Below are 72089 nucleotides of genomic sequence, written 5' to 3' on the forward strand. Positions count from 1 at the left end.
GGCTACTGTATCGGTAACTATGCAGGTTCAGTAATTTAAAGCAACAATGTCACAAAGGTTACAAGTCCTGAGATTTAACTTAAAACTAGTTAGGCTGAGGGAAGATACAGCAGAATCCGATACCGTAACGTGTTCCATATTTGAAGAACCTGGTTTGCGACGTATATAGCATCTTAATTGATTACGTACAAACTGGAAATTTGATTGAATGGACCAGTTAAGGCAGTTATGCTGACAAAGGTTATGTTTTGTTTATTTCCTTTGTGTTGTAATTTCCTATTATCTTAAGCATGCCGTTCTTTGAAGATCAATTAGTCTACTTTGAGACTACTAGCAGACACTAATGCATTAACCGGTTAACCACTACCTTTGTTAGCAATTATCTTTTGTTGTTATTAGCATTACAGTTATAATCAAATGCTGTACTCTATGTAGGGTTGTGAATTATCTTAGTTATGATTATTTAGTTTGATAATGTCCCAAGTTACGCGTAAATGGAGTGGAATAAACTGCTGTTTACCACAATGTAACAACACTACAACTATGGGATTTTGTTACTTGTACAAAGTTCCAAGTGATGAAAAGAAAAGGTTTTCAGTTTCAACAGCACAGTGGGAAAAACAGTTTCATCAGGTAAGATCAGCACAATAAAATAGTATAATTTTATGCTGTATGTCATGATGGTTGACATTAGTAAAAATTAAGAGCTTATGCCTAGTGAATCACATATATATATATTATGTTTTTTTTTAAATTTAAGCAATAAGCATATGGTGCTCACTGCTACTTTACTCGTATATTGAGAAGATTCACTAATCTAGCATCCCTGTGTAGTGTGTATAGTTGATTAGTGATGAACACGTGTGCTAATTGTAACATACATTGCTAAATGTTATTTATGATAGGTCATTGATTTTCAGATTTAGTTGGGGATGTCAATAGAGAGAATATGCTACTAAGTAAAGCTTCAGATGCTCTTCTTGTATCGTCCTTACCAGCAATAATTCGAGAAACGTCTGCTACTGGCGCAGATTATGTACGGTACCATACTTGCAAGAATAAAGCAGGATCCTCTTGAACACTACTTCGGTCGACAGCATCAAAGAGTTGCATGTGATACCGCGCCTGCAGTTCGAATGTTTAGCAGTACCGCCAAAACTTTAGATATTGTAAAGCACTCTGCAGTGAAGGGATCTAATGTCTAGAGTGAACATTAGACTAACCACCCCGGCATACTGCGCTTTACTCGAGACTGCATAAAACAGTGATTGAAATTGGCACTTTGAGAATCTGTACCTACATTGAAGGAACTCCGTATCTACAATGCATGCTGTATATTCCGGTACAGTAAACCTCACATAAGTTATAACATACAGTATGGGTATATAAACGAGAATTTTAATCCGCATGGTTTCTTATACTTTTTAGTTCATTCGAATGAATGGGGATTATAAAAGTGGTTTACTGTACTTTCACTGCAACTACATCATTGCCGCATTGGCACCCTTCTGTGTACTTTTTACAGTATTTAAGTTACGGTATTAATAGAAAGCCTATTTTATTCTTTATTAAAGGAATGTGCTGTGAAATCAGCTTGAAAAGCATGCTACGATGTTTATTGTACAAATCAAAAACGGATAACAAAATACAACAGGAATCCCCCTTCAATGTTTGCTTTTAGAATTGTTTATACTTTTCGGAGTGCTAGGCCTACGAAGTGCACTGTTCGGCTTATGCGATTGTTTAGCTGTTTTGTTTCTACCATGTAAGAAGTCTTGTAGTGGTAAGTAAAAATATGACTCCTCATACGCATACAGCACTTTTTTTTATAAGTTTAGTTTTTTTTTTATTTCTGACCATCACAGTGAAAACAATACATGTCAACATAGCAAGGGTCTAGAAAAGTTCTTCAAAAGCGCCATCGTAGAGGTTCCAGTTAATGGATTGCTGTATACCTTCCACAGTCCAAGTCCGGCAATAAGCTTTCTTTACAATACTCATGATATGCATTAGGCAGATTAAGGTTGTTGATTTCATTGAGCAATATGTCAGTGTAATACGCCACTTTTCGAAGAAAATTCCCCTTTCATAGGCGAATTTCCACCATCCAAATCTTCATTCAACTGTAAAATACAAATAAATTCAGTAATGCACCATCTTCATCAAGTGCCATTAATCTCTCCGAACTAAGGTGACCATGTGATGCCATTGTTCTTTAGCATACCAGTAATGTAAAGTAAGTCACGTTCAATTGCTATATATAGTATGCAAAAAAATGGCACCAAAGAAGAACGTTCATTACTGGTACCTCAAAATGTAAATATAGCTCGGAATTATTGAATGAATGCACTTCTAAAGTAGCACCAGTATAATCGTGTATATTGCATATTATGCTTTTGAAAGCTAACTTTTTCGACCTGAAGGCCCTGAAGCAGTTAAGTATTTCATTGGTTAGATTTCCAAATTTCATATTGATAATGTTATTATTACAAATTATTTGCACCACACCAATAAGTCCATATTAATTACCATACATGCAAAAAGACAAAAAAAAAATACAAGAATAATCACAATATAATAGCCCGGTTAACAGACAATGCTGTTGCGGAGAATTGTTAACCAGTAAGCTTTAGGTTTAGATAGTAATAACTATATTTGATTGAATAGTATTTTGCATGTAAACAAGTCAAGCTCAACATACCTCATCGAAAAATATAAGATGTTCTTCACTCATGTCTTGAAGAGCTTCCAAGCATTGTGACAACATTTTAATGACTTTTAAGAATTGTATAATTGTAAACCTTTTTGTACACTTATTGCTGCATTGTAAGAAATATATAATATATATATTATATACTGTATTTATGAACATTCTCTATTTGTATTAAGCATATAATTGTTTTCATAAGCATAAATTGTTTTCAAAATCAGGAATGACAGGCCCACAAGTAACATGCTAAAATGTAACATATCCGAAATATTCAAATTGTCAAAATCAACAACTTGGCAGTTCATTTTAAATATGTGAATTAGTTAAGAAATTGGGATGCAACCTCATGCCAAGTTGTTGATTTTGACACGTTATGATAGCCTATAGGTATTTTGTAACATATGTCAAGCAGATCACAAGCAATTAGTAATGGTAGCCACTTCAACAAGAAAAACTTCAGCCATGCCACTGAAACCTCAAGCAGTCATAAGCTATGTTTTCTGTGATGTGAAAAAGGGCGAAAAGAAGATGATACAAAGCAAAGTAGTGGTTAACCGGTTACTGCATTAAACCAGTGTTTGCTAGTAGTCTCAAAGTAGACTGATGACCTACAAAAAAACGGCATGCTAATAAAAAATAGGAAATTACAACACAAAGGAAATAAACAAAACATAACCTTTGTCAGCATAACTGCCTTAACTGGTCCATTCAATCAAATTTCCAGTCTGTACATAACCAATTAATTTAAGATGCTATATATGTCGCAAACCAGGTTCCCCAAATATGGAACAAGTTACGGTAAGTATCTGATTCTGCTGTATCTTCCTTCAGCCTAACTAGTTTTAAGTTAAATCTCAGGACTTTTAATATTTGTGACATTGTTGCATTAAATTACTGAACCTACATACTTACCGGTACTCAAATTTGTCTTGCTAATGCTCTTTGTTTATAAATTATTTTTGGGAGTGGCTATTTTGAGTATCACAGATTGAAACCTATCACCGTTTTGTTGTATCACTAAATAAAACAACTTTATAGACCTTTTTAAAATAACTGTCAACTGAATTAATCGATCAATCAATATTTTTGGAAATGATGCTGGCTAAGTAGCATCTGCCAATTACGGTACTAATTTCAAGCCTACTTTAGCTTAAAGCTTCCACAAATATTTAGTAATTAATCCCTTCAATTAGTAAGCTGATGTATATACTTTGTACATTGAAACTTATTAACTTTAAAGACCACTACTTCAAACTATAAACTAATCAATTCCTTAGTAATTTGAAAAGTCACATCATCTTTTAACTACTTGTAGTCATGCTAACCTAAGCCTCAGAAAAGTAGACCAAACGAATTTTTCTAGATAATAACTGTAACTAACATCCTAAACATTCTGCAATAGTTAAAACAAGTCTGCAACCACAATATCATGCACAGTTTCACCGTTGATAGTAGACAATATGCCTGTATTTGCATACCTTCCAAGCAGATTCTGTGATTTAACCATAGCTCTCCTAGGTGGCGCTGTAAACAACAACCTCAGGCAGATTTGCCATTGACTTTCCAGACTATGTATATAGTGACTCTGCTTTGACAGTGCTTCTAGGTTTAAGTCTAGAATTTCTTGTTGGAAGCAAACTTGGTTTGATATCATTAAACACAGATGGTGGCTCAGCTGGTCTATCCTTGCCATAGCACTTAACTGTTGCATAATTTTTAGGCCAATGCCGTTCGCAGATAACTGTATTGGGGCTGTCTGGCACATTATCCCGTGGTATAATTGATATCCACAACTTTTTTTCTTTGGCATTTCGCGATAAACGGAATTGTTAATTATTGATTCTATTTTTTGTTAAGGCTCTCACTCCTAAGGAGGTTTTCAATTGAATGAATAACGTCTAGTCTGATTCAGCATATTTTCATGTGTATTTTTATATCAAGGGTGAGACTATTTACATTCAAATAAGTCAATTCCAGATAGTTAACTACAGACTAGTTCAATAAAAACATTTCTACCTTATGAGACCTTATTCAAATACAACAACACATTAATTAAAATACACATAATGAACTATCAACCCAAAGAAATCAAGCTAAATGACTTGTATTTATTCTAAAATCCATAGCTCACTGTCAATTCTAATTTCGTTTCGACCACGATGTAATGCTGGCACGCTAGAGCCTAAAATCTGGTATCCGGTCATTAAAAAATAAAATAAGTACGTTGTTCGAATATTTCATAGGAATGTTTTTTGCTTTTTGTCCTTGTCGTAGTTTCCATTACATTGAGTCACACAACATTTGCGTCCCATTCAGTATTTACTAATTTAACATAATAAGTTTGATTAATATTATGTAGCCTATGGCTGCATCAAAAAAAAAGTAAACATATTATTTCTGTGTTGTTGCACACAATAAATTGTCTATGTACAGTAGGCTACCGGTAAAAAGTAATTTTTCCAAAATTTTGCAACAAAACCAATACCGGTAAATCACTTTCTGGCCAAAATATATAATAGGCTACCTATGTGACAGATGAAAAACTATAACAACTACACTTCGGCAAACCTGAACTTTAGCATTGAAAATTATTCCAATCGAAAGATGACAACCACAACCATACGGCCACTCCATACCCTTGCGCAGGTTATTAAACTATGCCAACTTTGACAGAAATAATTTCCCATACTAAACTGCCTTAAGGCCAGGCTTCTTGGATCACAATCAAATTAGCTAACTCGTCAGTAGTCTGATTAAAACATCTCACGGCTTTGATTTTTCAACTATCGTACTTATTCTTTTACCCATTGCTGGACAACATTGTACTTGCAACATTGTACTTACTGTTCAAAGATGGCCAGTGCAGTATTACTCAATATCTTAGGTTAGCACTCACTGCCATGCAAGAATACTGTATGTGGATACTTTTCAAAAATTCACACCACATCCATACATTTTGCATCATTCTGACTTTGCAAAATGTGAGAACTGTTCTACTATAAAATGCATCATGCACCTTTTTTCAAGCTAAAGTAGCCGTCTGAGTGAAATTATTTCATTTGAATTCTTCAATAAAATACAAAACTTCTATACTAGACTTTTATCTATAAAGCTACACAGGCTGCAAGATCTGAACCAGCAAAACTAAGAATGGCTAGTGCTAGTGCAGGTGTAGGCTACTGCATACCTAGTGCTGGTGTACAGCATACCCTAGTTGGAGTTACTGTTCTAGTAGTATTAATAGTTAATATGAAAGCACCAACAAATGTTTGTGCAAATACAGAAAAGAAATAAGCTTCCTCAAAAACAATATAAAAACATCCTAGGCTATAGCAATAGCATGAGCTCTCTGCCTCTTACAACAAGATTGTAGCACAGCACTTTCAAACACGCACAAATGTTTGGACCAATCATTCAGGGTTGCCATTCTCCATACATAACAGAGAAGCTCGCCTCCAGTTTTTACCTGGCACTGCGCGTCTGGAAGGCCTGTAATATAGTAAGCCATGGGACAGGGGCATGCCCCTGAAACCCCTAGAATACGCTTTAACCCCCTCCACGAGTTTTATTGCTTCATTTGCTCAACCCACCAGGATACGCTGTTGAATTTAGCTGTTTAATTTTTTTATCGTATCAAACGCGGAAGAGTGCTTTGAGATGTCCAAGAGAACGTATAAGAGCAGAGCTAGTAAACGAAAAACAGCAAAAGATGTCGAGAAATAAATACCCCATTCCAGTTTCTCCGTTGTAAAGGGCCTCCGGATTCATGTTCGGAGGGGCCACGTTCTTTGTTGCTACGGCCCAGGATTTTCCCTTTCCTCTGTCTTGCCGTTCCATTGTTATGCGTTTCTTTTTTCGATTTTGCGTGGGCTATGTAGATCAAATCTGGAATTTTAATTTATGAAGCACACCAGTCAGTTGGTTACTTGAAAAGGGCTAACATGAGTATGGCCGAAAACGTTTGTATTTTTTAGTTTATTTTTATGTTATTATATTATGTTAAATGCTGTTTGGTTGTTAGGGTTTAGTTGTCCCTGGTTAAACCTCATTTCATCAAGAAAAATATAAACTTTATGGTAGTAGAAGGGGATTTCCCTAGAGCAACGAAGTATTCTTCCATTCCTATTCATTGTTGAAGGCCTCCCTGACGTAAATGATCTGCTTGCCAATAAAGGAAAGGCACGTCATATATAGACAGATGTTTAACTACAGCTGCACTGCATTTTTCTTAGTTTCTTGATTACAAACGAAGTAAACGGGTATAAATTTTGTAAGCTTGATTCAGTTCAAATTTGGCTGTTTTTGCTCTGATAAGTAACTAATAAACCTCACAAGGTCAGAATTCAATTGACTGGTGGAGACTGGAGAGGTCAGAGGTGGTCAAGAGCTTTGTATAAATTTTGTAAGCTTGATTCAGTTCAAATTTGGCTGTTTTTGCTCTGATAAGTAATAATAATATAATAATAATAAATATTTGATGTTGTAAGCACCGAGGTGCTTTTTCATCATTCTGATATACATAACGCATTTGCTGTTAATTAGGTTAACAACTAGTTTCATAACTAATAACTCTAACCATCAATAACATCTGATAACATATATAAACTTTTAGAAGACATATTAGTGGGAGCATAAAATGAAAAAAATACATACACAATTCCTGACGCAAAGTCAGAATTCAATTGACTGGTGGAGAGGTGGTCAAGAGCTCTGTGGCATGAATCAGGTGGTTGCGATGCTGATAAGGCCAGCCTCATGGGTGAAACGGCGATGTCTGTCGTGAATTCATGCGACGATCGACTGTTGAGAAACAAACTTATCCTAAGTTATTACTGTACTAATTGACGTAATATGAGATGTTTCTGTTTGTAAAGAATGGGCATTTAAAAGTTTTGGTGCTCTTTCACAATTCGCCGTGTTGATCAACTCAACTGGATGATGATGTCATCATATGTCACACATGTTGGAATGGACTATTATAAAGGAGGATGTACCGGTTTGGGGTGGAAATGCACTGAAAAACACCTGAAGGAAATTTTCTCCCATTTATTCATTTAATATGAAACCAAGGAACTTTCAGAAATAAGTAATTAAACTACCATTCAACGTTTTATAGGCAGAGAAAACTTTTTCTTAAACCGTAGAAAATTTCATTATCAGATCACCGCTTCAATGCGTGATGGAAATCTACAGATAAATCTGCATCAGGCGTTGCAGAGTGCAAAGAACAGTGTTGCAGAACGCGTTTTCGAATATTAAATTCTCATCATTGTTGCGTTCATAAACGTAGTTGCGTTCATAAACGTAGTTTATGAACGCAACACTGATGAAGAATTTATGAACGCAACTTTATGAACGTTCATCAGTTATTGCGTTCATAAACGTAGTTGCACTGATGAGAATTTAATATTCGAAAACGCGTTCTGCAACGCTGTTTTTTGCACTCTGCAATGCCTGATGCAGATTTATCTGTAGATTTCCATCACACATTGAAGCAGTGATCTGATAATGAAATTTTCTACGGTTTGAGAAAAAGTATTCTCTTCCTATAAAACGTTGAATGGTAGTTTAATTAATTATTTATTCATTTGTTGTTCAATTTCAACAAATTTGCTATCGTTGGAAAGCACAAGCATAGATATAAGTCCAAAAATACTACTAGTTCCATCTGGTGGCCACCTAAACTTGACCAAATTCAAACTATTATCAAAAGTTTATTTGCAATGATAAAAACATTAAATGAAAGCCAATTAAAAGAACATGTTACTGTGTATTGAAGTGCTAACTTTCATGTTTATATCTTATTTAATATACGAATAATCGTATATTAATATACGATATATATTATTACGATATATTAATATAAGTAATTAATATACGAGTAATCGAAGACAGTCCCCCAACGAAGCTTTTGCCCAATGCATTGGAATGGCGAATCGATCGTCTTTCAAGATTCGCCCTGTGTGATCGCAATAATTAATTGTCTCCCATTAATTAATTGTCTCCCATTTATTAATTAATTGTCTCCCATCTCCCAATATTCTGTTTATATATGTTTCAATTCCTTTGCTTCACTTCTTTGATTGCTTATTTTATGTTTAATTTATCACCGTACATTTTCTTTTGTTGAGGGTGGCTGCTTAACTAGAAGACCTTCCAGGTCACTTCGCAGCCAACCATTGCAGTATCCACACATTTTATGCGATTGTTTGTATTATTTGACTTTGCTTTGAATGTGTGTATTTATACTCGCAACAAAAATAAATGGTTAATAAGCTGGGACTACTGTATTATCATTGAAAGGATAAATTTTCTTGTACAAAATTATATGAAACTTAGCCTATCAAAGAAGATACCTATCAGGGTTCGATCTTAATGCTAGTCCGCTAGCCAATGGCTAGTGAAAATTTGCGCGGACTAGTAGAAATGTTGCAGTACTAGTCCGATTGGCTAGTGAAAATATTCGCCGGTGAAAAGTTTTGGTTTACAAAATGGCAATCGGCGACGTCACTCTGAAATACTGCAAAAGTTTGCTTGCCCAGAGACGAACTTGCACGAAGAAGGCGGCAAAGTCGGTCAACTGAGTATGTGACTACTTTTTTCTCGCATTTTCGCTAGACACGACACGTGGTAGTAGTGAGCACGCCAGCACGGAGAAGTCAGCAGTTAGGGAAATTAACGTTTTTTTGTTGATATATCGTGATCAAATCACAGTCTCTATATTATAGAGACTGTGATCAAATGCTGATACAACGTTACTGTGTAATATTAATACGTCCCCAAGCTTGAACATTTTTACAAACAATAATTTATTTGACTTTTATTTCGTTTTTTCCCTCTTCTTTGGATTGCTACCTTGTCGTAGTTGAAGAGCTCGTGTGCCTCCGTGACCGAGAAGGTGTTTTTGTGCGTATTGTTGCTCTCTTGTGCGTACTGAAATCTGAAAGCCTTTAGTTAGTTTCAGTCTAAGCCAAAACACTTATCTGAATACATCATCAGACAAGTGAAAAGTCAGTAAACTGGTCGGACTAGTGAAAAATCGTGCGGGCTAGTGAAAACGGGGAGCAACTAGTCCGGTGGGCTAGTGAAAAAAAAAGTTAAGATCGACCCCTGCCTATGAATGTATATATTTTTGCCAAATAATTTATATTTATAGTAGCTTACCTGCTACCGCAAAATGACTTCGGACCTTTCTAAATAGAGAGAAACAATCATTTTGTAGGACACAATGAAACCTTTTAATAAAAACAATGTACAGAAAAATTTACGCCAGGTTTGTAGCTGTGCATTTTACATCAGATCATATGACTAACAATAACCATTATGACTAGCAATGCGAAGATTGTGAAAAATATGAAGAAGATTTTTAATCATGCAATATGACAAAATATTAAGAAAGATTGATTGGTTTTAAAAAAGTTTCATTGTATATGTACAAAGTGATTGTTTTTCGTGAAAATTTAGAAAGGTCCGAAGTCATTTTGCGGTAGCTGTATGTTTAAACTGTTTTGCGACTCACGGTGGATAGTCTTGCAACTCAAGTTTGGGTTGCGGACCCCTGGTTGGTTGGCTGGTTTTGAATCTTTATCCTCAGACTGACAAGGCCTTGATAGGTTATTCCTGGTAGTTACGCATACTTGTTATTGTAGAGGCTCTTGACGCAAGGTCAGTTTCCGAGATTGGTAGAGTGAAGTTTTCCAATTGTTGAAGTGTTGTTGCCGGGGAATTATTCCATATTCCACCCCTGGATTAGATTGTGGTGCAATCAGGATGATAGAAAGACCATAAGAGGTCAACTACTCAGCCACCACTTTATAACAGTAAACCTAACTACTAGGGTGGATTAAAAAAAATGAATTTTTGGGTTCAGCTTAGTGCATCTGCCAAAAGTTGCAGTTTGGGCTATCTTTTGCATTGGTACTTGAAAAAACATTTTTTGACCCCTATCCAAGAGCTCTCTAGTGGCCGCCGAACCAAAATTCCTTAAATTTGCTATAATTTTTTTTCTAGTGGGTGCAGGCTAGTGGTTTTGGTGTCTATCCCCACTAAATCAAGTCTTGTGAAGTCATTTCTGCAATCTAAAATCATCTATGGGCTAGTAAAATGACATCTGAGCCCCTTTTCAGCAAAAATCCTTAAATCAGTTGGAAATTTATGGGTTTTTTTAGAAAAAGGGCAAAGAAAAACAAATTCATAATGCTGCTAAAGACATTTCTGTTAATACACTGAAGCAAACATACAAAGCAAACAATTACCATATGAAGTTTTGCAAAAATGCTGCCTTTGACTTGTACATCCAATTATCCATAGCACAAAATGCATGACAACGGGTTCAGGCAAGATCAATTTGTGAGTGTTTTGTTGCTCAGTTCACCAACTTATGGCATGCATAACTTTTTTCGTACATTTATCTTGTGCATAACTTCCAGCCAGCATGGTTTGTTGCTTGTGTAGATCTTGTACAACTCTGTACATATGGCCTGTTTTTCTTCAGACTTGGTTACTTTACCGGAGTGATAATTTGTTACCATTCCCAACGCTCGCTTATCTTCATCGTTTGTGACACGGAAGAAGCTGAGTTTCTGCTTGATAGAAGTAAAATTTTCATTTTGTTCCAATAGCCTTGGAGGAAAGTGCAAAAAGTTGGGGAAGGCCTTTAAGAGGGAAAATAAAGTAAATGAATCTGGACCAAACAAATCTTTTAGTTGCGTCTGTGGCTGTATAATAGGCTTAAGTAACTCTTGGGATTGGGAGGTTGTTTGAGTTTATTGATGCTGACTCCATTGATACTTAACCATGATTTGCGCAGCAGATTTTTTTTTCATTTATGGAAACTTCTTGGCTAAACAAGCTAAAGACTACAAGTCTCTCTGCCAAGTACCAAAGATGGTTGTCAAGCTTAGCCTGGAACAACTGTGCCAACGGTTTAAACTATTTAGGATACTTGCTCGTGTTACGATTCATCATCAACATTAACTCATTGCTGGGTGACTCAACGGTCAAAGGAGCAGTGAACCATGGCTTAAAGTAGAAAATGCAAAGAAAGACTGTTAACTCTGTTATTCTTTGCAGCTGCTCATCACTACAGATTACAGAAGCTTGGATTGGCACAGTTATCTGTTTTTTTCTCTGCTCTTTTCTTTTTCTGCTTAACTTTAGTACTGATTTCGACTTTTGGTTTCTCAACAAGGCTATCTTCAGTGTCTATATTATTTTTGTCATCCATCAAGCATGATGGTAGGTACCTGGAGCTTTCATTTTGAAGTATTTTCCATCTGGCAAAACTCCCCTAGCTGCAATTAAAAACAAGTCTCAGATTTCTCATGTAACCCCTTTATCTGAAGCATCTGAGTCTGACTGCTGTATCGAATTTAACAGGAGAGGCTATTTAAATGAAGGTTATTTAGCAACTGACTTGTGATAACTGTACTAAAAAGAAACTGGAAATGTATTAACTAGTATCATACTGGTTCGAAGTCGAAATCAGCACTAAAGTCAAGCAGAAAAAGAAAAGAGCAGAGAAAAAAACAGATAACTGTGCCAATCCAAGCTTCTGCAACCTGTAGTGATGAGCAGCTGCAAAGAATAACAGAGTTAACAGTCTTTCTTTGCATTTTCTACTTTAAGCCATGGTTCACTGCTCCTTTGACCGTTGAGTCACCCAGCAATGATTTAATGTTGATGATGAATCCCAATCTAAAGAGTTACTTAAGCCTATTATACAGACGCAAAGTTTAAAAGATTTGTTTGGTCCAGATTCATTTACTTTATTTTCCCTCTTGGAGGTCTCTCCCGACTTTTTGCACTTTCCTCCAAGGCTAATGGAACAAAATGAAAATTTTACTTCTATTAAGCAGAAACTCAGCTTCCTCCGTGTCACAAACAATGAAGATAAGCGAGCGTTGGAAATAGTAACAAATTATCACTCCGGTAAAGTAACCAAGTCTGAAGAAAAAAAGGCCATATGTACAGAGTTGTACAAGATCTACACAAGCAACAAACCATGCTGGCTGGAAGTTCTGCACAAGATAAATGTACAAAAAAGTTATGTATGCCATAAGTTGGTGAACTGGGCAACAAAATAGTAACAGACTGATTTTGCCTGAACCCGTTGTCATGCATTTTGTGTCCATTATTGTAATGCTATGGATAATTGGATGTACAAATTAAAGGCAGCATTTTTGCAAAATTTCATATGGTAATTGTTTGCTTTTATGTGTTTGCTTCAGTGTATTATACTAACAGAAATGCCTTTAGCAGCATTATGAATTTGTTTTTCTTTGCCCTTTTTCTAAAAAAACCCATAAATTTCCAACTTTTTTAAGCATTTTTGCTGAAAAAGGGCTCAGATGTCATTTTACTAGCCCATAGATGATTTTAGATTGCAGAAATGACTTCACAAGCCTTGATTTAGCGGGGATAGACACCAAAACCACTAGCCTGCACCCACTAGAAAAAAATTATAGCAAATTTGAGGAATTTTGGTTCGGCGGCCACTAGAGAGCTCTTGGATAGGGGTCAAACGTGGTCAAAAAATGTTTTTTCAAGTACCAATGCAAAAGATAGCCCAAACTGCAACTTTTGGCAGATGCACTAAGCTGAACTCAAAAATTCATTTTTTTTGATCCACCCTACTAACTACCCATTCATACACACAGATGTGCAGAGGTAGGCACAGTACCGGGTCTTTTAGTAAATGAAAAGAGATTAGGCAATAGCCACCCACTGATATTAAAGTTTAAGAAGCATAGAGTTAAAGAAACAACTGATGTTGGTTTGAATCTCCATCTCAAACTGAGAAAGCTTAAGATAAATATTTAAACCATCAACTAAGATTAAACCATCAACCAATTTGTGATCGTGTGCTAGAACATATCGTTTGCCAAAGTTTTACTAAAATATAACAGAGAAAAAATGTAAAGGCCACCCTTGCAGTAACCATTTTATGGAAAACAGACATAAATGAGATGATTTGATAGGCTACTGCTGGAGAGGACAAAGATTAAGAAGAACAATAATATTGACAAAGGTAGTCCTTTTCATTAACACTTTAAGGTGTGCAATTGTGCATGCAATTGCATATCCATATATGAGTTGGTCTTTGACATTTTTTTGAAGCGATGTGTGGTAAACCTTTTATGTGTGAAATATCACTCCAAACCTGCACACATAAAATAGAGTGTTCTTTGCCAAAAATGTTCTCAAATCTGGGTAGAAAAAAATCTATTTTTACCCATATGTCTACATAAATCTGACGTGACCACTGACCAGACCTGTCAGTGGTTCAAAACCTATACAATGATGGGAAACTAAGTCCTTTAAAAACTTTTTCATTTTGTCGATAAAGATTTCTACAGTCCATAATACCTTTTTCGCAGGGTTCACATAGATTCTACATTCAGCCAATGCAAAAAAGTCATAACTCTCCCAGCATCATTTTAAGTGTCATATTCAATCCATAAATAGATGATTGACAACCCAGTGGTTAGGTTGATCATAATTATTCATAATGATTGAGTGAATTAGATGTCGATGGTGCAGCAAGATTACTTAACCAAAACGCTATGATTTAATCAATGTTTCTGTAACGTGTACATTGTACAGTAGTTGTATTTTTAGATTCTTACATGTTTTGTGAAAATGATTAAAACATAAAGTTTTTTAGTAATGAAGTGTGCCATCTTTGCTATTGGTGTGTGTATAAGTTTATGCATAAAGTCTTCTTTTGGTGAACAAAAAGATTATTATTCTCTGCTTGGGGTTTCAAGAACTGCATCTGCAAAGGAAATTAAATCAGCGTTTCATAAACTAGCACTGCAGTATCATCCTGACAAAAATAAAGAACCTGGTGCTGTGGAAACATTTCGAAATATAGCAGAAGGTATGCCCATATTAGAGATGTGATGAAACTCGTCTCAAAGCTTGTAATTTAACCTAAAAATCTGCTTAGTATATTTTACCACAACAGTTTGTACACTTGCAGAAATTCAACGGTACCACATGGATTCAAACTCAAAATTGATTAACTTGGCGTTCTTGCAAAGAGTTATGTAGCAAAAAGTTTTGGTGGACAATTTGCTTTGTTGAACCATAGACAAATAAAACAAAGTACGGTAACTTTAGCTGGTTTAACATGTTTTATTACAAAAGATATTGCCTGTGGCACATCGTTCCTTTTGCGTGTGTTCTAATTGCTTGTCACATGCCTGTAGTTTACTTACATCTCATGTGATCTGTTTCCCGCTGTATAATTTCTTCGTAGTCATTCTTGTATCACTTGTTGAGTTTGTGCTTTTCAGTCCGGAGTGTCGTTACAGTGCATAGTCAAATTTATCTTATAATGTATCATTTTATGTATATTGCAGATTTAAGTAATTCCTGATGAGGACACAGATACGTGTCGAAAAAGTTTGAGTTGATTTTTTTTAGTTATGTTATATATATTTTTTTGTAAGAAAACATGTTAAACCGCTAAAGTTACTTTGTTTTTTTTGTCTATAGTTATATAGCATTGGATCAAAAACTGGGTTGTTTTTTTTGCTGAGACTTTTCGGTCATTTGTCTGAAATGACTTGAAGAAATTGGTCATTTTTTATTTATTTCAGTCATTTTTTCTGATGAAAATATTTCCTTTCAAGTAGCTGATACAAACCAAAATTTGCACTCCTGACTAGCTACAACATTAAGTTTTGCTGAGAAACGTTGTTTTTTTCGGACATTTGGACCAAATTGACTATCTTTTTTCGGACATTTTGACCAAATTGATTATATAACCGAAAAAAAAAAGACAAGTCAAAAATATTATCTCAATTTTTAACCACCAATTTTGGATACGCCAACTTTTTACTGACTCCTATTTTGTGATCCTGGCCCTACTTATACAAGCTTTGAAATGGGCTAGTTTATTTAAATTGTTGAATTATATTTGCTTAAACTAAGAGCCATGAGATTTTTTTTATTAGCATACTCGTATATTATACTGTAAGCTGACCCTCTTGAATATCTCTCCCAGGGTAAATTTACTCTTGCAGTAAGGATAGCTGATTTCAAATATTGTTTTTAGTATACAATACACGTCATTACCTTTACATATCATCACCCATAGTAATATAGAGAAACACTAACACTGAGAAGATGTGGCACTAAGGTACTTTCTCGAAATGGACAATCTAATAAAATATTTTGTGTGAAAAGCATTGCTCTACCTGCCAAGCTGATATAATCTGCAGACTTTACTAGGAATAGCACCTGAATGAACGGGTGCCACAGTGCTCCGCACCTAAATATCCTGACGCCACAGTGTGCGCGCCTACTTGACCGGCACCTAACTCACTAACTGTCTGTGCTTAAAAGACATGGACCCATTTTTTTTGCTTAAATTCCGTCACAGAAAATTTGGGTCCACGTCTTTTAGGCGCTAGTCAAATAGACGCGCACACTGTGGCGTCTGGATATTTAGGTGCGAGCACAGTGGCGCCCGTTCATTTAGGTGCTATTCCCAGTAAAGTCTACAGATTGTATCAGCTCAGCTTTGGCAAACCTAGTCGGGGTTTTAACGGAAGACTAAGTTACTCTTCACTCAAGCTACCTGCTTGAATATAGGTTACGGCATAGGCGTCGATTTTTTCTTAAAAGAGAGGAATTCTGGGAGGGCGAGAGTTTTCAAACAGATTTCATTGAATGTGTAGGCTATGTTTGCAAATTCGCAATTGTTTAGTCTTCGAAATTAGCATATTTTTACTTCGGCAAAAACGTTGCCGAGGGCAAAAGTTGAAATTGCCTCGGCAATTGCTGTGAACATTTAGCCTAATAGGAAAAGATTGTACTAAAACATGTAAAACGAGAAGCGAAAAATATACTAGAGTAGTCTATCACGAACGCATTTTTGATTTGTTGTGATGTAATAATACCAAAAGTAGTGATAAAGCGAGCAACGGGATACGCACGCTGTTACAGTAATTCACATTAAAAAACTCACGGGTAGGAGGAAAGTAAGTTAATTTTGGGTTGATTCAACGTTCGAGTCAGCACAAATCGATTTAATTTTCCCGGCGGGTTATATTGCGTAACAACAATGCCCAATAAGAAATTTACGTTTGTTTTACATTAATTCGACATCTAGCGACGTTGAATTATCATAAAATAACGTTAATTGCTCAACCAGGTACAGGTAACATATCAAGAGCTCCCTGCGAGACGATTGCCTCGATTTACATAAGCTTATAAGCCAACATAATTTTGGCACAATTGGGACACTGCGAGCAACACAAAGTCTGTTTGATGAAGAACAAGTCAGAATCGGTATCATCAGATGCTGTATCAGCTGGACGAGATAATGGAAAGCGAGACGCAACAAGGAGTAGATGCTTACAATAATTTGACGTCTACTGGAGTTAAATCAATGCAAATAGGGTGATATTTCTATAAAAGATTCTCCCAGCTGGGCACGTGTCTAAGCGCCGGTGAAGTAGGAAGTAACCCAAATAAAACATCCAGCAATAGTAAGATTGAATCAACATCCTAGTCTGGTGTAGTCTAAGAAAATTATTTTTTCTTGTAATCTTGTGGTCCTTACAATCACCTCGGCAATTGCCGACGGTAATTTTGAAGAGTGTGGTTAGTCTTTCTCACAAAGACTGCGTTTAGCGTCGCTGCAGCAATTAAGCATTAATAAAGGTAAAGGTCCCATACTCAGATACTGAGCTTTGGGGAATGAGAAGATTAGGTTCTCATTATACTAAGCCTTCGGCACTATGGAGAGTAGGGTGGCCAGTTCCTTTCTCTCGGCCGCCTTTACTTCAGCAACTACGCCCACCCAATTCATTACACCCTGGGTAGAGGTGAGAGGTGTTTTTTCAACAACCAGCTGAAGCCGGGAGTCGAACCAGGTTTGCATAATTGGAAAGCCAACGCCTTATCCGTTGCGCCATCCCACCGCCCTGGCGATAACTTTAATAGGTTGGATGTTTTCTTTCTTGCACCTTGCGATCTTATGAGTGCTGCTAAACTAAACAAACTTTTTTTATGTTTTTCTTTGCGACCTAAAAAGCGCGTGACTCGTGACCTGTTATCTTTAAAGTGGCGCCTTCGGATTTGCCGCATTTTGATTTGTAAAAGCGATTGTTTCAGTACCGTACGTCTTTAGTTTGTATCGGTTATTTTATTGTCATGTTCATTATGATATCATATTCACATTCCCTTACGCTGACCGGGAACTGAAGTTTGATTGTGACGTAACAAAAGTGAGACCATTCAGAGAAAAGATCAAACGTGGCTTTCTCTCACCAGGAATTGCCAGCTTTGGCAGTTGCCGTAACAACAATGCAGTGAGTATCCCTTTTTTCCACGCAGCGTTGTTGCGGAATTTCTTTGTTCTGTCAGATACTTAGTGAGAGACATAGCATAAAACAAGAAGTTGCGCTGCACTTGGTTGGATAATCCAGCGTTTAAGAAAAACGGAAATAATTGTAACGATCACTTCATAAGTGTCATGAAAACGAGGGTGGGCGAAACATATTTTGCCCACCCTCGTTTCACGGCAGGGTGGGCGTCGCTCACCCAGCCCACCCTATTTCGACGCCTATGGGCTACGGTATATTTTTTACTGATGTTTAGTGGTAGTTATTATTTGACTTATATATATAACTAAACAGGGAAAAAGAAGCAGAGGTCGACAAAGATTAACTTATTTAAACAGCTTGAATCAATGGGCCACAAACACAACAGTCAAAACGAACGATTTTATACGAATGGCAAATGACAGAGAAGTTTGGAAGACCATGATCGCCATCGTCTGTATCAGATCAGGCACATAATCATCATCATATAACTAAAAGTGCACTCAGTCATGTTTGGAAACTTCAATAATTTATTGATAAAGCTTTCGCCGACGCAAACCTGGACTAACCACAAATAAATGCTGAACATGCCCATCAAAAAAAAAAACAATATATTTTTTTGTTCAATGTAACATTTTGTGTGAAAAGCGTTGGCTGTTTAAGCAGCTTCACTTACCGAAGCCATGACATATTCTTCTGTTCAATACAACATTTTGTGTGAAAAGTATTGCCGGATAAAGCAGTTTCACTCACTGAAGCCATGACTAACAACAAATAAATGCACGCGCATTAAAAACAATATTTTTTTTTGTTCAATATAACATTTTATGTAAAAAGCATTGCCCTACCTGCCAAGCTGATATAATCTGCAGACTTTACTAAGAATAGCAGTTAGCACCTAAATAGCCGGGCGCCACAGTGCTCCGCACCTAAATATCCAGACGCCACAATGTGCGCGCCTATTTGACCAGCGCCTAACTGTCTGCGCCTAAAAGACTTTCTTCCGAAAATTTCTTGGCTAGGTTGTAGGTAATTGCTGTTGGCCAAGTCAAAATAAAACTTCAAATTATCCCCCTCAATGGAAGCGGTTGACCCATTACGACAAAATATAAAGATTTTAGCAATGCAGAAACACACGGTTCAAACATGGCGACTCCGGGCGGGCGATTCTGACCCTTGATACTACGTAATTCAGAAAACTTTCAAACTAACCTTGTAAAAAAATGTTTTTTCAACAGATAATAAATTTTTTTCTGAGTTTTAAAATGATTCTGGGGGCATGTGCTCCAGTAGACCTATGCAATATGCATGACAATGGCACTAATTTGCCTGTGTCGGCAGTACCAGTAGCCTAGTTTTGCTTTTATCATACAGCCTCGCGTGGCTAATAACAACAAAAACATAGCCTAAAGCAGGCAAAAATTTAGAAAATTTGATAAATAATCACACATTTTTTACTGTTTTGTTCCCTCACAGAAAACTTCTTGGTTTTAATTTCTAATATTTATTGTCATTTATGCCTTGCGGCATTTGAGCTTTGCCTCATTAATACATTGCAGCATTCAGGCTAGGGATGTGCCGATTACAAAATTTTTGCCGATTCCGATGCTGATTCTTAAATATTTGCCGATGTCGATTCTTTGGTTAACTTAAATGATTAAAGCTGCTTTTAGTTGGCGCTCTACAAGTGGTTGCGATTTTGTTACAAGTTGCTGCCTTTGAAATGTCTAAAAGCGTTCACTTTGTCGCCTGCTCTAGACAGCGTGATTTTTTACGGTAGTTCTTCACTTCTCGCGTGCTACAAAGTGGTGATAGACACTCGTTTTATTTGTCGCGGAAATCAGTTAAAAGAGAAAAATCGCCATCGCTCACAGAGTGCAAAATCAACGTAGCTTAATGCATACTGCAAGCGGCACTAAAATAATAACTATTATGTAATAATCCATTTCTCCTTTAACTTCTAACCGTTGTGTAGCCTAATCATTCAACTTTTATATTTTATCTGGGTTGATTTTCTCCTTGAACGTTTTTCATCATTTTAAAGAAAGAAAGTATTTTGCTCTGGTGCCTACTAAACAAGAGTTTACAAAATGGCGGACAATCGTCATAATTTAGACTACTGCTCTCCGAATGCTCGTTGACACTGATGCGGTTGATCAAAGAACCCGTTCTTTGATCGGTATTTCCACGCGCTCGCGCAACTTTTAATTAGGAAACTTTGATAGAGAATTGGAACAAATCTGCAATTTTTTTCGATACCGATTTCGATTAATCGGCACATCCTTAATTCAGGCCTAGTGTCATTAGTGGTTTGCGGCCTAATGATGGTGTCATTTGTTCCACGGCATAAGTCGTGTATCCTGATGACAATCCCTAAACTTTACTGAACTTGTTTCATGTAAAATTCCTGTTGGTATGTCACACAACTGATATGTGTGTGTAGTGATGTCATGCAATACGGTATACAGTATATATATGTACTACAGAAGAATTTCAACCAGGGCTATTTGCAACTCAATCATTCAAGTTGCTTGTAACCCCAAGATAGATTGAAAAGCTTTCTTGCATTGTCACGTCCTTTTCTTCATATTAGTATCATCCATCCGTAAGTTTCAACATTTTCTTTCTCCAAAGACGATAGATTTGATCTATAATAGAGTTCGTCTGGATTTGACGCAGCAGGGTCATTCCATGCCAAATGAGCAAATGGGTTACACCACACGGAATAGCCCGTTTCGGTGCGGAATGGCCCGTTTCGGCTAGTCCGATTCGGCTGATCCGATTCGGCTAGTCCGATTCGGCTATTACCCTTTTCGGCTACAGCCCGATTCGGCTAGTCCGATTTGGCTGATCCGATTCGGCTAGTTCCCTATTGGGCTACAGTCTTTAGCGGTTAGTTCCCTATTCGGCAATTTTTTGAAAATCCAACGATAATCCTTCTGTAATCCAACAAAATCCAACATCGTTTCTTTTGCATTCCGACAAATTTAGCGAAAAATGTTTGAATAATTAAATTTCTTTTACAGTTGAAATTATCGAAGCTTTAGATGAGTGGGGTTTTGACCTAACCATTGAGATCTTAAAACTAAAAAGCGAATTAAATTTATTTTTGAACTATTACTGTTTGCTCAGATGAAATTGACATGTATCATGCGTCGCCGTCTGCATGCAAACTTAGAATATATTAGAATCCTCAACTATTACAAAATTCTAAATCCAACGACGCTTTCTGTTTATTTACTGTAGAGAATTTTGTATTTTGATCTCGAAGCTTTAGATGAGTGGAGTTTAGACCTAACCACTGAGATCATAAATCATATTTATGACACCGGTTACATCCCTAGTGATATGGTACGTTCCATATTCATAACTTTACCAAAGAAAACCGGAGCAACAGAATGGTCACTCCACAGAACAATTAGCCTTGTGAATTACGTAACAAACAGCTTACTCCAAATCATGTTGATGCGATTGAGACCAAAACTACAATCGGAAATTTCAACAGCACAATTTTTATTTGTTCTAGACAAAGGGACCACAAAAGGAATTTTTACATTAAAAATGATAACAGAGAGATGTGTCCGATCTCCAGATCTTATCAACGCTTACAGTGAGATGATTTTGAGAGACATCGAACATATGAATGGAGTAAAGGTTGGGGTACAAAATGTAACAAGCTTGAGATACGCTGATGAATGATGATACAGTCCTGATAGCAGAATCTGCAAACGATCTACAGGACTTATTAAATTGTGCTGTCAATAACAGTACACGAATGGGTAAGAGTTAAATTCAAACACAGAATGTATGACCGTATCAAAAATGAAAACTTATCCAAATTGCAACCATACATTCAATGGTGTGTTGCACTCAATGGTGTGAAACAAGTTGATAAATTGAAATATCTTGGGTACACTATAACTTGCGATGGCAAAGTGACACTGAAATTAAAAAGAGAATCGCTATAGCAAAGGATACTTTCAGTAAAATGAGCGTAGTCTTCAGGAATCGCAACATGACAACAAAGACCAAAATTAAACTTTTGAAAGCATATGTAATATCAATTCTAACCTACGGATGTGAATGCTAGACAATAAGTAACGATATGATAATAAGAACAGTTAGAAGGCGCCAGATGCAATTTGTAGGTCATATTTACCGACAGGGAGATTTGGGATGGGAAAAAGAAGCAGTGGCCGTCAAAGATTAACTTATTTAAACAGATTGAATCAATGGGCCACAAACACAACAGTTAAAACGAACGATTTTATACGAATGGCAAATGACAGAAAAGATTGGAAGACCATGATCGCCAACGTCTGTATCAGATGAGACACATAATCATCATCAATCGTTTCTTTTGCATTCCGACAAAGAAAAATAAATTGAATTGAAATTTAGCGAAACATAAACAGCAAATTGAATTTATTTTTGGACTATTAAATTAAAATGTTGCTCACATAAACTTGACATGTATCCTGCGTCACCGTCTGTATGCAAACTTAGAATATATTCGAATCCTCAACTATTACAAAATTCCAATCCCTAGTTTAACAAGTCAATACAATCAATACGGTACATAACAAGTAGGGTGGGTCGAAACGGACTTTTTCTCCGATTTCATTGCTACAAACTTTCTTTCTTGCGAATAATCATAAAACGACATTCCTGAAAGTTTGAGCTTGATCGAACATCGTCTTCATTTCTAAAAATGCTGATTCTTGCCAGTGTTCACTACCTGTGAAATAAGTAGGGCCAGTAAAAGTCATTAAAGTCATATTTTTTTGGTAATGCAGAAAGTTGTCAAACCGATAACAGTGAAACAACGACGTTTCTACGGTGTCTATTTAAGAAGTTATAAAGTCATAAAAAGTTATATTTTCTGTTTTAGATCATAAAATATGACTTCATTTTTACTTCAAAATACAAAGATTGAGCCGGAGTAACTTTGTAAATGCAGTTCAAACAGCTCCTGTAGACATTGAACTTTGATAATAATTTGTGGAAGGGAGGCAATGAGAGTTCTCACGCTGAGTCTCACTTAGCATTGGAAGCAACATTTTTATTACTTTCTGTAGCCTAGTAATAGCGCTTGCTGTTTGATGTTAATTTGCATTGTGACATCATCTTGACACATTATTTTGCAACACACAATCCAGTCTCTGAACATTATAAACACTTGCAGTAGGCCACTACGTCGCTAATAAGCTGAACCGTCGTAACTCCAAAAATGCAGTTTTGAGAAAATTGAATTTTAAAGTTCACGCTGTGTTTGCTGTACATTGTTTGATCTTTCTAAAAGTTCTCTAACGGAAAAACATGAAAACTATATATACATTGTCTTTCATGGAGCTTTGAAAGATAATTCTTTTTTGCAAAAATTGAACGTTAGAAAAATGAGTATGGACATACGATAGTTTAACAATAAAAAATTGTCGAAATGTAGTTACAATAAAACAGCAAAATTGTTATGCGAAATAGAAAGAAATATAAGTAAGCCTTGAATATCAACATGCAAAAAACGATTGAAAGAAAAATTACCTAAAAGAAAAGGGAGTGTTAACGTGAAACGTGTAAAATTACTTTCAGAGCAGAGTATCGTAAGTCCCATTTTATTATTTTGCAAAACTATCGTAACTCCAATTTGCGATAGTTCATCATTCTGTATCATCAAAACTAAAGCAGATGGACTTACGATGCTTTAACAAAATAAACTGTAGTTTATAAAGATATCAAATCAACCAAAAACGCAATTTTGAAAAATTTGGACTTACGATAGTTCAGCTTAATGGCGACTAAGTCAACCAGTGCTGAGACCTCAAGAGTCAAGGGTACTTTTCGAGTACAGAGCTTTGACTCGTACTACTAAGTAGCTGGTTTGGTAGGTAGGCCTACACATAGGCGCCGACTTTTATTTTTGCACGGGGTGGCAGATAGCACAATATGGCAACCTATAAACTTTCAAACTGCATGTTTTTGTTTGATTTTTACTAAGCATTCGAAAATTGCATTTTTTTAATTTGAAAATAGATATTCATTTAGAGGGTGGAGCTAATTTTATTTCCGAGTATTTTATAGCTGTCATAATTTATAGCGATATTAAGCAGTTTAAAATTTTTCAAAAAAGATTTTTGGGAGAGGCAATGGAAAGATCGTATTTTATTGATTAATAAATCCCATTGTAAACCTAACAAATGTAACAATGACTTATGAAAAGTAACAAATAAAACGATCCCAACAACAAGGAAACAAATCGTAGCCACGTGTTGCGTAATCTTCACGTAGCTTGCTTGATGTTACGCAAGTATCATGCTTGTGACAAAAACAATCATTTTCTTCGCAATACTGTATTGGTTCACCTCTTGCTTTACGTTGACTTGAAGCGAAAACCAATAATCAAAAAAAGATTTAAACGTCCGTTCAAATTACATTTATTTGCAGTAAGTAATGTAACCTAAACGGGGTGGCTGCCATCATGCCATAGAGGTTATGGGGTGGCGTGGCTGGCCACCCCGCAAGTCGGCGCCAGTGGATGCATTAGACATTTGAATTTTTGTAGTGATTTTCAAGTGAAATAGAAGTGTTTTGTTAGTTGTTCGAGTGTGTTATTGTTCAAAATACATGTAAAAACTTACATACGAGTTATTAATTAGAGATTAGCATAAATTTGATGCTTAAAACAAAGTCATATATTATCATATATTTCAAAAAATAAAGTCATATTTTTCAATTTTTTAGGTAAAAAAATGGCCCTAGTAATAAGTAATAGCACAACGTCACTATCAAAGCAGTTGTTATTATTAGGGTAGGGCAGTCCGTGGTGCATTCCCAGGTCCAACGTCAATGCAGGTGAACAACGGTTGCAATTATTACAATTCAAGTACTTGACATTTCTTGGCACATTTTCTCAAATGATCAAAATATAGTCATCATAACACACATTATTACCTGATTTGTTGCCACACAAGTGTTGATGCGAGCCTTGCATTTCTCATCACGTCGGGAACAACGCCAGTATTTCTTAAGCCCGTCTGGACTATATTGAGCTAGTTGAAACATGTAGCCATCATGTAGAAAAACCTCACCTTTGCGCTGCGTACTAATCGATTCCTCTGCCATGATCAAGTAACATCAACTGAGAGTCTAACGAAGGAACTAACCAAAGGAATTTCAGGTCATGTAACGCCGAAACCCAGGTTTACTCTAAACTGCCACTTAGGTTTTAACTTCATCTTTTATTGCAAACGCTATTTGGCAACTGTCTTTTTTTCGTTGACACGTTTTCGCTGAGACTTTATCTCATTAACCCCTATTGGTAATCATGAAAACTGTTGTTTTCATGTAAAACACATATTTTGAACGAACCCAGACATCAAAACTCGTCATTTTTACATTGATTCAACGTCTGCAGACGTTGAATGAATGTAAAAATGACAGATTTTGCCCTCTGGGAAGGCACTCAAAGGTAAACACTGGATAAAATGCAAGAATGCAAAAGATACCATATTGTCGAATTAAAATACAAAATTCTCTAAATAAACAGAAGAACCGGACATACATTTCTCTGTTATCATTTTTAATGTAAAAAATTCCTTTTGTGGTCCCTTTGTCTGGAACAAATAAAAACTGTGCTGTTGAAATTTCCGATTGTAGTTTTGGTCTCAATCTCATCAACATGATTCGGAGTAAGCTGTTTGTTACGTAATTCACAAGGCTAATTGTTCTGTGGAGTGACCATTCTGTTGCTCCGGTTTTCTTTGGTAAAGTTATGAATATGGAACGTACCATATCACTAGGGATGTAACCGGTGTCATAAATATGATTTATGATCTCAGTGGTTAGGTCTAAACTCCACTCATCTAAAGCTTCGAGATCAAAATACAAAATTCTCTACAGTAAATAAACAGAAAGTGTCGTTGGATTTAGAATTTTGTAATAGTTGAGGATTCTAATATATTCTAAGTTTGCATGCAGACGGCGACGCATGATACATGTCAATTTTATCTGAGCAAACATTGATAGTTCAAAAATAAATTTAATTCGCTTTTTAGTTTTAAGATCTCAATGGTTAGGTCTAAACCCCACTCATCTAAAGCTTCGATGATTTCAACTATAAAAGAAGCGATATTACAACATTCTCTAAATAAACAGAAGACGTTGTCTATTTTATGTGAGCAAACAGTTCAATTTAATAGTTCAAACATTTTTCGCTAAATTTCATTTCAATTTGTTTTTCTTTGTCGGAATGCAAAAGAAACGATGTTGGATTACAGAAGGATTATCGTTGGATTTTCAAAAAATTGCCGAATAGGGAACTAACAGATAAAGACTGTAGCCCAATAGGGAACTAGCCGAATCGGATCAGCCAAATCGGACTAGCCGAATCGGGCTGTAGCCGAAAAGGGTAATAGCCGAATCGGACTAGCCGAATCGGATCAGCCGAATCGGACTAGCCGAATAGTAGCAGACCCGTTTCGGTGAGTCCGATTCGGTGAGTCCGATCCCTTAATGGGGATTTTTTCAATTTTTTTTTTAAATTATCGGGTACCATAGCCTAATTATCATTGTCGTTTTAGGGTTAGGGGTTAGAGGTTAGGGTTAGAGGTTAGGAACTCACCGAATCAGACTCACCGAATCGGACTCACCGAATAGTAGCAGACCCACACCACATGTCATAGATTTTATTGAAATTTGGCATACTTGTAGTGTCAAAGAAATGTGAAGAATGCAAAAAATTTTTTGGAAAATTTTAAATTTTAATAGAGTTATGGTCATTAGAAAAATCACTATTTTGCCTGTTCTGCTTCAGTGATTTTATCCAATTTCCTATTATATTTCTAATTTCCTGACCTATGATCAAACAAAATAGCTGAAAATTGCTAGACAGACATTTTAAGACCCAAGGAATCCAAAAATGTAAATTAAAAAGTTGACAGAGAACTTCTTGATATGATTATAAAGGTTTCAATTTGCTATATGCATTTTTCGGAGGCCAAACTTTGGGGGCCTATAAAAAAATGGGTGTAAAAATTAAGAACTAAAATTCACATGTTTTACACTTATACCAATACTCTTTCATGTCAAATAAAAAAATATGGGTCCACGTCTTTTAGGCGCAGACAGTTAGGCGCTGGTCAAATAGGCGCGCACACTGTGGCGTCTGGATATTTAGGTGCGGAGCACTGTGGTGCCCGGTCATTTAGGTGCTATTCCTAGTAAAGTCTGCAGATTGTATTTACTTACAATCTTACAACGATTGTATACTGTACTACATTAGTTTTACAATAACACAATTGTTATGGATTCATCCAGGGATATCTACAACTACGGGATTGCTAACTAGAAAATATCTATGACAGGAGCGGGCCGACGTCAAAATCACCACATTGTGAAGATACGATGCAATCAGGAGGCACTCAGTCAGTGGCGTAGTCAGGAATTTTGAAAGGGGGGTTGACGGCCGGCGGGCAAAGCCCGACGTTGTCTTTGCGAAAGGCGACACTCAGCGGCGGGGGGTCTGGGGGAACTCCCCCAGAAAAATTTGAAAAATTACTTTGAATTTGGTGCGTTCTGAGAGCATTTTCAACAAAAATGTTGGTATAAATATTCCTGTAAAATGGTGCTGTCCAGTGGCATAGCAAAAGGATACGATCATTTTTTCTTGGGCATGTTTTGGTAATAAAGCTAAGTCTCTATGTTTTTTCCTTGTTAATTCCTGGCTGAGATATTTGAATGTTTGGTATTGGCAAAACTCGCTCTTGTGACGTCACACGCGTACTAAAGGGGGGGTTGTAACCCCCTAAACCCTCTTTGGCAACGTCACTGCACTCAGTCATCTATGTACAAGTACAAAAGTGTACCATGTAACTAACCGTATATTTATGGAATATTCAACTTGCGTCGGCATGTAGCCATCAGGCTAAAGAAAGCTCTACCACAAACGTTAATTATGAATACGGTAAGCAATAAGAGAAAACAAAATGGGTATGCATCGTAACAGGAGTCATAAATTCAAATTAAAGCGTGTGCAGTAGATATGAAGCAATAAAACAGATAGTTTTCTTTTAGTTACACAAAATAAAACATAAAAATACTACCCTAAAACACAATAGAGCAGTGGCGTGGTTGGAATAGCGAATACAGTAAAGACGTATAATAACCAAGCACACACAGACATTAGTGCCAATATAAGCGTTGACAGTGACTAGCTCATCTGCAGACTACTGATAACCGAGGAGCCTGAAAGGTGTGATAATATTGCGTAAATTCCAACTTTCATGAGCCAAACACCTGAAAGCATTCTCGCTAATGTGGATATAATGCTAGCTAAGCAAGAGCCGAAAAAGTACCGGCATCGACTGAAATCAGCTTTGAAAAGTACTTCAGTACTCCATACTTGGCTCAAAATGTATTGTTGGTACCAGTAGCGGTATCGGAAAAGTACTTCCCACCTTTAATCGCAATGAATTATAACATTATGCACAAATAATACTGGATAGAAGTCTGGTGACAATCATACGCATTATACATATAGTGTGAAAAAAATGAAAAATACAAGTTCAATACAAATGACATGTGAAGATATGTAAGCATATTTCCTACAACTTAAAATTAGCTGCTACTAGAATCTTTTAATGTTAGTTTTCTGATTTTTCGAAGCAGTTTAGGTTGTGGTGTATCAACAGTTGGTTGACTGTTAAAACGTTTAAGCTAATTTTTTGAAAAACAGTTAAAAGCACATTGCACAATTAAGTCAAAATTACAATGCCCAGTAGAACATTTTGTATTTAGTAAACTAACAAGAATCTTTGATGAGCATAGCATCTTTTTGATTGCATCAACAAAGGCACGCTGATGAGTGATGACTGTTTAAAGATAAAAACTTTCTCATCATAGAAGGATCATTAATGATGGCCTGATAACACTGAGCAGCCAGTACAGTTGTCCCAAAGCAAAATTCAGACGGTTCACATAAACCTCCTCGGTTAGCCATTTCAAACAGATGCTTATGCTCATTTGGGATGGAGCTCTTCAAATCAGGCTCATCATCTCCCTTTATTAGCAACTCCTTGCAAGCACAGCACTTCGTGCGGCGTACAATGCTGCGTGCAATGTATCCGCTGACATAGTAGGCAATAGCAGCATCCGATTCTGACATATCCTCTAATACAATACCAAGAAAAAAGTCTGCAAGCCAAACTTGCTCTTCATTAACTTCACTACCATCGTCATCATTAGAAAAAATGTCAGAAATTCTTGAGGCTGCCAACAGAGTTTGCTGCTGTAGCAAACTTAAGCAACGTATTTTCTTTTTACCCAAAAGCAGCTGCTTGACGGAAATAAAGAAATTGCCGCCATTGACCTGTATACAAAAAATGAAACTCAATATATGTAACGCATTAAAAGCAACACCAGCGAATCCTTAGCAAACCATACAGTGATCTCTAATAATACTAGTACAGAATTATATAAACTGACCTGCCTATACCAGCCAAAGCGGCCTTCAATAGGATCCGACATAACCTTGCCTGAAAGCAGATAATCAAAACCATGATTGGTTTGAAGGTAGGTGGCAAGTTCATTTACTGTTCCCATGGACTGAATGCAAGCTGTGAATGTCTCGTTGGAAAGCCCAGCCGTTCCACAAACACGCCATTCTTCAAAAATTTTTGTTGCTTCTTTCAAAAAAAGCAACCCAACATGATTTGTCTCATGGCTGATGCTTAATGGAATGAACATAGGATCTCTTTTCTTCTCTCCTGAACAAAGTACCAAAATTTTATAGGGTTATACATAGGCTCAGCTTATCTGCACTATAGTGCTTGTTTCTTTGACCTCCATAGACTGTACATACCTTTAAAACAAGTTTTAACAGACATTACTTTCCAAATGTTGGTGACAAAATTGATATATCAAGCAGTTTCTGAAAATGCTGAACAAGCTGTGCTGTAATGTTCCAAGCCACGAACAGTTGATTCATTGAAAACACCTGCATGCCAAAAAATAACTAGTCAATAGTCACACAAAAATACTAGTAAAGCATTGGCATGAACACAAACACACACCTTGCACATGAATACATAAAATATATTACCAGCTATATAGCTATAGCTTAAACATAACAAATTTACGCTATGCTGATGATACTGTTCTGTTGGCTGAATCACAAGAAGATCTTCAAGAAATAGTGGACAATGTTAACTCAATTGCCAATTGGTAAAGAATTTAATATGAAAATTAACGCTAAAAAGACCAAATCAATGATAATCTCAAAATCATCAGACACTCCAGTACTCCAAATTATAATTGACAATGAAATTATACAAAAAGTAAAATCTTTTTCCTATCTTGGACATTTAATAACTGAAGATGGGAGGTGTGACCATGGAATTTTGAGACGGATAGAAATTGCAAGAACTACATTTGGAAAAAAGAAAAAATATTTTAACCAATCAACGTTTAAAATTACCAATTCGTCTCAGGATCTTAAAATGCTATATCTGGTCAACCCTATTATACAATTTGCACTTGATTACATGTTCTTCAAGTTTTTGAAGAAGTTACATTGAATGCATTTTCTACCAAGTTGTACATTTGTACAATAATGCATTTATAAGAACACTAACCAAACACCTACTGAGAGCATGTAGTGGAGATGTCCGTGAAATGCTGCTTCAGTTTGTGAGCAACCTTTAATGCCTTGTCTTCTTCCATAGCATACAGGCGAGACAAATGATGAAATTCTGCAATACATGACTGACCAAGCAGGTGCTCATGGCCAGTACAAGGGAGATGCATCCTTTTCCTTTTTACAAAATTGTTGTAAATATTCTTCAGGTTATGAGTAAAATCAAAAAATAAAAACATTTTTTCCTCTTTTCTCAATGGATGCTCTATGCTGTGCGAAAGCTTTCCACCACACAGATCAACAAACAATTTCCTATAAAACAAAAAGTACAGCTTAAAGTGGTGAAAATGGTATATACAGCAATAGATGTCACTTTGTTTTTAAACAATGTTTATAAAAAGTTGCAAAAGCAACAGGCAAAAATTTGAGTTTTTATTTCATTGAGATCTAAGAGACTATCGAGCATATGAGAATGAAAGCATAATAAAATATTTTATTTAAACAATTATATGAACAGCTTACGCAGTAAGTACCCAAACAAACTACCGGTACTATGATGTAATTAGAAAAATGTTATCTTACCTGTTACAGACATGATTGTCTGCAGATACAGCAACTACAAAAAAGATATCATTGAGTGCAAGCATCACACGTTCAAACCAACTCTTCAACAAATTAGTGTCAAGTTTTTCTACAGGAATGAGACAAACAACATCTTTGTAGCCTACTTTCCACTTATTGATTGGACCATAAATGTCAATACAGTTTTTGCAGGCTGACCTTCTTCAGTTAAACCAATGAAAGAGCCACTAGTGTATTCAACACGCTGAGCAGTATACACTTCGTCCATCATTAAAACGACAATTCGTTCCCCTTGAGATAATTCAGATGTTCGTAATCTTAAATATTCCAAATCCAGTTTTGTAAAGTCAACAGTCATTCCAGTAGAAAGCTGACGAAGACGGCTTCGACAAGGCAATACAAAAAAATTTCGTAGTTTTTTATAAAGGGATGAACTGGTCAGTTGCCATAAAAATGCAGTAGTGATAGTATTGGTGGAATAGCGACGAGCATTTTTTGGTACTTGGAGTAAAGATATTTGTTCTACAATAAATTTTAATAAAGGCACACATATGTTTTCATTACAAATGGTCAAATCTATGGATGCACATTGCTCTAGACATGATGCAGCTAACTCCAACAACTGAGTATGACTTATACTATCAAATGACTTGCTGCATAGTGATTTACATAATGCCAGTAAATTTGTAAGCTCAGAAATGGTTGTTAAACATTGAGAAGCGAAGAGATGTTTATAAACTATGCGAGGCAGGACTGCAGAACACACATATGCTTGAACTTCCAAAGCATCAGTAACAACAACAGAGGATAGCAGTTTGGGTGCAAATCTGAAGTCTTCAGAAATGGCAATATAATGAAACTGGATATTTGATTCTTTGAAAATAACGACATAACCACTTGGTAATACTTCATTCTGAATATTTGTCTTAAATGAAGCAAAATTTTTGATCACCTCTTGTTGGAACAGATTTTGATTTTGTTGTTCAATGACAAAATTTTCTTTTTTCAACCTGGCAGATGCAGATGATGCAGTTTTGCGAGGCACAGAACTTGCTTTGTCAGATACTGGGGTAAAGCCAAAAAAACATGAGGAACTGCAACAGATTTTAATCGCTTTCTTTGCAATGTACTTGAACCCCGTACTTCCATTCGATCAATTCTTGTATCACAAGAATCCGTTACAAAGTCATTCTCATGAAAATGCAGGGAACATACTCTGGATGACTCTGTGACAATCCAATCTTTCCTCGGAATTACTTTTATCCATTTTTGTTTTAGCTCATGTTCTTTAGGAAACCTATATAAAGCAATTTTCTCTTTACTGTCATTCGTTTTATAACCAGTTTTACAATCTGGTACACAACATTTATACACCATCTTTCAGTTTTCATTAAATACAGATAGAAACTTAACACTGCAATTTAGCTGAAAGCAATATACATGGATCGATAATGGTACAAGCAGTGTAAATATTTTTAAGGTAGGCTGTCATGAAATATTTTTACTGGCTACCGGTAATTTTAGTAAAGTGACAGTTTCACTTTACTGGTGACTGCCACACAAAATTCTTGAAGTCTAGTTTAACCAGGCCTACTCCAGAAGCTGAACTGGCCTTTCCTGTCTGCTCATTCATAAAAACAAGTGATACCTACTGCCATGAATCAAATTTGTGATCAGGTCAGCACCTTCAGTGAAACTTGCCTAGCCACTTGATTATCAACGTACCGTAGCTGGTGAGAATCAGCAACAATGTTGGTACTGGTAAGCCTAATAACCCCATAGTGCAGGCTTGCCAGATTTTTTTTACAAAAAGTAGCAAAAAAGTAGCAAAATGGATTTGAAAGTAGCCCAATTTCTGCGCGATATTTTTCTTTCAAGGAAAACTGTATTTTGTATATGTTGCATAATTTTCCAACATGTCCCAATTGTAAGATATTGCATTGTATATCAGTTCCTACTGTACAATTAAACTTTACAACCTTAAATTACCTAAACAGAAAAAAGATTATAGGCTACAGTATTGACAGTCAGTAATCGGAAAGATCACAAGAACTATTATTATAATACAAGAGCAGAAATATATGCAAAATAATGCTTACATCAACAGACCAAGAAATGAACACCAATACCGTTAATTGTTTTAATGAAGCCTATACGAGTACTAAAAAAAAAAGTCTATTGATTGTTTTACAATACCACTAAGTGATGTATACAACACAAAAATGTCAGCATAAATCTTACAATACCCACATGGCAATGACAAACCTCACGGAGTTAAGAGTTACTTATGCATTCATATCTAGGTAGTACTGCATAATTGTGCTCATTGAAATATTCATTACTATCAAATATCTCTATGAATACCAGTATATGTGATCTAGACAGTTTTGTTCATGGCAAGTTGAAAATGGATATATCATATATTGTAAGGTTTAAAACACAGAAGAAAGTGAGCAATGATGGTAGCACAACAAAGATTAACGAGAAGAGTTTAGTTGGTAGCGCTAACCAGAGGAAAACTGGTCACAAAATTGGTTTTAACGTCACTCAATTAGCTTTATTGTGCTACCATTGTTGCTGACTTAAAATATTAAAAGACTGTCACAGCTAGCCTCCATTGGGCTAATAAGATTTGCTACATTACTAGTTACTACCCACTACACCTCTAGTCTTTGTCTAATTAAACAATACCGTACATATCTTGTTTAAAGTTTACTGATTCAAACTTAAACCCAAATCTTAACCACAAAAAATTAGTCTATCACAAAATTCACACTCTAAGTCTAATCTATCTATAGCAACTACTTACAAAACCCCCTGGGAAACTTCTGCTTTATAACAACAAACGCATAGATCTAGATGCTGATAGTGAGGCGACAATAGCCAATAGGCTACTCGAGTTCGACTCGGCCAAGGCCAACTGGCTAAAACTCAGCAAGACGCTACTCGCTCATTGGCTAGGAAAAGTACACGTGGTCACGTGGAAGGGGTCATCACGCCATTTTTACCAAAATAAGAGAGAAGAGAAAAAACGTAAAAACGCTCCAAAGTGAGAGATGTGATGCAAGTCGATTATTCTGTGATTCTTTCCACTTTCATCTTTGTTAGGCATTGGGAAGTAAAAAGTAGCCCAAAAAGTCGCAAATTTCAAAAAATCGCAAACCTTCAAATTCAAGTCGCGAAGCGAATTAAAAGTAGCCCAATTCGCGATAAGTAGCCCAATCTGGCAACTCTGCCATAGTGTGAGCATGTACTGATGCAACCTGCCATCAACTTAGCAGAGTAGCCTACGACTAGTACATGCAGGGCAGGCATAGGATTGTTGTAGTAGTAGGCTACGGTACCATACAAAAAGTTAATGGCATTTAATGCCGCATAAAAGACAAGGGGGAAAGTCCATTTGCATTGTCAGATTACAAAAATAGATGTTTCTATATAGTTATAAATAGCCTAAACTCAAGTTTTTAAAATTTTTGACTAGTTAGCTGGAAAGTTTATATCCTAACTTGCATATATTGCTTCTGCTGAACCCCTAGCCAAGCACACCATTTTAGTAGCCAGCCAATCTAAGCAAAGAAACACTACAAAGCTTTGCATTTACTCCCTTTACTTAAATCATAACCAAGAAACAAAACTAATTCTGCAGTGACAATCTAATAAGCACAGAGTTATGAATTCTCTGGTCAGCACACTGCAAACTTGCAAAGGAATTGTGGAAACACTTCAAAGTTCAAAAATACCGTCGGCCCGCTTATGACAAAATTGCTGAGTCATTAAACGTGAGTTAGCAATCCCGTAGTTGTAGATATCCCTGGATTCATCACAGCAATGCGACATTGGAAAAAAATGGAGGAATTGTGCCATAAAATTCACTTTGCTAGAAGCATTGGGTTTGTGGACATTGGTGGACTTGCAGAAACAGATGAACATGTTTATTATGAACATTAACATTTCTCTGCTTCAAGCAGATAGATGGGCTTTGAACACTTGAACAGTGGGAAAAGTATATTTGCTGGTTGCAACATCTGTCGAGCATGTTAGGAATAATACATTACTAATAGGACAACCTAAAATTGAAATCACAGTTAAGAGTAATTAACTCTACAAGTTACCACTACTATGGTGCATGGCCTACAACACTAAACCTTAGTGTATTACCAGTATTCAATTCATTCATGAGCTACATAACAATTGTCATGACAAACAATATGTCAATTGTGATCATAAAGTTTAGGAGTTAGTGATCATAGTAGTTAGGTTATCATACTTTTATCATAGTAGGTTTAGGAGCAAGAGAAGTCCTTTGTTAAAGTGAAGCAGATATGTTGTTCCACAAAAGTATTGTGTTTTTACGATCCAACAAGAGAAACAATTGTTTCAGCAGATGCTAGTTCATTTGGATTAGGAGCAGTTTTGCTTCAGAAACAACAGAATGGTGATTGGCGCCCTGTATGCTTTGCTTCGCGTTCTTTGAGTACCACAGAACAGAACTATGCTCAAATCGAAAAGGAGGCCCTAGGTGTCACTTGGGCATGTGAGAGGTTTTCTGATTACGTCATAGGACTGAAGTTTGTTGTCCAAACTGATCACAAGCCATTAGTTGCAATCTTAGGAGCAAAGTCGTTAGCAGAATTGACGCCACGACTGCAACGGTTTCGGATTCGCCTAATGCGTTTTTTTTATTCTGTTATGCACATTCCAGGAAAAGACCTAATCCTTGCAGACGCACTCTCTAGAGCTCCGGTAGAGCCACCTTCCAAAACAGACAAAGATGACTGTCAGCAGGTCCACGCTTTCGTCTGTTCTCTTGTTGAATCGCTGCCAGCTACGGAGAGTCGTCTACAACAAATCAAAGAACGTCTGGCTGAAGACTCAATGTGCTGTGAGATTATGCATTATTGCACAAATGAATGGCCGACCTTAAGTAAGTTAGGCCCAAAACTAAAAGTATTTTATCCCTTTAGAAGCGAATTGTCCGTACACGATGGATTGCTACTTCGAGGAACAAGACTAGTGATTCCCGTTTCATTACGATTGGATATTCTGGAGAAAATCCACGAAGGCCACATGGGAATCGGCAAGTGTCGCCAACGAACTCGCGATGCAATTTGGTGGCCAGGAATGAGTAAACAAGTCGAGGAAATGGTGAGGAGTTGTGTTTGTTGCGTGGAACATTCCCGCAATCGGTGTGAACCAATGCTGCCCGTGGAAAGACCGAGCAGACCATGGCAAAAAATAGCGAGTGATCTATTTGAGTTCAAAGGTAAGAAGTATCTTTTACTGATAGACTATTTTTCGAGATGGATCGAATTATCCTTGTTATCGAGTACAACATCTCCTTCCATCATTAATCACATGAAGTCTATGTTTTCTCGTTATGGCATTCCCGAGATACTAGTTTCTGACAACGGCCCGCAGTATAAGAGCCGAGACTTTTCAACCTTTGTAGAAGATTTTAGCATAACTCATGTTACGTCTAGTCCTAGATATCCACAATCTAATGGCGAAGCCGAAAGAGCCGTCAGAACCATGAAGACATTTCTCGACAAATGTAAAGATCCGTACTTGGCAATGTTGGCTTATCGTTCGACGCCATTGAGGAATAGATTTTCTCCATCAGAGTTGATGATGGGCCGCAAGCTCCGAACAAAACTTCCATGTTTTCCCGACAACTTGCTGCCAAATTGGCCAGATTTTGCACTTGTCCGTAAGCTTGACCTTGAGGATCAATTCAAACAAAAAAAAGACTTTGACCGTCACCATGGAGCGAGACCGCTACCCACCCTCCATCCAGGTGATGAGGTGTTTGTTAGAGACAGCAGTGCCATGCAGAAGGGGGTCGTGAGAAACGAGTATGACGCCAAACGGTCATGCATCATAGACACCAATCAAGGAACATCAGTTCGTAGAAACCGCAGCGCATTGGTAAAAATACCACAGGCTGGTGAATTTGATATAAGCAGTAGGCTTAGCGTGAAATGTGAAATCTCTCATTCTATTGACAATCACTTAGTTAACAACGAAGCAAATACGGAGACCAGCGACGTCCAATCTACAAGAACAAGATCCGGCAGGATCTCAAAACCACCTGAACGCTTGTCATATTAACTGCTTACGTCTTGTTCTGTACTTGTGTTTTTTTTGGGGGGGAGATAATGTAGGACTATAGTTGTGTCTTTCTAGTGCATATTGTTTTATTTACCATATTTCCTTGAAAGTGTCTCACGATAGGAAAGTTGACAACGTTCCGCGAAGTTTCATGATTGTTTAACTTGTATACATGAGACTTGCTCACAGAAGCTTAACTGATCTTATTTAATACCGTACCCTATTATCCTCCCATAAACCGTGTGAAAACTTATTCTGTTTATTGTACTGTATTTGCAATGTGTGGTTATACACCTGTTTCTGTATGGTGTCTTTACAGTACCTCGATGCTTGGGCGGAGATGTAGTGTAAAGGCATAATACATGTTATGCCCTGAGACGCCACGCAATGGTAATTACGCAGCACTGTGCGCGTACCTGCCGTTGAGCGACGCAAGGACTGCTACGTGAGCGATGACTGAGGTTTTTGTGATTCATTCGAGACTAACACAACAGTAGTTATCAAAATTAATTTGTATTTTTAATTTGACATGAAAAAGTATTGGTATACAGGCCTCGAAATTTGTACTTTTTTCCGGCGGTCAAGCACGTCCTACCGGATTGGCCCTTTCAGCGGACATTTAATATCTCAACCGGATATATTTTTTACATGTAGATTTTGCACAAAATCACACTACAGTATTGTGTAGTCGTGTTTGTAGAAGAAGATTTTCTACAACAGAATAACTCTGCAATGGTTGATGGCTTAATTAACCGACCCTGAAGTATACTGGAGTAGATTGCTTGCAAATAAATCAGTGCGTTAATGACAGTCGTGTAATGACACAATAAACACAATTGAAAACAGCAATCCAAATTTCCTTATTACAAAAGCAACTACGATCACTTATTCCGTGGTTTTCGCGTTATTGAATCGTTGTGCCAAGCGATTACTGCCGGCCCGGGGTTGTAAATCTCCATGTCAGTGACATTAGTGACTCAATAGTGTTAGCCCTCAATAGTGTTAGTGTTAACTAACTAACACAATTGTCTTCTGTGCAGAAATTCTATTTCTATCGGTATCAGCGTGAATAAGGTCGCCACATGCGCCTAAGCACGTGCGGAACCCACTCTGAGACTTGCTTCTCTGTGACGTTTCTTTTTAACAAACGATTAATGTAACGCAATAATCCTCAATGTTAAAATTAGAATACATATCCTGCCGAAAAGTTCAGACAACTTTATTTCAAGGCAACATTGCAAGGCGTTGAAATGATGTAAAAATGGCTACTTTTGCCATCAGCTCGTTAACCACGCCACTCTAATGTGATCTTTAAAGCAATTACCTGTACTGTTATTGTTTCAGCTCCGTATTTGTTCGCGTTAAACAAACAATTGTAACAATTCAAATTTAAAATATATTTTTGCTGCATTAGCTCTATTTTTGTCAAGAATTTTGCGGCGGTCATTTATGACCGACCAATGAGTCGGCTTCGGCAGACATTCAAGGTCATTCCGGAGGTCATGTCCACCATGACCGCCGGAATTTCGAGGCCTGGGTAAGGGTATAAGTATAAAACATGTGAATTTCAGTTCTTAATTTTCATTTCCATTTTTTTATAGGCCTCCAAAGTTTGGCCTCCGAAAAATGCATGTATCAAATTGAAACCTCTATAATCATATCAAGCATTTCTCTGACGACTTTTTAATCTATATTTTTGGATTTCTTGAGTCTTAAAATATCTGTCTAGCAATTTTCAGCCATATTGTATGATCGTAGGTTAAGAAATTAGAAATATGACAAGAAATTGGACAAAATCACTGAAGCGAAACAGGCAAAAATTGTGGCTTTTTTAATGCCCATAATTCCACCAATGTTTAAAAATTTTCAAATTTTTTTTTGCATTCTTCATATTTCTTTGACATCTACAAGTATGCCAAATTTCAATAAAATCTTTGACATGTGGTGTAATTTTTCCAAAAAATTTGCTCATTTGGCATGGAATGACCCAGCAGTTATCTATTGAGAGCCTGATATGGAGTACCACAAAAAGTTTTACTCTGTCAGTCTCGGTGGTGTTTTACTTGATTTAGTGTGCTAATTATTTACATGTAGTGCATATTACATTTATTACAATTCTGTCTTTCAGCGTATGAAGTTCTTTCTAATAAAGAAAAGCGCCAGCAATATGATCAGTTTGGACACGATGGCTTAAATAGCAATAAATTTGAAGATGCTCATGGTAATTTTCATGAACACTTTCACAAGCATTTCAACTTTGACAACTTCTTCAAAGATTTTGATGACATGTTTGAGGGTCATTTCCAAAGACACAAGAAGTCACATGAAGGGTGAGCTTAAACATTAACATTGTCGTTATTGAGCTTAAATATTATTATGAAAATTCATTTGTTACTGCTTTTAAAACTAACTGATTTACAAGTACAAAAACAATTTCAGCTTTAAGTAGGGGAAGGGAAGGTAATTTGATACGTTTTAACATTTTACCTGTCAAGTGAAAATAACGAAGCAGGACATTAAGGCGCAAACAAAACGGCGCAGAAAAAACGACGCAGAGACAAAATGGCGCAGAGGTAAAACGGCGCAGACAAAACGGCGCCAAAGTCAATGTATAGAACGATAATGCTCTGCAACCATAACGAAAGTTTATGTGTGAATAAGGATTTTTGGAGCTGGTATACACTATACAAGTCCCCCCCCCACCACCCTTGGCAACTCATGACAAAGAGGAATTGACCAAAACATGTGAAAAAAATAAGGAAAAGGTTCTGAGCTTGTTACGTTGACTTTGGTGCCGTTTTGTCTGCGCCGTTTTGCCTCTGCGCCATTTTGTCTCTGCGCCGTTTTTTCTCCGCCGTTTTGTCTCGCGCCGTTTTGTTTGCGCCTTAATGTCGTGGACCGTGAAAATAACGTGACACTGACCATTGGTTTTAGGCTAATATGAAGCTCTGGTCCTTTGCACACATTTTAAAAACGTCACTCAAATCATTCAATTTACTCTCCATGGAATGTGAATTGATACACACGAAAGGTAACTCAATACAGTAAAACTAATGCAGAAAACCTCTTTGACACCAAAGAACTAAATGAAAGTTTAAGCAATACAGTATTAACATTTCAGTCAAAATCTACCAACCACACAAATATATGCTATAGACATTAGACAGGCTAGAATAACATATATTATATATACCACTTAACACCAAACAAAGCAATATCAAACTATATGTAAAAGTTACAATCGGTTTCACCCATGACGTACTCAACAGAGGCCATGTCATCGTGCGTGCTGGAGTCTAAACTGGAGGCGAACATGTTTTCATGACTTTGACATACCATATTGAAAAGATATGTATAAAAAGTTGAAGTGAACGTTTTTTACCTTAAATATTTATCTTTTATGAAAAAGTTTGCTAGAAAATCAATTTTTAATTGTATATTCATTCGCCACTTGCGCAAGCATATTAAAACGATGCAGAGTTGCCAGGTGTGAAAACCCCAACAGATATTTGTGTGCTTTAATCGGTACTGTCCAGTTGTTCTGTTATTGAATTCACACAATTGTTTTAACATACCCTTGTTTGAACAGGAAAAATCTACAAGAACTATCTTTACTTTTCAAAAACGCAGAAAAGTCTTAGTTTTTAAAATACTTTTTTTTTCTTTCAATTTTAATATAATTCCTATGTGATGAAACTTTACTAAACGTTTCATTTAGCAGCTTTATCTGCAGTTTTTATAATTTATATATTGAACAATTTTTTTAATTTTACTCAGCTTTGTTTTGAAAATTGCACTCCTTTTCATGGCATTTCCTTTAAAAAGTTAATTGTTTTAAACTTCTGGCAACACTGATATTGTGTTCTATAACTGAATTAAATTTTGCGGTAGTTTTTAAGGTGCTTGCTGTTGAAATGTTATTTAGGGTAGGATATTTGGATAAATGAAATGTTGATTCATTGAAATACTGGCCATGCAAACAAATATTGAGTAGCCTACCGAGGCTGAAGGCCAGCTAGCGAATGCCGGTAGCCGCGTCGGTTTTGGTAAAATAATGTTAGGCTACTTGAGGGCACACCCAGAAGTGTTATGAAATTGTGTGAAAAGTAACTTACTGTACGGTACCTTTGAGAATGATGGGAATTGTTGAGGCTAGCTTTTTTTTCCAAATTGGTGTAGCTGTTTTTATTTTTAGTAGAGGTGTAGTATATTAAACGCATGATTGCAGGGTCAGCCTTCAGCTCTTGAGCCTAAAATTGCTTGCATGGTCAGTATTTCAAGGTCGCCATGGCTCAGACAAATCTAGAAATCCTATGCAGCATTTTGAAATTCTACTTTAGAAAAATAATTGCTTAGTCTGGCTAGACTTGTGCAGGCTAATACTTTACTACACTGTAGAACAGTACAGCAAAAATGTGGCATGAAGGCACCCAGGAATTAAGAGACACTCTCATTTTCGAACCTGGTTTTAAAATTTTGTTGCAGTCTAAAATACCCGATTGTTCTATACTGTGCATGTAGTATAAATAGGAATAGTCTAATGTGGTATAAGAAGGAATAGTCTAACAAACGCTTTTAAGTTTGTGTGCATTAATAAAAATTTAGTCTCCAATTTTGAGACCAGCAAAGTTTTTTAAAAAAAAGCAAAACGTTAACATGTTTAGATTGTTCTTATAAAAACTGTGCATTTAAATTGTGCTGCTTAAAGTTTGATAAGTTGAATTTGGTCAGTTCATGCGGTCTCAAAGCATCATTTGTGACCTTAATTTTGTCAAACTTGTGCCATTGCAAAGTGTACCCTATAGTTAGTGCAGGCATAGTTTTCATTACATCTTCATTTTCATGTATATTTCAAAGTATGTTAAGAGGTTATTTGATATTTAATTAAGATGGGTAGAAAATGTTGTGTGACTAATTGCCATGGAAATTATGATGAGGCAAACAAAAAAACAACTTTTCGTTTACCTCGAAATCCTGAAGAGAAATGTACCATATGCATATACCAGGTGACACAGTTTGCCAATGGGTACTTTATGGTTATATCATGTTTCATGAAGTTGTTAACCACTGTTGCAGAACCTCGTTATGTCGTGTTTTTCACTTTATATCAGATCAATACCAGTTATCTGTGAACAAAAAGTATGCAGCTACATTGGCCAATATTATGTTTAAAAATTATTGTTGTCTATTTTCACCTGTATCAGAAAAGGAAGTAAAACAAAAGATTTTAAAACTTATGCATTAAAAACTTGTTTTTTGTTTGTTTTTCTTTGTTGTTGAGACATCTGTAAGGACTGTTATAGAACTTCTTTAAATGTCCATTTTCATTCCTGAGAAGTCCTTGCACTGATATTATTTAAAGTTGTCGTAACAGATAATTTTTTCGTTCATTATCTGAACTAAAGTAGCACCACATTAGTTGCGCAACCAGGGGGGCTTGGTTTAGCCCCCCCCCCCCACTTTACTAAAATCCTGGTTGCGCTACTGGCCACAGTCCTTTCATGTAGTAGTTTTGACCATGTAGGTACATTGTATTTTTGTGAATCAGCTCTATACAAAATAATAACTTCAAAGTTAAAACCTTACACATCTACTGTAATTGTTTTATTATTGTAACACACACGGGAACAACTATTCATTGGAATAGACTATGTCAAGCATATGAAATGCCATGGATGAAAATGTATTTTACATTTTGAAATTTAAAAGCAAAATTTTCATTATAATTGTTTTAGGTTTAAATATACTGTGTTTGCAATGCAATATGTCAATGAAAATGTTCGCCTCCAGTTTAGACTCCAGCACGCACGTTGGTTTGGCCTCTGTTAAGTACGCCATGGTTTCACCCCATGTTAATAGGAAAATGAGCTAATGCATCACACACAAATTCACTTACAGTTACACAACAGAAACATATTTCAGCCTGCAACAACACTGCAATAAAAGCACCAATCACAAAGATTGCCTAAGTCCTCATTCAATTTCTCAAAGTTAAAAAGAAACCGCAGTTGGTTGCATCTTCTTTCAGAACCGCCAACTGTAACTTGAGCTGGCAATTTTAATACAATTAATAGCCTATTAATTTTTTTGCAGATTTTTGTATTGGGGGTGTATCAAATTACCTTCCTTTCCCCTAATCACTTTTTGATGGATCGGTTTACTTTGTTCGCGCAAACACTGATAACAAGGGTCTGCTACTATTCGGTGAGTCCGATTCGGTGAGTCCGATTCGGTGAGTTCCTAACCTCTAACCCCTAACCCTAAAACGGCAATGATAATTAGGATACGGTACCCGATAATTTAAAAAAATAATTAAAAAAATCCCCCGTTAAGGGATCGGACTCACCGAATCGGACTCACCGAATTGGACTCACCGAATCGGACTCACCGAAACGGGCCATTCTGTAATAACAAAATAATAAAAATGATCGCGCATAACTGTAATCTTACTTTACAAGAAATATCCATAAAGTGAAAATCCGCTACACTTTACACGTAAGTCGCAACGAGAAGCCACAAAGTTTTCAGTGAATCCTTGAGAATGCAGTATCTGATTTTTTTTCACTGCCACTATAATACTAAGGTACCGGTATTATAAACATGCTAATATATTAATGATTATAAATTAAATTGATGATGATGATGCAATTCTGGTTATCATTTAAGTTATATGGAAATGAGTTGTAGGCTACATCTTGTCATACTGTTTTGAAAATTTATGGCTGCTATTCTTCTGTAGAGCATTTGCAGAGGGATTCGGGTTTATGCACGACTTTTTTTCTGACTTTCCTGGTTCTGAAGGATTTGAAAGGTAACAAATTAGAAATTTTGAATAATTCTTATGTTGTTTTATACTTATTGTACAATATATATACATACTAAGCCTTTTTTTAAAACGAGCACAAAAACGACTCACACCCAAATTATCATATTTTTGTTGTTGAAAATTTGGAATAAACAAACATGTTCCTGAGTTTTTTGATGGCATGGAGTATACCTTTTAGACAAAATAGCAACATAAACGCACTTTAATTTATTTTATGCAGTTAAAGTGATCTCAGTTCTAGTTAGGTTTTCACTTTATTGTACGAAAAAACGCTCATGATTATTTTGACTTTTATCAGCCGAACGAAATAAGAATGCGTGTGTCATTGCATTTTTATCCATTTTTATTGATCTCAGAAAAGTGATTACTGATTGATTGAAACTTTATCCACGGACTGGGTAAACTTCTTTGGGTTAGCTTAATTCTAGCAGTTTCGCATACTTGCTGAGGCTCTGAACCACTGACGCAATCCGGTCACTGAGATTGACAGAGTGTTGTTGCAGTGAAGTGTTGTTGACGGGGAATTGTCCAATGTCCATCCACTTCCACTAGATGCTGATGAATGGAGAGCAGTCCTTAGAATGCGTTGCTCAAGCGCACACCCAGAAAGTCGAACCAGGGTCGCTTGTTCTTGAAGCTTCTTCATTCATGAAGTTACGCGCTAACCAACTGAGCTGCTGGGGCGGAAGAATTGAAAAAAATCTGTAGGTGCAGTCTACTTCGTACAAAGTAGTGCTAAAGTTACGATATTTTTAGTTTGGCTTGGATGAGTGTAGTAGTAAAATTTGTATCATTGTTGAAATAAAAGTTATGCAATTTCAGCTGTCCGATTTAGACCATAATTAAATTCAAAAGATTGTACCATAATAATTTAGAAAGAAACACTCCTTTATACACTGCAGAGTGCAGTCATTCATCGTTTAACAATAACTCTGTTCGCCACTTCTTAATATTCGCTTGGTGATAGATTCTAACACTTAGTAACTATTTCTCATGCGCGTGTGATTTAACAGGATGGTGTTGACGTTAAGCAATATATCAAAGCTCACCCAGCTAAAGTAACACTTTAACTCATCAGGTTTTGTTTTCTGTGGAAATATTTTAAAGATACCTTATTAATAGCTATTATACAAACTTGTTATTTTAGCGTGCAAGGCGGTGGAAATGGTCATATGTTTCAGCAGCAAGTCCACATCAACACGAATAGCGGTACGTGTGTGTTTGTACAAGGCATATTTTATTTAATTGGTTGGTTCCTAGCATGTGGTTTTAAACGATGCTGCACCTGTTTTCAACGACAACAATTTGTTCAGTACTTTTACAAATTATGTAAAATTTGATGTCAGTAAAAACCTCTCAACAATTAATTGTTCTAACTTTACATAAGTACTGAACATATGTGAAGAAGGGGTGTTCTTCCCGGCCATCAGCACAAGGCTGATCACTCGCTAGTACGGTGTAGCTTCCACGCTAGCCCTATGTCCTACCCATGGCACCTGCTTCATGTCCTACCCCTGGCACCTGCTGGTTTGTTGGCTCTTTTCTTTCCACAAAGATAAGAGTTAAACTGACTGGTAAAGCGGCGGTCGATTACCAAAGTGTAACACCATACGGTGCGATACTGATGAGCCCAGCCTCATGGGCAAAACACGTGTCTATCGCTGTCTATTCGATGCTACAATCGGCTGCCCAGAAATTTACTGAACATATAGTAGCCAAAATACCCAGTATCTTACCGTTGACAGGGGTCCAAGGCATGCTTTTGGACTCAGAATGATTTTATTGGCTCTTTCAAAGAGGCCCGAAAGCTTAACGAAACCACCTCATAGTTGTTGGATATAGTGCGTTTTTCTCAGAAGTTTCTTAATTTGGATTTCGATAATTTTACAGATACCTGGCCCAAATTATCCTCTCAACGGTCCTGAACTTATGAAAAGTTTGTTAAACTCTGTGGTATGACTCGGCTTCATGTGTTTTTGGTACTACAACATACCATATTATCGTCTTGCTATATAAAAGTTTGCTTGAGTTATACTGTATAACTAATTGACTGGCTGAACAAAAACGTTTTTTTTTCATAATTTGAACAGGTCATTGAAAAAGCATCAAAGTCTTGTCATTTTTGGCCGTAGACTTTAAAATTAATGCTACTGGATTTGATACTTGGGTTTGGAGCAAACCAACCCATACTGGTTTGTTTTTGAGTTGATGCAATATGTCCATCGAAATGGAAATGCGGTTTGATTATGTAGGCTATTATACCTATTAGCTCGTGCTAAAATGATTTGTTGTAATGATGCTTTTTAAATACTGAAATAGAGAAATTAAAACAAATGTTCTATAATAATGGTTATCCAAAATTGTACTGTACTTTGAGAAAACATTAAATCGCTTTATTTCCGCGAATTCCAACCAAAAAGAAAACGCGGAAAATGAGTAAAATATGAAGCATTGCTTGTCCATTCCGTTTGTGAGAAAAGAATCTAAAACGTTTGCTCGTAAAATCGGACAGTTTATGAAAAGTAAATTTGATATGGACGTTTTTCCTATTTACTAAACATTCAAAACTAGTTCGTATTTTCAACTAAAAGTCCAGACGCCTTCGCCTCTCTGCTCAAATGTCGTATACAGTTGTACATGTCTATGTGATTCGCCATTGACGTACATCGGTATGTCCACCAGAAATTTGACCACGAGAGTACGGGAGCATCTGACCTTTAAAGACTTAAAGAAAAGTGCCATCAAAACTCATATCATGGAATTTTTTTCTGCACAGATCAAAGTTTCTCTACTGATTCGTTTAAAATCGTAGTTGCTTTTTTCCTAATGTAATTTGTTTTCCGTCTGTCTGTCTGTATTCCACACTGTTGCTTTTAATTGCTGCGTATTTTTTGATGTTTATAGTCAGTTAGCTAGTTGCCTCCAAGAAGTACAAATTTATTGTATTTCTATAACTATTTTCAGATTCGTGATGAGAACTTAAGTTAAGCCGAAAACGTTCAAACTGTTTGTAAATAATGTAGAATATATTGTTATAATGTTGAACCCTGTTGTATTGTTGTGTCTTGCCTATCTCTGGTAGAAGAATTCAAGAACGTAGGTTACTTCTAGAAATCTCTAGGTTTGAACCACTAACAAAGGCCCAGTCACTGAGGTTGACAGTGTAAACTGTTAAGCTTCAACATATTGTTAAAAATCTGTTTGGCTAATCTAAATATGTAAACTATAAAAGTTTCTACGTTGTTTTCTGCCCATGATTTGGCGTCGAATTGGCCTAACTTTGATTTAAAAGCAGTGTGCTCATTGAGGAAGACCCTTTGTTATAAACTGGTAGGCTAGGCATTGTCAATGCATCAGTGGTGGCTCAATAAGAATGTTTAAAAGTACCTTATGTTCGTGTTCATTTTATCTAGGTATCAAGCAAAAATGCAAAACCGTTACAAAGACAATCAACGGAGTAACGAGAACGAAGACCATCTGCACCACCTCAGAGGAGCTATAACTTCAAAGGATTTCCTACGAATTCTTTTTAATGTTTATTCCAGTTGTTTTAATATCGAAAAGTTGACCAATATCTCAGAACGAAAAAAATGTTTAGTTTATGTGTTTTTGCAGCCTTTTTAAATTTTGTTCTACCGTAATTCAGATAGGAAAAAGCTTAAATGTAAGCAATCTTTCTGATCTACCTTTTATTTTCAAAAACTGGGTCCCTGGTTGAAATTAAACTCACGATTTTGCTTTTGTTCTTATTCTGTGAATAACGAGATAGCCTACCGAGTTTATGTATGATCAGGGTACTCAGATCAGTCGAGCGAGTCGATCTATGATACATTAAATGTGGTATTTAAACCACAGAGCAAAGGGGAAGGGCGGGATCTACGAGCCGATTTTTATAAAATCATACATATGTTTGGGTGGCAAGATTCGCCTCAAAGTTTACATACATATATCTACATACAATCTTCATCTTAAAGGGAATTTTAGCATGTTCCGGCGGAAGTCCTTAGAGCAAAAATGTAGCGTCCTCCAAAATGGTTCGTAGTGCGGGTCCAGCGACCATATGTGGTATTGTTGTGTCTTGCCTGGCCTTGGTATAAAAAGGGAAACTCTCCCGAAACTACATTTTGAATATCTATTTTATGTCGTGTAGTTGTCATGCTATGAGTTTTAATGGTAGAAATCTTATATGGAAAACATTGAATGAATTGAATACCCTTATCGAAAAATCTTTCTGTTTGAAAACTTAAAAGCCATATTGTTGACTTTATTTTCGGTACAAATGAAAAAACAAACGGTCAATGCAAAACTTTGAATTTGCAATCAGCAAATTGGATAAACATGACTGTAGGCTACTTTACTTATTCAAAATTGTACATAGACCAGTCAATAAGGAATTGCTGAATTGCTTTGGATCGTGCTGGGGAATAAGAATAACATCTTTTACTGCAACCGAGTGAATGTCCTCCACAATGGGCTAAATAAACCCATGGCATTGGTGGTGCTTTCGTAAAAACAACATCTCAAAGTCACCATCTTCATCATTCTGTTTCATGACCTTTCCAACATAATGCGCACATCGCTTAGTGGAAAATCGGACTACAATAAAATTAACAATTTTTGGATCTTCTGGAAGTTTATCTTGATCTGTTTCAATGCCATCAATCGCTATTTCATCTTTAATTGCTCATTTAACTGCAATGAGCATTTTTCTGCATCATTACTGCAAGCTGCCAATTGTTACTGAGGATGATCTGTGAGAACTGCAGATTTTACTTTTTTTCGATTGGTTTCCTTACTTGCAGTGACTTTGGGATACGGCCTCACTTGTTGTGGAAGCAAGGGTGATGCAAAAATTCCTGTACCGTGAAATCCAGAGATTATGTTTGAAGGAATAAAATGCTTTTCCACTGATGGCAGCTAGATGATAAAAAGTCAGATCCTCTCCCAGATGACACAACACCCAAGCATTGCATCCCGAACTATAAAAAGTCTTAAAAGGTCTATACATCCAAACATTCAGGGGTTGCATGCGATGATTGCAGTAAAGAGGAAAAGTAACGATGTGAATGCCCTTTTGAGCAATCTCAACCACTTCTATAGATAAATGACTTTTATGATTATCCATCATCAGCAAAGAAAGTTTTTCTTGGTAGGTATTCATGTGTTCTATAATAAAAATGTGTGATGACTTCTACGAACAATTGGCCAACCAAGACTACCATTGGGTTCACCAGTGAGCATATACGACTCGTAGTTAACACGAGGAAATATGTAGGCCTATGCTGGTGGTAAGGCTTGTCCAGATGCATTCACACAACAACATTGTTCCAAGTTCTGCTGACGCGACTTCGCCAACTTTTTTTCGTGCCCTTAGTTAAGACCACTTACTTTTGTCGATGGACTGTGGTGATACCAGTCTAAAGTTCCAAATTTGATGCGGTGCAAAACTATATTTATCCATAACACTTTTTATATAACCAAAAAAACAAGTTAACATTATGCGGGTTGAAATGGATGAACTGTGTCAAACTTGTAGCCTCTGGTAACTTTAAAGAAAGTTGCTGTTGGTGTTGACGAAGCCCAAAAAAAAACAGTCCTTCCCACTCCAAGCTTCTTTGTTCCGATACCATGATGATGATGGGATTTTCTTATCATTAATTAGCCTTGGCATACTCAAAAGCAAGTACTCTACATTGAGATTTTGTAAGACTATGAAACATCTTGGAATAGTTGATGATGTAATCAGCCATAAGGTTTTACTTTGTTGTTCATTTTGCGATGCAGTTTTTTAAATTTCATTTCAATAATTTTAAATTCATTTTACAGATATTTACCAATGAAGAAAACCCCATACACTGCACTACGAGTACAATTATTATCAGTACCGTATCTAAAGAGACAGAGAGCTGCATAATATCATAGAAAGTTGAGTAAAACACCTTATAAGAATTGGTTCAGAATATATATACGTTTGCTGTAAAATGTTTACTTGTGTAGTTACGAAAGATTTCTTTTTCAATGTAACCATATCGTTCGCATCCAAATTGAGTTTGACATGGGTAACGAGATAAAGTAGTTCGGTTGACATTGTAACTTTTTCCTGAAAACCGAACTGAGTTTTTGGTAATTATATCTTGTACGGCTCTTCATCAAATCCTCCTCTTAATAATCAATCACTTTTACCAGACATTGTTGCAAGAATAGTTGCTTAAGAAATCGAATTGCTGTAATATGCATTCTATATTAGGCTAACCACTAAACCAGTGATTCTCGACCTTTTTTGGCCTATGGACCATCACCACTTTGCTATGTTGACGCCTCATGAACGCCACTACTCGAAACTGTATTGCACATAGGTCAGAAAACTCAAGGGCGTGTTCAATCTTAGTCCTTAATAAAATAATGCTTAATAAACTAATTAAGCAAACCCTCTTAGTTTGCACATTTAAGCTTAACTACTTGAATACACATAATTTTAATTTCAAATTTTATTCTAACAAAACATCATGCACAATTGCACATAGGCCTATTGTTTCAATAAAATGGTAGGCCTAATGTCTCGGTTTTGCCTTCTTAGCAACATGAGCTTCTGACATTTTGTTAATTTGAAAGCACTGCAGAATGCAATACTTAATTTAGCGTCTGAAAAAATATAACATGTGACATTCATAAAATAATTTAATTAACATTCAGTGATACAGCGAATAGCTTTAGGCTACTCTCCCTATAGAAACTTTGTACCATGAAGAAGCGCAATCTTCGTGCAACACCACAACAATTACAGCAACATATGATTTATTGATTAGGCCTGTCAGCACTTCACTTATGCCTTAAACAGTTCAATAGCCTACTCGTTAACTGGAAAAATAAGTTCAAAACCTGCTGAGCTTAGCCTATGCTAGTTTAGCACTTTCAGAAAAATCGATCAAAAATCACGAAGTGAACATGATTATCATGTCACGCTGACATACAATCATACATGCTACATAATTTCTTACACCTGTGTGCAGTCCTTACATAATTTACTGTAGTAAATGATACAATTTTGAAGAAAGTTTTATAAAAGATTTATAGAACTCTCTGTGGACCAACAGAAATTCCTGGTAGACCACCAGTGGTCCACCTGGACCACGTTGAGAGTCACTGCACTAAACCCATAAAAATAAACACAAATTTATAATAAAACATGGAGCAGTTAAAAAAAATTGCAAAACTTACATTAATGCTGATGCCGGCTAATATATAATAAATTAATCATAGGCTACTGTGTCATGTGATTATACCAAACCACACATAGGCTACTTCTAGGCCTCGAAATTCGTTTTTGTTGACGGCGGACAAACGTGTCCGGTCTGAGCAGCTATTTTGGAGAACAAGTTAAGTTTCACGGCGGACACACAAGTTTTAGCGTCGATCGTCATGCTTAATCACTTTATCTTGATAATTCTTCGCCATTTGAGAACTATAGCTATGGTTTAGAATTTAAGAAGGCTTTTTAAAATTTCAGCGAAGTCACTCTGAAAGGCTTTTATCAGACCGACGACGTGCGCTTGAAGTCAAAGCGCCGCATAACTGATCAATGTTGCCACTCTCTTGTCATGGAAAAGTACTAGATTTGACTGAAAAAAACACTAGATTCACAAAAAAAATACACTAGTATCCTAAATGCACGATCATTTACATGCATAATGTACAAAAATGACAGGCAATGGCGTTAGTGAGTCTAAAAAAGTCCTTAAAATTTCAAAATAGAACTAAATTTTCTTGAAAGTGAGAGCCCTGAAGTCATTGGAGAGTAAGGGAACGTTCAAATATTACGTAACGCTTTTTTTCCGAATTTTTGACCCCCCCCTACCCCATGTAACGCCAACGTAACGCTTTTTTCAATCCCCCCTCCCCCATGTAACGCTTTTTCACTACGAATTCAGCACAAAAACTACCATTCCGTACTCGAAACCGTTACGTAACGTTTTTCTTGAACCCCCTCCCTCCCGATGTGACGCTAACGTAACGCTTTGCATAAACCCCCCCTCCCCCTCGAAGGCGTTACGTAATATTTGAACGTTCCCTAAACATTTTGGGGTAGCAAACAAAATTTGACCAAATTTGGCCTTTGCAAATATATTGTCAAAAACGCGATATTATTCACAATCTCTGAGGTAGTGTAGTCTAAGAACTCCACACTCATCAAATGTAAGCCTACCCCATAAGGTACCTAGGCTGCGCTACCAACTACTACGCTACCTTGTACTTTAGTCTACTTTGAACACTTTTCACAGTCATTTGTGTGTATTTTTTAAAGTATTTATGCTAAATATCTCAAATTTGGTCATCATTGGGTGTAACCAGACAAAAAACTCGCTGTCCACTTTGAAAAGCACTACAAACACATTGATGCAGCCAAACAAAAAAGGTGGGGCTACTTTGAACACTGTCCAAACTTATGCACACCAACATAGCGCTAAATCGCTAAAAAACACTACATAGCAAAAAAAACACTAGATGCAACCCAACTACGTTGACTACGTTGAGCAAAATTCATCAATTTTTAGTTGGTTGAGTTACAGGACGGTCATTTATTTTTGCTTATCACTAGAGAGAAGAAAATGAATTAATAAAGCAAAAGTGCACAACTGTTTCTCTTCATTTGCAAGGCGTTAAAACTGAGACCGAAGAAAGAAAAGTGAACAAGTAACCCGTTCGCGCACATTGGTGACCCCGACAGTTCAGGCGGAGGCGTTGCGGAGGCGTTCTTTTATTATTAATTTTTAAGTAAATTTTGACCTGAATTGACTCAATCGTTAAACTGCTGCATTTTTTTGGTTAAATTTCAATATTTGAGTAGCCTACAGCCCAATTTTTTATGTCTTTTCAACTATGAGTAATAAAGTTAAGAGTTTTTAATTTTCTGAAATTTGAGAATTTCTCTGGGTAATTTTCCGTTCGTCATAAGAGGATGTGACCGTGTTTGACGAACGACGCATTAGGCTACATTTTTGCGTTGTTCGGCAAACACGGTCACGTCCTCTTATGACGAACGGAAAATTATCCAGAGAAATTCTTAAATTTAAGAAAATTAAAAAACTCTAACTTTATTACTTATATTTGAAAAGACATAAAAAATTGGGCTGTAGGCTACTCAAATTAAAAAAAAAAACGCTTCCGCATAGTATCGAACTCATTCCCTCTGGAGCACCAGCCCAATACGTATCTTACGCGCCACAGAATCAGTTGAACATAGGTGTTGAATTTAGAACTTATATAGGCACTCTTCTCGTCTTTTGCTTTGAAAGAGAAAAAGAAAAAAATGCCTATATAGTGACGTCATGACCGGTCAAATAGGGTTTCAGATTCAAAGACCGGCGCTGGTCAAATAGCCACTGCCTTTATTTTTCGAGTTACGGGGGTGGCTCAACTTACCCACTGGCTCAACTTACCTCACCTTCTCCTACCGTGTGAATGTTTGGCACCTAGCAAACAAATTTCTACGTCTACAGTAGCATTAGCTACTGTAGACGTAGAAATGATTTTTTGCACAGGAGCCCCCCGATCTAAAAGTGCCCTGGGCCCCCCATCAGCTAAATCCAGCCCTGGTGGTTTGTGACCTGTAAAACTCCTTGTTGGAGTGACTTGCGAGCCATGGTTCGCGCTAGGTCACTTCGCGTAGGCTACGGTGTGTAGCGGACGCCACGGTTTTACGTCACAGTGCAATAGTCTAAAGTACAGGCCTCGAAATTCACGGCGGACATGTCCGCCGTCACAGCAGGTGATGTCCGCGGGAAGTACCATCTGGATCGGTCATATTTGTCCGCCGAGAAATAACACAGGAACTAGCAATACCAATCGTCATTGCATAGCACAAACAATTGTTGCAAGAATATAATTTCCAGCGCTCATCTAGAAAATGAGAATACTGTAGGCTATCCCTATACCTTCCATTCAAGCAAAAAAACTTTCGATTTTTACGTTGCTTCAACTAGGGATGGTAGAAGTAGGGGATTGCTCACTCAAAACGATGGTGGACATCTGGAGGGTCATAGTGTTATGACAAAATTTGGTGCAACTACATCTTAATTAAGCTCTACCACCATATGCCGCATACCCAGGTGCAGAGTTTGTGACCTGTCCACAAGTGTAGGCTACAAAGTTTTGTTGCCAAAATAAATGTATGGAAATACGTGATATCATGTTTATTTTATACTATTCAATTCATGATAAGTCAACAGTAGACTTCACGCTACAGTGGTAAAGGTACGTAGCTTTAGGCTTTACACTGCTGCAGTAAGGTTCCGCCGATGTTCTAACACCCAAAATTTCAAGCAAAATATAGCATTTCATTGGATGAGAATGAATTTATGTAAAAGCAAAGAAAACTTTTTGTAACTTTGCCAAATTTTGAATTTCGCAGTAACCCTACAGCTGTCCACACCGCAAGAACAATCAGTAAAGTGAGTTGTCCCGGTATTCCACAGTCCCTAGCTTCAACGACTGATGACATTGAATCAGTCTGTTGGCCTTAGAAATTATACGTTTTGGCCTTTTTCTAGATTTGGCCTTAAATTTGGCCTTTTTTAAAATTTACTCTTCAAAATGCTTAATAATCAATATTTCTCATATATCGTAACCTTACCAGATGAAACCATATTCACCATTGTTCAATACATGTCCTATGCTTGTTTAATAGTCGTAATGTGACGCCAGCGCCGAGTCAGACGGTAGGCACTTTTACGTAGTACACTGCCCGAAAAAGTAACCGCAACCAGGGTTGCCAGACTGAAATTTGTAAAAAAGGCCAAACTCACCAAGAAAAAAGGCCAACTTAAGGCCAAATAGGTAGAAAAAAGGCCAAAAATAAACCAAACTCAAAACAAGATAAAATAAGCATTGTAATCACGGTTGCTAGACTATGAAAAGGTCTTAATGCAAAATAATACAAAAAAAGGCCAAAACAAGGAAAATATTAGATAAAAATGGCCAAATGGATAGGCTATTTACCTGTTTATAGTAAAAATAATGAAATATACATAATTACATATATTTAACAAATTTACTTATATTTTATTGGATTATTGAAGAATTTCATCTAAATAGTTGGTTTATTCATTTTCTGATGAAATATACAAATTCTCATTGTTGCAGGCCCGTAGCCGGGGGGGGCTCGACCCCCCTGAAAAACATTTCGGCCCCCTGGCAAAATCCCAACGTTCTCGAGCAACAGCTACAATTATAATGATTTTGCCCATCTTTTCCGTTTTTTTTCTTTTTTGCCCCCCCCCCCCTAAAAAAGTTGGCCCCCTTGCTCTTCGGTCTGGCTACGCCCTGCACTGTTGTGCAATTTAATCATATTTGGGGACGGGGTGCACTTGAAGTCTTTTCAACACATTTCGTGGTCAAACAGGTGAGAACGAATTCTTATGACAACTTCCAATAGTTGAATTTGTGTTCTGTTTCTAGGCTTTGTTTTTACAGCAGTAACTAGTGAAAATGTTACCATGATACTTCTTCACATCACCAATGTGATCAATTGAGCGAATAGATGCATGGCACGCTATGGTTAAACTTAGATCAATTTCTGATATTTTTTCTGAATCAGTGACTTTATGGACAAATTTAGTGAGAGAACTTTAAGAGGAGTTTGGTATTTTATTTAGGTGTTTCCTGGTTTTTTTCATCTGTAGAAATGTTGCTTAGCTTTGGCCAGTGACGATCGGTGAGGGAAAGCAAGGAAAGCAGTGCTTACCTGAGCGAAAACTATGCAAAGTATAATGACTGAATTCTAGGTTTAACTTCTTATTATTTTTGTCATGTCTATTTTAACTTGAAAATTACTGTATTCGTGACTAGAATTACTCGTAACACTTGTGAGTAGTCTAAATCCTCACCAAACCGCATGTCTTGCCTATAAATGCCAATTAACGCAAACGCTTCTGTCAGAAACAATCACTGAGGCTCCAAGGTAAGCAACTATCAAACTTGCTTACCCAGATTCAAAAATGTCAAAAAACGCCTTCGTTTTATCCAATCATCACTCGTTTTGCAAAACGTCACCAGCTGCTTAGCCAATCAGATGTGTTATGGTGAGACCAGGTGAGTCTTGCTTTCCCAGTGACGTCAATGCATACATTCGCTAGAGCGGCTAGACTAACTCGTCAGAATGGTGTCGTCACGGTACACAGCACAAGCATCATAATGCCGAAATAATTGTTGCTGTTTTTTTATGTCTCCTCGCCATGTACTGTACTTTAGCCTACTAGCTTTCATAGTCATGCCTTTGCCTTTTTACAGCGTTGATGTAACGTTACTTCGCCAATGAACGTTCAGGTGCGGCTGCAATACTTAGTTTGTTAAGCTTCTATACGCAGGAGGCAAACTTATCCAGCTTTTTGTACAAATTGCTTGCGGTTGTAATGTTTAGACCGTAAGTGTTAGTTTTTGTAGTGTAGGCCTAACTGAATATCTGAGAATGAACATTCATGACGAATTAAATATTTAGACAACTATTATTCCATGTCTAACACTGGATTTTGGTCCTGCAACGTAAAAATTAAGATTGCTCATGACTTCTAAACATTAAATGGATGTAAGATCACGACAAAGGCGAAGCACAATTTGACAGATTTTTCTGTTTGATTTGTTTTGAAAATGCTCTCAGAGCGCACCAAATTGGAAGTGTTTTTCAAAAATTTCTGGGGGAGGCCCCCCAGACCCCCCGCTGGAAGTGTTGCCTTCGGCAACACGCCTTCGGGCTTCGCCCGACGGTTACGCCCTTCGTGCCTAGGCCTACTACCTTGCTGCAACATATTTACAAGTTGCTTACCCAACGGTTTAAGCCACCGAACGTCACTGGCTTTGGCAATATGTTCACCTTGCACATTACACGTTTCTGTATAGGCTGGGCTACCTACTTTTAAGCGTTGACAGTATAATTCCAAAATAAGTTTAATAGTACAGTATAATAATTCCAAAATAAGCATAACAGTATAATTCCAAAATAAGTTTAATAGGCCTATCTATAATATTTATATTTATCGATATTTTATGACTTGTACCGGATTTTAGACCAAAATCAATGATAATCTCAAAATCACCAGACACTTCAGTATACTCCAAATTATAATTGACAACAAAATTATACAAAAAGTAAAATCTTTTTCATATCTTGGACATTTAATAACTGAAGATGGGAGGTGTGACCATGAAATTCTTAGACGGATAGAAATTGCAAGAACTACATTTGGAAAAATGAAAAATATTTTAACCAATCAACGTTTAAATTTATCAACTCGTCTCAGGATCTTAAAATGCTATATCTGGTCGACCCTATTATACAATTCTGAAACTTGGACAATGTCACAAAAATGGAGAAACGGATCGATGCCTTCGAGCTCTGGACATACAGGCAAATGTTAAAAATTTCATGGAAACAAAAGATCACTAACGATGAAGTACTCTCCAAATTCAATTCAAGCAAAATGCTCTTACAAACAGTCAAAAGAAGAAAATTGAAGTATTTCGGACACACAATAAGGCAAAATTCATTACAAAGATCATTAATAGAAGGGAAGATAAACGGTAAAAGAAGTAAAGGCAGACCAAGAATGATTTGGACAACAAACATCACAAAATGGACAAAATTAACTTATGAATGTGCAGTACGCACAGCTCATGGTCGAGAACAATGGCGCATTGTATCCAACCCTCAATACGAGGAAGGAACAAAATGATGATGACCGGATTTTAATAAATTGTAGCAAAAATAATTCTGAAAGTAGCCCAAAAGGTAGCAAGTATAAAAGGATTGTAGCGGATGAGTTTTAATCCGCTACAGTGGTGACATTTGGCACCACTGGCTGCCTTAGCGGGTGAGCGCAGTCTGATTCGGTAGGCACTTTTACGTATTACACTGCCCGAAGAGGTAACCGCAACCATGCGTAACATTATTGGTGTTTTAGTCAACTTTTCTCATAAACTCCATTGATTGCAGTTGCTACGATTCTTCTTGCACTCAGTTCAGTGGCAGAAAAAAAAAATAGTATTAGCAGAGGGTGGGAATTGAACACATGCAATCGGAAATTACTACTCCTCTGCCCTAACCATTAGGCCACGTTGGTTGTGGCGATGCATTCAGTTGAATTTCTTTGTATCAAAATCTTTCGATAAAGACGACCAGATAATCACATGTTGAGTCATGTCACGCATGATAGCGCTACCAACATCAGCGATGTCGTATGTCACGTATGGTTGCGGTCAGGGTGGCCAGATTGGCCTTTTTAAGGCCAAATTTCTCGAATTTGGCCTTTTTAAGTCTGTTGGCCTTAGAAATTATACGTTTGGCCTTTTTCAAGATTTGGCCTTTTTTTAAATTTAGGCTACTCTTCAAAATGCATAATAATCAATATTTCTCATATATCGTAAACTTATCAGATGAAACCATATTCACCATTGTTCAATACATGTTCTATGCTTGTTTAATAGTCGTAATGTGATGCCGGCGCCGAGTCAGACTGCGCTCACCCGCTAAGGCAGCCAGTGGTGCCAGATGTCACCACTGTAGCGAATTAAAACTCATCCGCTACAGTCCTTTTATACTTGCTACCTTTTGGGCAACTTTCAGAATTATTTTTGCTACAATTTATTAAAATCCGGTACAAGTCATAAAATATCGATAAATATGAATATTATTTTGGAATTATAATGTCAACGTTCAAAAGTAGGTAGCCTTGCCTTATAGGCTACAGAAACGTAACGTGTTTACGTTTCGATCGATCGGTAGTCTAACACAACCGTCGGCTTGCCAGCCGAGTACTGTGCAAGGTGAATATATTGCCAAAGCTAAGCAACATTTCTACACATCAAAAACCAAGAAACACCTAAATAAAATACCAAACTCCTCTTTATTAAAGTTCTCTCCCTAAATTTGTCCATGAAGTCACTGATTCAGAAAAAATATCAGAAATTGATCTAAGTTTAACCATAGCGTGCCATGCATCTATTCGCTCAATTGATCACATTGGTGATGTGAAGAAGTATCATGGTAACATTTTCACTAGTTACTGCTGTAAAAACAAAGCCTAGAAACAGAACACAAATTCAACTATTGGAAGTTGTCATAAGAATTCGTTCTCACCTGTTTGACCACGAAATGTGTTGAAAAGACTTCAAGTGCACCCCGTCCCCAAATATGATTAAATTGCACAACAGTGCAGGGCGTAGCCAGACCGAAGAGCAAGGGGGCCAACTTTTTTAGGGGGGGGGGGGGGCAAAAAAAGAAAAAAAACGGAAAAGATGGGCAAAATCATTATAATTGTAGCTGTTGCTCGAGAACGTTGGGATTTTGCCAGGGGGCCGAAATGTTTTTCAGGGGGGTCGAGCCCCCCCCCGGCTACGGGCCTGCAACAATGAGAATTTGTATATTTCATCAGAAAATGAATAAACCAACTATTTAGATGAAATTCTTCAATAATCCAATAAAATATAAGTAAATTTGTTAAATATATGTAATTATGTATATTTCATTATTTTTACTATAAACAGGTAAATAGCCTATCCATTTGGCCATTTTTATCTAATATTTTCCTTGTTTTGGCCTTTTTTTGTATTATTTTGCATTAAGACCTTTTCATAGTCTAGCAACCGTGATTACAATGCTTATTTTATCTTGTTTTGAGTTTGGTTTATTTTTGGCCTTTTTTCTACCTATTTGGCCTTAAGTTGGCCTTTTTTCTTGGTGAGTTTGGCCTTTTTTACAAATTTCAGTCTGGCAACCCTGGTTGCGGTTACTTTTTCGGGCAGTGTACTACGTAAAAGTGCCTACCGTCTGACTCGGCGCTGGCGTCACATTACGACTATTAAACAAGCATAGGACATGTATTGAACAATGGTGAATATGGTTTCATCTGGTAAGGTTACGATATATGAGAAATATTGATTATTAAGCATTTTGAAGAGTAAATTTTAAAAAAGGCCAAATTTAAGGCCAAATCTAGAAAAAGGCCAAAACGTATAATTTCTAAGGCCAACAGACTTTAAAAAAAGCCAAATTCGAGAAATTTGGCCTTGAAAAGGCCAATCTGGCCACCCTGCGGTAAACTTCGGAAGGTTTCGCACAGGGATATCTATAACTACGGGATTGGAAACTCTATCCAGTGCTATACATCAGTAGGGTCATCACATTACTACGATTACAGAAAGATTAACAAAATAAAATACTGACTAAAAGATATACAAAATTCGATTTTACAATAATAATACAAAATGTACACTCACATTAAAACTTAATTGATTGTAAAAGTACATTTACGCTGCTAGAAAAAAAATGATGAATCCAAAAAATGAAAGAATGCAACGAGTCCAAAAACCGCCTACTGTTGTTCTTTAGCATTTTGGTTACTGCAAATCGGATCAGAAGTAAATGAGGAGTGTTCAACAATCAGTGAAATATGCTGTTGTATCATCAACTTGTTCACAGACCAATCCAGTACGACACCAATTCGTTTACGATGTCATCAGAACTTAAACCAATAGCCATTCTGGAAATTTTTTAAGCACCAAACAAAATACATCATGACTGCACTAATGGAATACAAACAAATGAACAAACCAGGCAAGCGTAGTCCTTACAATTTACAGCAGGTGAATTGATTGTTACACTTTTGGTTGTTCGTTAACCTACTACTTGCTGCCCTTTGAGGTGATCAATTTATGTGATTATTTATCAAAGCAGCGTCCAAAGAAAAGTGACCCTACTGGTGTATAAAATGGTTTTGAGTTCCACATAGTTTCCAATCCCGTAGTTATAGATATCCCTGGTTTCGCAGCAGCAAACGACAACTAAAATGTGGTAACCGCAACTACGGAACAATAATAAAAATTAAAGGGCGTAAAATCTCATACATTTAGTGACAAACGTTTCATATTTTTAATGTTAAACTTTAAATGGGTTAAATTTTTAGTTGAATTGATGCAAATTGGTGAATTTTAAGTCATTCTAGGGGCTTATATTGAATACTCGAGGTTGGTTTAATGTTTTCATTCTAAAACATAGTAAAATTGTAAAAATCCATATCCATTCCACTTTTTACCTCCATTCCCCCGCTTTTCACCCTATTTTTTCGACCTCTTTTTTCTTCCCAATAATAGTTGCGTCCGTTCGATGAGGGTGAGATCATATTGACCAAGGTGGCCGATTCTGCAGGAGCACCAGCCTCCAGGTGCCTCATTGCAATGTTTAGGGTCCTTTGAAAGGATTCATTCAGGAGTAAACTTTTAAAAGATTTCATATTTGGCAACATTTTCTTTCCACTTGATGTAGAATTTAAGATATTCCATTGAAGAGTTTTAATTTGCTTTCTTGATCCCGTTTTCAATCTTAGAATCCCTGTAATGCCCCATGTTCAGTGGCGTAGCCAAGGGGGGGTTTTGGGGGTTACAACCCCCTTTTGGCACGCATGTGACGTCATGATATTGAGAATGATGCTTTCTGTCTCTATGTCTGGTCACAGCGGTAAACCATAATCTCTTCGTGGGAAAATTGTAACATAAGATTCCCGAATCCGTTCGTCTGTATGTAATGACCGAAAAAGAAACACTTCTTTGAAACGTCTATTCAAAATTGTATTTCTGTAAAATTAGCCACCTGGCTGTCGAAATTGGGATGCAACACCGTACACCGCTAAAACTTGTCACTACAGAACAAACTACTTAGATAAAGACGGAATTTTTGTCCAGCTAGCAAGCACTAAGCCAACAGTTAAATGTGCGACTAACTCTCAAGCAACCATTTCACGAATGACCAGAATAGATAGCAATATCTCAAACTCACGTACGCAGCACTGTGACGCAATAATGAAAAACATTGTCACGCAATTCAAACCGGTGTTCAAAAGTAGTGATGCAATATTTCATCAGGTCTTACGACCGATGGTGCAATATTTGGACATTTTCTAGCAATTTCCATGACGTAAGATGCCAGCTAGGTTAAGTAGACCATAACGGTTTTATATGACGTTTGATTTGGTGAATAATTGTCGGGAACATAGCGGCCCCTAGTTATGACAGTCTGACATGGCATAACTAAAAAAAAAAAAATTGACGACAATTGTGAGCCAATGAATAAAAACACACGATACACAAATTGTTTGAATCACTCACGTTTAAGTTAATACGTAAATACAAAGGGCATGCAAAGAATGAACAACAATAAGAATAATACACGACGATACATGAAATTGGTACCACAGGTACACGCTGAAATGACGCTATATACAATGGTTGCGATAATAACCGACTGTTCTGGGCCCAGACAAGTGTCGGCCACCGCAGACAAAACCAGGCTCAAACCCTAACACTTAAGTGTTCTTTACGGGGGCGAGGCACGAAATATCCCTCAACACGTAGTCTACTTTCACTTTCCCCGTACTCTCATCATAGTTGCAGACGGCAACTGTAGCTCTACGAACCACAGGCTTCCCTTTCCTAATTTGTGGGACCACCTCATGCACCCTTCCAAGTTGATACTTCCCACGTTTACCAATGTCCTGGAGAGAACCTACCACTACAAGTTGACCAGGCTCCAAATTCTCGGCCATTTTTAGCCATTTTTTCCGGCCCTGAAGACCTGGCAAGTAAAAATCGATCCATTTACTCCAAAACTGCTGAGAAAGTGACAAATTGAACCGATAATCCCTTCTTAATTGGTACGATCATGTGGTTTCCCAACAGCACAGTATGGGTCTAAGTATATGGGGTCAAAAGTGAGGCAGGGGTGATGACAGTAAAATCCCTAGGGTCGTCACTCAAAGGTACCAAAGGGCGTTCGTTCACGATCCGAACGGCACTGCCTGTGTACGTAAGCAATTCAATAAAATTGGGCTTACGTATTGAAGAGTCCAAAATGTGAAAAAATGCAATTTTAAATTGTTTTACCATTGCCTCCCAGGCGCCACCTTGCGCCGGAGCATACGGAGGTATAAATTCTCAGTTTATCTCCTTCTGTCTCAGGGCGTTGTGAATTTCAGCTGATTCCATCAACTCGGGTAACTTCTTAGATGCTGCCTGAAAGGTACTTCCATTATCGGAATAGATAGCATTAACCTGCCCACGTAAATCTGTAAACCTTGTAAAGGCAAGAAAAAAATCACTCAGCGACAATGACGTAACCAGCTCAACATGGATAGCGCGAGATGCCATACATGTGAACAAGAGTCCCCAAGCTTTTTTGTGACTCCTACCTTCAACAAAGATTAAAGGTCCAAGATAGTCTAAGCCGCAATCAAAGAAGGGTTCCCTATGCGCAGTTGTGCAAGACAAAGGTAAATCAGACATCAGCTGCCTTATAGGCCGCGCTTTCTCAATCGCACATACACCACAGTCATTAAGATACCTCTTCACGGAGGTATTTACCATTTGCGATCCAAAACTTCTGTCGCGTAGACAACAAAGTGTGCTGTACTCCACAGTGCGCATTTCCATTATGATGCGACAGTACAACAAGCCTAGTGAAGGGGTGTTTCGAAGGCAAAACAATCGGATGCTTTGCTTCAAGAGAGACCTCGGGAGAATTACCTAAGCGCCCTTCAATGCGGATTACACCAGCATCATCTACACAAGGTCTGTACTTTTTAAGTGAACGCAATTCTTTCAAGCGTTCCTTCTCACGTTGCGAAGCACCAACACTACCCCGCTTTATCACTTCCTCAAGGGCATCCGGCGATCGCTTGGTCATTAAACGCACCACATCGCCATACACGCTTTTCTGAACAAACTTCACAGCCAACTCTAAAGCACTGTTAAGATAAGATGCATCCAGTTTTGGCTTCACAAAGCTACGCTTTCTCGTTTTACAGCACAACAATTCCACAAAAGCAACCAAATAAGCGATTCTCTTTTTCATAACATACAAAGAAGGTGCGGCCTCGATCAATCTGTGAAGGCCATCCTGTCCAACGTCGAGCGACTCCTCTTCGTCACGAAGATATAGGCTATGGACAGGTACTGAAGTGGCATTTTCTACAGATGGAATTTCTTCACACTGATAGAGAAGACTAGAACCATTCAACCACAACTCTCGAAATTCTTTCTTTGTAATAAGATTTGGCCTTGTGCCAACATCAGCTGGGTTCATATCGGTAGGGCAAAAACGCCAATCCTGGGCTCCAGACAACAATAAAATATGCTCAACTCGACGCGTGATAAACTTATTCAAACGTAAATCAGGGTTTTTAACCCACTGCAACACTGTCCGAGAATCACACCAAAAATATTTATTGCAGTCAGGCATCTTCAATGCCTCGTAGGCCTGCTTCACGAGTCTTGCTGTATTCAAAGCGGCAACAAGCTCTTTCCTAGCTAACGGCCAAGAAAACTGATTTTTTACAACAATGGTAGATTTACCCAGAACGAAAGACACACTAGGAACTCCATTAACCAATCTACGCAAGTAAACAACAGAAGAGAAAGCTTGATTCGAAGCATCACTAAACCCATGCAATTGATATGAAACAATATCATCCGGACTGCACACACCAGAGTTTGCAAAATACCATCTCGGTAACGAAAAATCCTTAAGCAGGTCCAAAGAGCGAAGCCACGACTCCCACTCTTTAACAAAGCTATCAGGGACCTCGGTGTCCCAATCAAACTTATCCATTGCCAATTGCTGAAGTATCAGGCGAGCTTTTAGAAAAAATGTGTTTAGCTAAGGGCTTTAAGGAACATGCGATACGCATCTCGTCAGACTCGGTTTGCCACACACAACCCAATGTCTTCGCTGATGGCAAAGTCATATCATCAGTCTGAAAGTCCACATCACGAATCAAAGGTGAGAGCATCTCATTATCCAAATTTGACAAAACAATCATAGCCTCCTTGTTCGCACTCCTTAACAAGTTTAAACCCACGGCTATCAAACAAAGCAATTGATTCATGAGTGATTTGCTGAGCTTCCTCTAAGCTATCAGCCGAAAATATAAAATCATCCATGTACATATTATGTGCAATATTGCAGAGAGTTAGTTCACCAGCACCGCTGGGATTCTGCTCGATCATTTTCTTTATAGCCAAGCAAGCGATATATGGGCTACTCTTTATTCCCCAAGGGTGTACACAAAAACGAAAGGGTACCATTCTACCATTTTCAAGGTCATCATCTTCAAACCACAATATACGAATTAAATCCCTCTGCGACTCAGGTAACTTTATTTGAAAGAAGCATTTAGTCACATCAGCCATGAGACCAAATCTACCAAGCCGAAATCTAGCCAAGACATCTACAAGAGGGTTTAACAAGTCAGGACCCGAAAACATTACATCATTAACACAAGTTCCTCGAAATTCAGACTTGCCATCGTAAACAATACGCTTTTTTAATTGTGACGTCACAAACTATGGTAAATACCACTGAAATCCTTTTACATTTTCTGCTTCATCAGCACGCTCAATATAGCCATTAGATTTAAGATCTTTCATGGTGTCGGTAAGGAAATCACGAAGTTCAGGTTGTTTTAAAGCCTTCTTCCTTAAAGCAGCAGCTCTATCTGACGCCAGCACAAAATTGTTAGGTAAATCAATATCTTCCTTCAACGGTACAGGTATCTCAAATCGACCATCTTTCAACTCAATATTCGGTTCAACAAGTTCTCTAGCCAAAATATCATTGCGAGACAATTCACCGGTTTCATTTTGCAAAGTCAAATCCTGAATGACTTTATTCAGGTCTGCTATTTCCATATCACGATACTCAATTTTACGCTGAAAGCTAGAGATGACATCCGACTCTGAAGACGTTTGCACTCTGCACACGTTAGCAACGCTTTCATCTAAGGGTGACTTACCACCACAAGCCAACCAACCGAGAGGAGTGAGCAAGGCATGTGGTTCACTACGATTCTCACCAACACGCTCTTTTTTAGCACACATCAAATAAGCGTTGTCGTTGCCAATCAGTACATCTACAGTACTACAATCATTCAAATGAAACATATTCACGTCATGAAAATGACGGAAACTACTTAAATCCTGCTTATGTGGTAAAGTTTTAACATCGTCAGCCCAAGCTGGGTTAACCACCGAAGTTATATTACAAAACAGTTCATTCGTCTTTAACGACTGGATGTTGAGTTTAACAAGGTCAGCACAAGTAGGTTTCTGACCAGCCAGAGTATCCATTTTAAACGACGCTTTGTCATAAGGTTTAACGCCAAGTTTGCACACCAAATCACTCGGAACAAAAGTCAACTGCGAACCAGGATCATGCTGACAATACACCAACTTCGATTTGCCAGTTATTGGATTCAAAACACGAGCAGCAGTAACGCGGTTAAAAGCTGCTTTAACATTTCCAATCTTAACATTACGCACAGGAACTCTGGCATCAGCATCATCTTTGCCAATCGAATCCAGATAATCACGTGACGTCACATAAAAATCATGCAGAAGAAAATAGTGTTTCCTATCGTTGTTAGGGCCACACTGACGACAGTTGTTTGCATGAACGCAATCCCTAACCATATGCTGGCGCAAACAATTCAAGCATTTGCCAGCTTTCACAATGACATCTCTCCGATCTTTAGGTGTCAAGCGCAAAAAATCTTTACAATTAGACAAAAAATGATATTCAACTTGACCACGTGATGAACAATAAAAACATGCCGGTATGTCACTACGTCTGGCCACACCACTGCGCGGTGCGCCAACAGCAGTCGAGTACTGCGAACTCCCTGAAATCACATTATCATGGGGTTTTACCGACGTCTGCCTAACCGGACATGAAGGCAATTTTCCTTTGCAAAACTTTTTAAAATGCTGCGACTCACCAGAATCGCCCATTAGCATAATGCTAAACTCAGTCGATTTGCGCGTTTCCTCCCGTACAACAAATTCAAACAAACTCTGAAAAGTAGGCTCATCAGTACCACCATACTGATCACCTAAAAAGTCAAGATAACGCTGCTTAGCGTCAAACGGGAGTCGCTTAGCCAAATCCAAAACAAAACGTCCTTCCAATTTGTCGCGCTGACCATAAGCTTGCGCGTAAAGCAGACACTGCGACAATTCATCTTTAAACTCTTTCAAATCACTGGAAGAGGTCGAAGTCAATTTGCTACCATAGCGATACTTTCTAATTTCCGGTTCGGCGAAAAGACCTCCACGAACCCCAAAACGCTGGGACAAGCGAGCTAACGACATTTCTATCCTGTCTTCTTTTGACAAGCCAGGAGTGTCAGAAACCAAATTAGCAATCGTTTGCGCAGCTGTTCTAACACAAGCTGCTTGTAACAAAGTCAAACGAGTTCCTTTAAAGGGTGAAGCTGCCATTAAGGCCGTAACACGATTTTTAAAGAAGACAAATGGCATATTATTACCGTCGTAACCAATCAAGGCCGTCTTATCGAAAAACGTCCTACTATTTTGGTATTTAAAAAAAAGCAATCCTGTTGTTGAGAACTCGATTTAGCGGGAGAAGACAAACTATATCCCTTAAGGGGCTGAGGGGGCTCAGTCACATGCACAGCCCGATCACGATCCTCACACACGTTAAAATCAGGAGACGCGATACGCCTCTCACAGCCACCCAAATTACGTGTAGCTGGGCGATCAAAAACTAGCGGCGCAGAAAACTGTGAAGGGGGCAAAACATTACTTCTGATAGCGGCCCCGTGACCTGTACGCTCTGGGGGAGGAGTTAGGTTATAAGTCACAGGCCTTGGCTCTACAGCCATCGGAAGACCCTTAGCCGCGGCCCCGAGACCTCCTGAAACAGCTGGAAAACGTGTGGATTGTACTGGTCCACTTACAGATTGAACAGGCGTGTGGAAAAGGTTATGTAAATTAAACTGTGATTGATGTTCACTTCTGGAATGCCTAGAAGATCCCTTCTTAGAGCTACGCCAGGAGCCCAACTCTGATCGATATTCAGCTAAAGCTACCTCCTTACGTTGTTCAGCCCTCAACTGTGCGTCTTTGAGTGCGAACTCAGCAGCTCTCGCTTCGGCTTTCGCGGCAGCCTTAGTTCGTACGGCCTCAGCTCTCGCGGCGGCCTCAGCAGCTCTCGCGGCAGCCTCAATTCGTATAGCCTCAGCTCTCGCGGCGGCCTCAGCTCGTATGGCCTCCGCTCTCATGGCAGCCTCAGCAGCTCTCGCTTCGGCTTGTAGCCTATCTGGAGCTCCTCTCGTCTTAGCTGTAGGTTAATTTGTGCAACTATCCGAGACGAACTCCTAGACATCCTAGTGCTTACATTTGAGGCGCTATCCTCAGGATGTATGTCAGCATCCAACATATCTGAAAACTCACTTTCTTTTTGTTCGAAGTTATTTTTTAACGAGTTAAATTCGGGATCTACCCTATCACGAAGTTCTGCCAAGATTGCAGAGTTAAAAATTTTAGTCAAAAGAGCATGGAAATGCCGTAAATCCTCTTCCAAAGTAGAGAACTTAGATCGAAAAATTAACAGTTCCTGCTTATCACTCAAAGAACCTAGGGCTACAGAAAGTTCCCCAATTTGAGTCAAAATATCCCTTCTAAGATGCCGGGCCTCTCGAACTGACTTAGCCTCATCGTTACTGGGTCCCTCCCCAGAATGGCCTGCCCGACCGCAAAGAACATCATCAGGCTTAAACTTAGTCGAGTCGACAGCGGTCGAGTCTCTGTCGCCACCGAGTGTAGACATATTAAATGTTGGGGCTCAATTTAACAATTAAAAAAAATTAAGTTACACAAACACACAAAATCAAGTTATAAAAAACTTAACTGCAAAGACCGTAAAAATACAAAAAAGAATTTGAATGCACAATACCGTAGTTGTAGGGTTATATGAAGTCTTAAAGTTCCACAAAACTTGCTTGGATTCTTCCACTTGAATCTTCAAGTACAGATCGATTGTCTTTAATCTTTTATCTTGCCAATGAATGTCAATGTTGTTTTTCTTGATAACCAACAAAGAAACGCCTTTAATTTTTAGCTTGAAGTTCTTCAGTACCAACTGAGAAGATTAAAAGTCTTTAATTTTCTTGTGCTTCTGTAGACTACCAACCAACAAGATCTTCTTTTATTATTTCTTTGCTTCTGTAGCCTATCAAACCAACAACTTCGTCTTTATTATTCTTTATGTGGTTCAAGTGCTTCTTGGCCTACCAGCTAACAAGTCACATCTTTATTATTTATGGTCACAGCGGTAAACCATAATCTCTTCGTGGGAAAATTGTAACATAAGATTCCCGAATCCGTTCGTCTGTATGTAATGACCGAAAAAGAAACACTTCTTTGAAACGTCTATTCAAAATTGTATTTCTGTAAAATTAGCCATCTGGCTGTCGAAATTGGGATGCAACACCGTACACCGCTAAAACTTGTCACTACAGAACAAACTACTTAGATAAAGACGGAATTTTTGTCCAGCTAGCAAGCACTAAGCCAACAGTTAAATGTGCGACTAACTTTCAAGCAACCATTTCACGAATGACCAGAATAGATAGCAATATCTCAAACTCACGTACGCAGCACTGTGACGCAATAATGAAAAACATTGTCACGCAATTCAAACCGGTGTTCAAAGGTAGTGATGCAATATTTCATCAGGTCTTAACGACCGATGGTGCAATATTTGGACATTTTCTAGCAATTTCCATGACGTAAGATGCCAGCTAGGTTAAGTAGACCATAACGGTTTTATATGACGTTTGATTTGGTGAATAATTGTCGGGAACAATGTCTCTAATACAAAGTTTGCTTAATTTTAAACGAAACTGCATTAAAAGAGCGAGTTTTGCCAATACCAAACATTCAAATAACTCAGCTAAGAATTAGCAACAAGAAAACATAGAAACTTAGCTTTATTTCCGAAAAATGCTCAAGAAAACATGATCCTATCCTTTTGCCATGCCACTGGACAGCACCATTTTACAGGAATATTTATACCCACATTTTTGTTGAAATGCTCTCAGAATGAACCAAATTCAAAGTAATTTTTCAAAAATTTCTGGGTAAGGCCCCCCATACTCCCCGCCGCTGGGTGTCGCCTTTGGCGAAAACGCCGTCGGGCTTCGCCCGCCGGCCGTCAAACCCCCCCCCTTCACAATTCCTGGCTACGCTACTGCCCATGTTGCATACTGGATGCAACCTATTTCGTACCGTACCGTATTACCATACATTAATGAACAATTCGTATCGTAACACTTGCATACTTGCAACAAAGATTTTTGAGAAGTACATGACTTTGGGATAGGGATAGTACTTTGGGAAAGTAGAATGAATATTTGTGAAGAAACTGAAACAAAAAAAACAACTTTCAATTGATCTTTTGTTGCTCAATATTGCAAATTTAGACACATTGTACCGCACTGTAGCCTACTCCTGAATATATGCAACATGTAGGCTACACAGCTTATTCTTGCATTATTTACCACTGCTTTGGAAAACTGAATTAGTGCAGTGCATACTAGGGTGGTTCTTAAAATTGAGTTTTTAAATTTTACTTGGGATACCCTTTCAAATAGTGAGGTTGTCAGAAAAAATAACTCCTGCAAATTTATTTCAAATTTAAAGATGATTTACAGGTGGCCCTCCTTAAAGTTCTGTGCTCTCCCTCGAAATATCGGTACCGGTAGGCGGTACCAAATCTGCGTATCTCAAAAATCACTCGAGCTAGAGATATGTACGGTTTTTGTGTCAAAAGATACAAAAAACATAGTTTCCTTTCTGCTTTTTGAACATTGAATGCATCTATCTTGAGTAGAAGTCAGTGATTTAGAAAAAACACAAAAGGTACGGTAGCTCTATATAAAATAGGCTGTGGCTATATTTACAGTATATTGTGTAATAATAGCCTCAATAGTGTTGCCAGATAAGAAATTCTACCCTAATTTGAGAAAAGTTTAAAGCTGTTGAAAACAAAAACTTGTATTTTGAAAATTTTTTTTAATCCTAGAAAGATCAAAACCCCAATCTTATTCTTAACTCTAACCATTACCTTAGGCCTTCCTAACTTTAATCCTAACTCTGGCAACACCTGATTGTGGAAAAATAGCCACTTCCAAATAGTGTTGGGCGATATTGAAAAAAACAAAACAATACAATATTTGAAAAAATACTCGATATTTCGATACTTTTCAATATTTTTGTTCTAATTAAGAAAAGAGTTTCTCAGTCTTCAAAATTAGTGTCGGATTGCTAAGGTGATTGCCGACGCAGATGCATGAATGGCGCATTAGCGTCGGCAATAAAAATGCCGAGGCCACACGAGCGCTTGTAAGGTTAGGATTAGACATTCCTCCCAGTCGTTATGCCACAGCCATAGATTTGCTTCTTAGTCAACACCCTGATGGAGGTGGAGCTCTGCGAAAGAGGCGTGTGGATGGCAGGTCGATGGAGGAACCGTTTTAAAAGTAGGTGGGCCCAGAGGCGCAGCAGTCAAAGTCAATCCAACTTCTGGGGAGCTTCTCCCCCAGACCCCCATAACATTGTTGCATTTCTATTATTTACAATCGTTTACACCAGAAGTCGGCATGCTTTTGCTTGCTACCAGGTAACACAATCAATAGAAAAAGACAAGAAATCGTATCGCGATGGAGAATTTGGGAAAAGGTGTAAGATGGATGTTATTGAAAACATCTGTCCAGAGAAAAACAAAAAACAAACTACTTTTCAGATATAGGCCTAGGTCTTTCAATAAGAACCGTAACTCGACGAAAAGAAGAGATATCGGAGAACGTAACATCTAGCAAAAAGTTATTGTACATCTACAGTTCTTCGCAATGGCAATAGATGAGAGCACATAGTCACGACAGATAAGCATACAGTTGAGCTGGCAGTATTTGTGCGTGCAGTAAACAAAGATTTTGATATTTAAGAATTTGTTCAGCTGATTCCCGTCAAGGATATTACTAGCCGATATTCTGAAAGCAT

The 72089-nt window shown here is 37.4% G+C and overlaps 1 protein-coding gene across 2 annotated transcripts; it reads left to right on the forward strand.

Moving 5' to 3' along the window:
- Positions 1-14328: 14328 nt before the first annotated feature.
- LOC145788268 (dnaJ homolog subfamily B member 9-like) lies at positions 14329-47934 on the forward strand. 2 transcript variants are annotated; one of them, XM_082600051.1, is made up of 6 exons: positions 14329-14591; positions 39495-39696; positions 44106-44177; positions 45340-45401; positions 46083-46145; positions 47606-47934. In XM_082600051.1, the coding sequence occupies exons 1-5, from the start codon at positions 14378-14380 to the stop codon at positions 46115-46117; spliced, it is 585 nt and encodes a 194-aa protein (XP_082456177.1). In that variant the 5' UTR covers positions 14329-14377; the 3' UTR covers positions 46118-46145; positions 47606-47934. The 2 variants fall into 2 exon arrangements, with proteins under 2 accessions (XP_082456177.1, XP_082456176.1); XM_082600050.1 differs by lacking the exon at positions 46083-46145.
- The last annotated feature ends 24155 nt before the right edge of the window (positions 47935-72089 follow it).

This window comes from Aplidium turbinatum, chromosome 2 (assembly GCF_918807975.1).
Source record: "Aplidium turbinatum chromosome 2, kaAplTurb1.1, whole genome shotgun sequence".
In the NCBI taxonomy this organism is placed as follows: Eukaryota; Metazoa; Chordata; class Ascidiacea; order Aplousobranchia; family Polyclinidae; genus Aplidium; species Aplidium turbinatum.

What these genes read in the sequence shown, in the direction of transcription:
- LOC145788268 (XM_082600050.1), top strand. Translation starts at nt 14,378, where the DNA reads ATGAAGTGTGCCATCTTTGCTATTGGTGTGTGTATAAGTTTATGCATA. An exon ending in ATTTCGAAATATAGCAGAAG is followed by an intron (nt 14,592 to 39,494) that starts GTATGCCCATAT and finishes TCTGTCTTTCAG; the next exon opens with CGTATGAAGTTCTTTCTAAT. An exon ending in CCACATCAACACGAATAGCG is followed by an intron (nt 45,402 to 47,605) that starts GTACGTGTGTGT and finishes CATTTTATCTAG; the next exon opens with GTATCAAGCAAAAATGCAAA.